At 44.4% G+C, this 54,749-nt stretch overlaps 4 protein-coding genes and 3 long non-coding RNA genes across 8 annotated transcripts; 5 read left to right on the top strand and 2 right to left on the bottom strand.

Annotated features, from left to right (window-relative positions):
• Positions 1-2,321: 2,321 nt before the first annotated feature.
• Positions 2,322-3,202, top strand: LOC129601649 (uncharacterized). The gene is made up of 3 exons (XR_008692264.1): positions 2,322-2,512; positions 2,732-2,952; positions 3,074-3,202. It is a non-coding gene; the product is annotated as an uncharacterized LOC129601649 (long non-coding RNA).
• Positions 3,203-6,540: 3,338 nt separating this feature from the next.
• On the top strand, positions 6,541-7,169 carry LOC129601650 (uncharacterized). The gene is made up of 3 exons (XR_008692265.1): positions 6,541-6,671; positions 6,824-6,943; positions 7,010-7,169. It is a non-coding gene; the product is annotated as an uncharacterized LOC129601650 (long non-coding RNA).
• Positions 7,170-17,598: 10,429 nt separating this feature from the next.
• LOC129601647 (uncharacterized) lies at positions 17,599-18,974 on the bottom strand. The gene is made up of 4 exons (XM_055500507.1): positions 18,763-18,974; positions 18,362-18,508; positions 18,028-18,247; positions 17,599-17,946 (listed from the first exon to the last, which is right to left on the bottom strand). Exons 1-4 carry the CDS (start codon positions 18,924-18,926, stop codon positions 17,752-17,754), a joined length of 726 nt encoding a protein of 241 aa, XP_055356482.1. The 5' UTR covers positions 18,927-18,974; the 3' UTR covers positions 17,599-17,751.
• Positions 18,975-20,455: 1,481 nt separating this feature from the next.
• On the top strand, positions 20,456-22,375 carry LOC129601656 (G-protein coupled receptor 151 protein-like). The gene is made up of 2 exons (XM_055500514.1): positions 20,456-21,638; positions 22,091-22,375. The coding sequence occupies exons 1-2, from the start codon at positions 20,784-20,786 to the stop codon at positions 22,250-22,252; spliced, it is 1,017 nt and encodes a 338-aa protein (XP_055356489.1). The 5' UTR covers positions 20,456-20,783; the 3' UTR covers positions 22,253-22,375.
• Positions 22,376-23,266: 891 nt separating this feature from the next.
• On the top strand, positions 23,267-26,863 carry LOC129601643 (uncharacterized). 2 transcript variants are annotated; one of them, XR_008692261.1, is made up of 7 exons: positions 23,267-23,332; positions 23,421-23,535; positions 23,632-25,364; positions 25,561-25,673; positions 25,831-26,037; positions 26,277-26,368; positions 26,496-26,863. It is a non-coding gene; the product is annotated as an uncharacterized LOC129601643 (long non-coding RNA). The 2 variants fall into 2 exon arrangements; XR_008692260.1 differs by having other exon boundaries at positions 23,627-25,364.
• A 15,599-nt stretch (positions 26,864-42,462) lies between these two features.
• On the top strand, positions 42,463-43,398 carry LOC129601654 (5-hydroxytryptamine receptor 2A-like). The gene has a single exon (XM_055500513.1). It carries the CDS (start codon positions 42,463-42,465, stop codon positions 43,396-43,398), a length of 936 nt encoding a protein of 311 aa, XP_055356488.1.
• Positions 43,399-43,772: 374 nt separating this feature from the next.
• Positions 43,773-44,767, bottom strand: LOC129601648 (uncharacterized). The gene is made up of 2 exons (XM_055500509.1): positions 44,641-44,767; positions 43,773-44,546 (listed from the first exon to the last, which is right to left on the bottom strand). The coding sequence occupies exons 1-2, from the start codon at positions 44,684-44,686 to the stop codon at positions 43,780-43,782; spliced, it is 813 nt and encodes a 270-aa protein (XP_055356484.1). The 5' UTR covers positions 44,687-44,767; the 3' UTR covers positions 43,773-43,779.
• Positions 44,768-54,749: the final 9,982 nt, after the last annotated feature.

The following is a 54,749-nucleotide window of genomic DNA, read 5'->3' as shown; positions in this document are numbered from 1 at the left end:
AAGTAAAAATTTCAATCCTTAGAGTTCAAAATAAAATAAAATAAAATGTATGAAATTTAACGGCCATCGGCCTTTTAATCAGATTACATAAGGTACAAATTCGGCAAAATTTCGCTAAATCAGACTTCATTTCAGGCCAGAAAAACCGAAGGTGCTTTTATATAAGTAATCATATGGCGAAATGGCACTATACTTATGAAGCAACCGACGGTGTACTGATTCAGCTAATATTTTACGCCATTGAAACGGGGTGTATCAGAATTTTAGGGATTCTCTTCTGGATATCCTCTCTTTCGCCGTAATGGCAGATAATGCCTTTACTTTCAGAACTAGAGGAGATGCCAGGCCGCGTATGCAGATTCCTCGAGAGTACAATCTCCATCAACAACGGCGTCCCACAACATCATGTCACTACTCCATCTGGCGATACCTCCAGAATTCCTGCTTATCAAGGGCGTCATCGAAGTATTACACCTTGTGGCCAGAACTGCTCAATTGGGCGTGCCCAAGCCGGAACTGGGAGAGTTCTGTCTTCTACAATAGGCAAAGAAGTTTTGCTGGCTGCGCCGGCCCATCTCCATTGCGTTACAGGTAATTGACGAAGTATCACTGGCCACCGGGGCAACTAGTTCAGATTGGCCCCCTCCCGGCTGGGATACATTCAGAATAGCCGGTTCTCTATCATTGTGGCCATGCGCTTTTTAGCATCAGCCGACGGGTCTCTTTTACGCTTTTGTCGTTATCTGATTAACAAATCTTTCCACAGGTTTCACCACACGCCCGGAGCGGGTTTTAAGTAATGGAACCCGCTTCCATCTGGTTATCCAGATATTCAGCGTACTCAGCATCAAGGCGCGACGATGCTGAATCAACGGATGGAATCACCGGCGGCGGCGCGGGCGCCTCAACTAACTCATCGGGGCATTCCTTCTCCACACAATCGAGCAACTTCGGTAAGTGCTCGTCTTGCAGAATAGTATCGACGTCGCGGAAATTATACGGCTTTAAACGGCTGACATGTACAGTGTCAGTTTTGACATTTCCACGCCGATTACTCTTTACTACGTAATGCACTGGCCCTGACTGACGCACAATTTCCCATCCAGCAGTCCAACGGGGCATAAGGGATGGATTTTTCCCCACTTTCCGATGAAGTACATACACCAGAACCTGATCTCCCGGTTTATACGATACATGTGAAATATTTGCATCGTAACGAATTTTGTCCTTAAGTTTATGGCGAAACTCTTCTGCATTCACCAAGTCCAAGGCCTCGCCAAGGCCACGCTGCATCTGCTGTACGTATACATGGGCGGGAATCACAAAATCCTCTTCAAACGGCAGGAAGTTATTTATCGGTAAGCGCATCTCGGTGCCGTGCATCATGAAGAATGGTGAGCGGCCCGTTCGCTCCACAACCTTACTGTTAAATGCCGCACAAAGTGCTGGGAGGAATATGTCCCAATCACTTTGCTGCTCATTCACATACTTGGCTAGCGCCTTTTGATTTCCCTACGCGTTTTTCGACGAGTCCATTGCCCTGCTGGTGGCCTGACGCCGTCGGTGCGTGAGCAACACCCGCGAGAGCGAAGCTCCCGAAACATCTCAGACATGAAATTACTGCCGCGGTCTGAGGTGATGTACAGGCATGCCAAAGACTGTGAGAATGCGGCGATAAAGAACAACGCCAATGTGGCAGCATCATTTCTCTCGACTGCCTCAGCCACAATGTATTTGCTCCCGTAATCTACTGCAATAATTATGTTTTTGTTTCCAGATTCCGTCGTTGGGAGAGCCGGAGCAACGTCGATTGCCCAAACTAACCGGGGAGGAACCGTTGGATTTGACTGGAGAGCACCGGCCGGTGCTGTAGCAAGAGGATTTTGTGCAAGACACGCCGGGCAAGAAGCACAATAACTTTTAACAGACTCGAACATACGGGGCCAATAAAAATACTTGTACATCCTTTTGTAGGTGGCCAGGACGCCCAAGTGTGCTGCTAACGGGGAATCATGGTTATCCTGAAGGAACTGAAGCCGCCAGTGAACAGGTACATACATGCAGTAATAGATCTTCCGGTTTAATTCAAACTTATAATAAACAACGCCCTGTTTCACTACAAATTTGTTTAGGTGTAATTTCTCGTGCTCTGACATCTTTTCCTTTTTATTTTCTAGGAGCAGCCGCCATCGGACAATTCGCGCATCGCGAGACTGCTCTTCAGCCCAGTATGAAGCCTTATCGTCAGTAATTAACTTCTGCACCTTATCCTCATCAAAGGCTTTCATGTCTTCCTCTGGAATGGCTTTAACTTCGGCTGACATCATCTCAAAGCGGATATCCACATAATCTCTTTCCAGGATCGCGAAACAACACTCGATCATCGCGGCATCACCGGCGAAAGGGTAAGTTTGCCGATAATCAAACTCGATATCCGAGTCATCAGAATTAGGTTCCGGTTGTTCTCCCGGATTTCTGCTCAACGCGTCAGCAATTACATTCTCCTTGCCAGGTATGTGAACTGGTTTAGTATTGAATTGCTGGATATATAAGGCCCAGCGCCCAAGGCGGCCAGCGGCATCACGCATATTATTTAAAAACACTAACGCTTGGTGATCTGTTTGTACTTCGAACTGGTAGTCCGACAAATAATGCTTCCATTTCTTTAAAGCACAGATAACCGCGTAAGCTTCAAGCTCAGTAGGGAAATACAGTCTTTTCTGTGTTTCAGTCAACTTGCGGCTTAGATACGCAATAGGACGCCAGTTTGTTGGCACACCAGTTGGTTTATCCTTGGGACATTGCATAAGAACTGCACCCACAGCAATAGTACTTGCATCGACGATAACACGCGACAAAGCCTCCGGGTCATAACGGGCCAAGACCGGCGCCGTCACCAAGGCCTCCTTCAATTGTTCCACAGACCTGCACTGATCCGTTCCCCATTCAAAGGTAACTTTTTTAGGAATCAACTTTTGAAGCGGCTCAGCGATCTCTTGAAAATTCTTAATAAATTGACGATAATATCCTACCATACCTAAAAATCTGAGGATATCTTTCTTATCTTTTATAGGGCCAAATTCTTTAACCGCCTGGATCTTCTCTGGATCCGTACTTATACCAAATTGATCGACCGTGTGACCCAAGAACGTTATTGAATTTACAAATAATTCTGTTTTTTCAGGATTAATGGTCCAGCCGCATTCCTGGAGCCGCAAGAAGAGCTCCTGTAAATCACGCATATGATCTGCCAGGTTTTTACTGAAGACAATAATGTCATCAATAAAAACTAACACATTCCTCCACTTCATATTCGCAAGCGTCAAATCCATGGCGCGCTGGAAAGCCGAAGGCGCGTCTTTCATCCCAAAAGGTAAGACTTTGTATTGAAACGTGAACTCTTCACCAACCATTGTCGTTTTGCACCGGTCTTCTGGTTTTATTTTAATTTGCCAAAATCCGCTCTTTAAGTCAATCTTGCTAAAGACCGTTGCTTTATCGAGGGCATTTAATATGTCGTCCACTCTGGGAAGCGGGTAACTGCTGCCCATTAATCTTTCGTTAAGCTTACGGAAATCCACGGTTAAACGCCGGGATTTATCCTTCTTCTTCACTATGCAGATGGGACTGCCCCACGCCGAATTTGTTGGCTCAATAATACCGTCTTTAATCATTTCTTGGGTTTTAGCCTGGAGCCATTTGCGGTCTTCAAACGATGTCCGATACGGAGGGGTTCTGACCGGCAAACTTGTGCCTGTATCCACAGAGTGCTCATAAATGGTACAGCATCCCACAGGACGCGCTTTAGTCGGTAAGACCGATTTGGCCTGATAAAATATAGCTTTTAATTCCTCCTTGCTTGGACAAATGTTTCCGACTTTAATTTTTGCGAACGTTTCTTCGGTTTCCGGATCAACGACACTAACGGCGGGTGGCGGCAGCTGCATAGCCACGCATTCATTTATTTTCTCCGGTGTCGAGACACCTTCTTCCACACGGGGAATGCCACCAATTGCCTCTTGACAATTCTCCTGGAACTCCGGAGAGTCCATTTGGTACACTGCGTCCACAAGCGCGACTTCGCCAAGGTTGGTTTCTTCATTCAAAACGAGCGGTTTGTCAGAGACGTTAACAACGCAGACTCGGCAATTACCATACTCATTTAGCGTTAAGACGCCATCGAGTAATACGGCGTTTTTATTTGACTCTGGTATTTTTCCTTCGTAGAGAAACGGCTGGGTGTACAGGTATTCGTCCTGAAATTCCATGAACTGTTCGTCAGACATCGACGTCGTTGCACGAATAATTCCCTGTGAATGGGGCTGAATTATAACCGGCGAAGGGGAAAAGCTCCATCTTGAAGCAATCAATCGGACCGGGTTCTGGCTCGAAGCGGTAAATATCATGTTCTACCGAATTAACCTCAACCTGTGCTTGTGCCTGTTTCAGATGGGCGTCCCTGTACGCGAGCTCGATGGCATCCTTCGAATAGACGCATGCCGGGATGTCAGTGGATTCCCGGACGTCCTGAGACCGTTTGGGCAAATTTTAGCCGTCGGTTGTTGCAACACCGGTGCCGGCTGCACTGTCTCGGCGGACATCTGGCTTGCGGCCTCACGCTCGGCGTATTCCCGCCGAATTCTACGGCTGTAACTGGACTTTTTACGCCTAGGGGAATTCCTTCCCGAACCTTCCGGTGATGGTTCGTAATTTCCCACGGTGGGTTGTACTAAATTAGCAACAGCAGACTCACTCAACGCTTTCTGTTTTTGTATTTCATTCCAGATTTCCCACTGTTCATTAATATTAATTTTTGTCGCAACATCGTAGGTAGATCTGACATCCTCCGAAACGAACTCAGACGGCTTCGGCGGCGGTGAGTTGCTAATCATTTGAGAATTTATTTCCCTTTGCTTCTCCGCTTGTTTATCTTCGTAGGAGACCGGACACGGGCCGATGTTAATGGGTTTCATTCCATCAGCAGGAACGAAGCTACCATTTTCAAATTCTCCTGCTGGCGCCGGGTTATCCACGGAGAAGGTAACTTTACGTTTTCCTGTAGCTTTCTGTGCGTTTAATTGCTCCGTGCGTTTCAAGGTTTCAAAATGCCGGCGATCATTAATCGAGTTTCGACACACGTCGCAGTTCTTCTCATACCGTTCGATTTCGATAATACAGTCAGGCCAATAAAATAATTTCACCAAATACGGATATAATTTTTCATGCCGGCCATACGCTTGCTTATGAATTAAAATTTCGTGGAAGCAGGCAATTAATTTCTGTCGCCATTGATGCGGCACGTAAATTCTCGGGCATGCACCAGAATGATCAGGTACTCTGCACAATATCCCTTCACAAATGACAAATCTGTTGATTTCGTATTTGGTAAAATTCGTATTAGCATGCGACGGTTTCTTGTACATTTGGTACCACATTCGGCTATCAACACACTGCTGTTGAGTTTCGCGCCAAAATTGCGGATCACGGAATCTTTTCTCTGAAGGATACAGCTGTTTATCCTGTGGCCTATCCATCGGCGTCATCCACTTCTTCAACTCTGGATTGCGTGCCATGAAAGACGGATAGTCATGGACTTCATCGACGTCTCTGCGGTCGCGCTCAACAGGTATAACATTAAGCAATTTGTTATCTATGCTAAGACATTCGACCACCTTCGCTGATTTCTCCAAAACACCCATGTATAGATATTTTGCTGCAGGGTGCTGCTTTAATACTGCATCCACTGACGAAATCTGAATTGGAAGTTGCAGGGAGTCGTCACCCCCACGAACTTGACTGGAGCCAGAGTTAGGCACAGGACTAATCGATGTCGGAGACGAGGTACTCGGACTGCTTGCCGGTGACAGCTGAACAACTTTTTCCTTTTTAATTGGCGGCTGGGAGGACGCCTGTTCTCTCCCCCGCGAACTTGACTGCATACTACTTACAATTGTTTCACCGCCTCCCCCACGAACTTGATTCGGTTCTGGGTTTTTATCTACCTTAATCTCCTTTTTAATTGCAGGACGAACAGGTTCATCCGCGACGGTAGCTGCTCTCGGGAGATATTGGCGAATCATCTCCTGTACTACACTGCGCACAAACTCCTCATCACGTTGATCAGATCCCTTTTTAATCGGAGCTACGTGAACTGGTGTAGTTTCTTTAATTCCCGTTTTCACCGGGGCATCAGCCGCTTTTGTCACTGGTGGCGTCGCGACTGGACGCGGCCACTCCTGTTTAGCTTTTTGTAAGTGTAAGATACAAATTTCTGGGTCAGCTTTTGCCAAAATTAAATGTGCCGACACATAAGGCACGAATTTTGCTTCTTTAGCGACGCCAATGCGCTCTGTCAACATCAACGCAGGGATTGACGGGGATGGCTTAACTCCCACAGGAATTAACGGGTCAAAATCATGTAAGCGAATGACATCCGACATCAGGTGAGTTTCGCGACGGAAAAATGCCGGAGCGTTAGGCTGTCTACGCGAGAGACGCCAAGTCATCGTATTCATGTCCAGAATAAAAGGTTTTGTAGCTAAAAAGTCTAAACCTAAAACAACGTGGTCCCTATCGAAAGTGGAGCTCACAAGCATTGCGTGCTCAAAAGCCATCCCGAATTCGTGGATTGTGACCACTACCGACAACGGCTCAATCAGCTGTCTCCCTTGGTAAGCTGTATGTACAACCCTGCCTTTAATGTGATCAGGACAGCGGTGAATGTTTAATTTTAAATCCTTCGCCATTTTTAAAGACATAACAGAAATGCTAGAGCCAGTGTCCAGCATGGTTTTTACTTTCTGATAATTTATGTCAATTACAGAATACCAAGCCTGGGCATCCAGCGTCGGCAACAAACAAACGTGATCTGCCAACGGATATTGCGAAAAATCCTGTACTTCCATTTTATTGCACTGTGGCGGCGGCGTGGACAGACCGGCCGGTAAGTCCAACTCCATCATATTAATTTGCTGCTGCGGGTTATTGTATCTTGCCAACAATTCTGCAGATGGCTCATACTGACGGGGAAGTACAAACTGATTCGTACAACCTGCAGCGGGATGAAGACCATGACAGCGGAAACAAATTTCGACTCCACGATTTGTTCGCCATTTATCCTTCAGGATATTTCGTTCATCAAACGGAGGTTGATTTCCAGCCTGCTGATTTTGCCGGTAATTCTGATTATTCTGATTTTGTTGGCGATTATTATTGTTGTTATAATTGCCACGTCCGCGATAGTTGTTATTATTATTTCGGTAATTTCCACGATTATTACCGCCATCATAATTGTTGTTATTCACAGAACCATTCTGTTGGTACTGCTGATCGAAATTCTGCACCGGTTGTTGGAATTGCGGCTGCATAACCGGCATCATTGGATTCATCATTTGAACTGGGACAGGCATAGGAGCCTGCATAGGAATTGGTTGAGGGAAAGTCTGCGCAAATTGTACCGGGTGTTGTTCAACAAATGGTGGCTGTGAATACACCGGAACTGGAACAAATTGCGGCTGGGGAACATTCAGGACGGGTTGGATTGGAGCCACCGTATTCTGCGGCTGCGGAATCACCGTTTCCGAGTACGAGCGGGAGTATCCGCCTCGATTATTGCCATAATTTCCGCGGCCTCCCCGGTTCAAATAATAATTTCCTCTTTGAGACGAGCCACCACGGCCGCCTCGATACTCATAATTCAAATTATTATTATTATTTCCAGCGCTTCTCGGTTCTGAAGGAGCGCTTTTCTGAGTTGATTCAGGTGCCTTCTTATCTTTATTCATGCGCTTCCATAACTTTTCGCATTCCTGTAACTTCTTCTCAAATTCCGCATAATTTTTAGGTGCCGCATTATAAATTTCACGGAACCATGCCGGTCGATGCTCCTGTACGCCATCAAGGAGTGCTTCAACCTGCTCTTCATCCGATGTTTTTAGTTCCTCAAACCATGGGAGGAAACTATCCAGGTAAGCACGAACTGGTTCATAAAATTCTAATTTGCGATTATTCATTTTCCTACGAATGTCGGCCCTAGACAGCGAGCCGTTAAAGTGCTCTACAATAGCGGGCTTAAAGAAATCAGACCATGATTTGCCTTTATTGTCTTTCCAAAATTTTTCAAACCATTGAAAAGACGGACCGGTGAATGCACCGATTACTCTGCGACACGTTGTTTCATCATTCCAGTTATTCGTGGCTCTACATTGTTCAACATTCATGAGCCATCTTTGAATTTTTTCTGGATGAGCATCGTCAAAGGCAAAGAGCTTCATGCCACCTACCGTTTTATCGCTGTCCTTTTCCACAAATTTCGCTAAAAGTTCAACAACGCTTTCTTGTGTAAGTGTCGTTCTATCCGAAATTTGGGTCTGTTTATTCAGCCATTCCTCCAGCTGAGGATTTCTGGACATAGACTCATTGCTGGTCGTACTACTGGGGCGACGGTGTTCGTCCTCCATCAGGGCATCATCCATCAATTCATTTTCCGTATCGGAACTGTCCCTATTTTCTGTTCCTCGCATCTGGCGACTAGATTCGTCAGCTGTTCTTTTCAGAATTTGCTGGCGTAAGTCTGTTGAGCCATTTTTCCTCTGTTTGGCAGGTGCCGTTTCCCTTGGAATTTGACTTTCTGACGATGAACGCAGCATGGTCTGACCCTCCGAGAATTCGACTCGTGATTCCTGCCTAGGCCTGCGTAAGATGCCAGCCGGATTACTGCCAGTAGCTATAGGCTGATCCACATATGACGAGAAATTTTGGGGATTAAATGGTGTAAAAGCGGGAGGACGTAATACGTCTCCTGTTGCTACCGGCGCTTCCCTTTGAAAGTATCCTTCACCACCGCCAAGAGCAGCATCTGTATTTCGAAGCCGACGAAGTTCGTCAAACGCTTGCTTTAGATCCACTTCCATCTTGGTAAGTTGGTCTTGTTTTTCATGCCATTCCTTTCGGCATTGCGCATTTTCTTCATACAGCCGATTACATCTTTCAGACTTTTCATATGCATCAGCCTGTGCTGTATTTTTCGCTTGAATCGCGTTCTCACAATTATCACATCGTTTATCCTTTTTCGAATCTTTTAATTCCTTTTGGGCCTTCTGGACATTCTCTCGCTCTGTAGTCAACAGACCCTGTAGCCTCTCAATTTCCTTTTGGGACAAATCATCCTTTTCCTTGGGAATATGCATCGGGCCGACTGAAGACTTATTGTTCAGCTGCACTCTCGCTTGTGTGAGTTCACGCTGTAGAGAGTCTTCCGCATCTTTAGCCCGCTTCTTTTCGTCATCCAAATCTTTGGTAAGTTTCGTGACCAGGTTCTGTGCATCCGTCAAATTTTTATTAGTTAATTTATGAGCATCTTTCTCAGAATTACAATCTTTCTGAGCTTTCGAGAGCTTTTGGTTCAAATCAGTTATTTGCTTCGTTAAATCCGGTGCTGGTTGCGCACTGAGGCCATCAATCGTAGCTTTCGCGTTTGAAAGATCTCTCTGGGCATCTTCCAACTGTTTTTCAAAATTACGATTTGTGTCTTTTAAAGTATCGCGCTCATCTTGTATTGCATTAAATGCGGCCTCCGCATTTCTGTTGGCTTGTCTTAAGGTGTGCAAATTATCATTCGCAATGCGTATTTCGTTAGCCAATCTGTCATTTTCTATTTGTTCATTTTCAAATTTAATGCGCATTTCATTGAAATTGTTTTGAAATTTCAATTTTTCGTTTCGTTCCGCATCTACGCGGGCGTCTAAAGACATTGTATTACCCATTTCATCTACTTTTGTTTTTGTAGATGCGATGAGCGTGCGGAGACTTTGAATCAATACGGGCATAGTTTGCCGAACTATCAAGCCCACGTCCTGGTCAGTTTCTGCCGCAGCTAACTGCTCATCGACTTCCCTAGCTTGGGTAAGGAAGTCCTCATCTGGTTGCTCAAAATCTTTTTCTGACACAAAACTATGTAATTTTAGCTGTGCCGGGTGGAAAGTCATTGTTCCACCACGAATACTTTTGCTTGCTCTTGTTTCTGATCCCTCGGATATGTCTGTTTTATCCGCAGCCGCCAACGCTATTAAATTATTGTCTGACTGGGACGACTGAGGTTCTGTTTGGCTCTCAGCCACACTTGGGGTTTCCGATATGGGTTCATCCAATATCGCACCGGATGCCTGGGCTGGAATTCTCTCCTTGGCACCGCGCGCGACGCGCTCATTTGCTGCCTGTTTTTTTGGAGTTTTTCCAGTTGCTTTTGACGCTGTGAGTGCGGCTTGAGCCGCCTCTCTTCGTCTATTCAAATCTTCCGTATATTCTGGCAGCCACCTGTTTGCATCCTGCAAGGCAGCTTTAAACTGCTCATCAGTAATGTCCAGGTAAGCTTCAGGGATACATCCCTCGTACTCAATCCAAGGTTTAAAATGTGCTGGTAATCTCGTTTTGGAATTTAAGTACCGCCTGATTTCCTGGTAATCAATCCATGACTTTCCACAGAATGCATCTTGTGCTTCTGGTGGTTCGACATTAAGAGCGATGTACATTAAATTCAACGGAATTTCTTTTGCGTTAAATTTGAACCTTGTCTGAGCTCTCGATCCATCGTACGCCCCAATAATCACTTTGTTATCTGGTATCTTACGCGGTGGTGGGCGATTTCTAGGAATCGAACCGCCCGACATTTCTGCTTTTTATTTTAAATAACCTTTGCGGCTATTTAAAATAAAAGGTACAGCAGCGATTGTGCTACTGGTTTCCAAAATTGCAATTGTGCAATTACTGTCTCCTCACTTCCCAATCCTCCTTTTAGGTTTGAATTGTTCAGTGAGATTAGACACAGCCAACCTTTGCGGTTTCGACTGTAACAAATTCTTAAAATTACACTGCTGCACTTTGCGTGCTACAGTATTTTAGAATTCACAGGTCAATCACCGTTTGCCGGTGTTTACCTATTCACGGTCAACTCTCTCTAGCTGCTGATTTTGGCTACCGCTTGCGGCTTGCCTTTATCAGTCTGCTGGAGATCGTTATCTCACCTAGCCACTGACAATGGCTCGATGCTTACTATCTGCTCTATCTGCAGGCCAGGTACACTGACACTGCAGACTACGCTTTATTCGCCGCGGTTACTGCTTTGCGCAGACAACCCGGAAATTACCCACACAGTACTAGTTTATTTAGCACAGCCGACCTTTAAGGTTTCGACTGTTTATTCCTACGGTCCAATTTAATTAAATTTAATTTAATTGGCGAGGAAGCTCACCAGTGAGGAAGCTCACAATTGCGAGGAAGCTCGCTGAAAATAAATTAACTAGGCCAGATCGGGAACGCTGACCTCCTTCGGCGTACCTTTTGCGGTTCGACGCCTTTCTGTACGGACCACTTTTTACCAGTAAATTACCATCAAACTTTCCACCAATAATTTTCTGTTACATCGGGAAAATTAAAAGACACCGGTGGGCGCCATGTCGTGTATAAGCGTTCACGCCGGTTAAGGCTCCATGAACAATCTTTACTCTTCCACGCCTGTAATGCTCAATCGGTAGGCACTCGTACTCTCAAACTGTAACAGAAGAACTAAGGTGGAAATAAGACGAACGAATCAGGAACACAGAAGATCAGGAATCCCTCAGGAACGAGCTAACCACAACTTCCGGTCGTGAGTCCTGTGAGGATCGGCAAGAGCTAGGACGATTGTGTCACGAGCAAACCTGTATACTAAGCGATAATCCGGGAACGACTATGCACTTCCGTAGGAACAAGTATTGCTGTCTCTTTATCCAATTCACATCACAGTTCACAACACTAGGAAATTGTAATCAGAAAGCAGTCTCAGAAGTAAATCTCAGACTACTGATACCGATATTAGGCATCACAAGAACTTATATAGACTTCGCGTTATGACATCATATACATCGCTAGTAAAAGAGAACAGCAAATCACAGCAGAGATTGACTAGATTATCCGTTATGTTGGAGGTGGAAGGCGGACAGTCAGCATCCGTACGTACATCCGGCGTATGATCCTACTCCCATACGTCAATCCGTACATGCATGCTTTTATACTGTATTTGCTGATCTTGCAGAAAATCGACGTATTACCATTTTGCCTAATTTCAGGATGTAGAAATCAACAGTGTAGATGGTTTTCAAGGACGGGAAAAGGAAATCATCATTTTATCGTGTGTACGTTCAGCGGAGACGTACATGGGCCGCAGCACTCTGGGCTTCACGGATGACAGACGTCGATTAAACGTGGCAATGTCCCGAAGGAGGCCCTGATTATTGTGGGTAATAGCGAAGTGTTCGAGCATTCTGAAATATGGCAGCAGTATTTCAAATATATTCCCCGTGTGCCCTTGGACATCGTATGCCGTTTCCTGCCTATGCCGTGCAGTACCTTGCCCCAGGAACGTTGTCAGATCTGTCCGGAGGGCAACCCGCGACGTGTTCAGCTGGCGATGGAAGCGTTTGAACTTTAATAAGCCCATCCAAAAATGTTGAAGTGTATTTTAGGTTAACTGTTACAGTCCTAGAAATCAAGCCAGTCTTTTCAATGTGGCCTGCATGACGCAATTTGCAGATTCCAGGATATTCTGCGCATGCTCCATGATAAAACAAACATCCAAGTTTTCATTTCCGCGGTTTTCTTATTTGTTTTTCGGGACAGTGCTCCATCTTAACTGTGTTGATTAAAGCCATGCGTACCTTTATCAGCTGCTTTAATATACCACTTAAACAGGCTGTAATCGAAAATACTCGCATCAAGTAAGACTTAGTTGTGTTTTCCATAACGTTGTCTGCAAGGTTTGGTTGAGATTTAGTACCGTAAATTTATTATGCTGCTAGTGAAAACTCAACCGCACGCCGTATGCATGTAATTTTGTAAGCTGATAGACAAAAATTAATATTATTGATTAAGTTCCCGGCGCTTGAATTAACCGACAATAGAAGATGCTATTAGAACTTGTCAGGTAAAAACAATATGATGCAGTTTACGCCTGTTATAAATTCTGGTCTGCACGTATACCGCTCTATACAGCGATCTAAAAAATGCGAGTCGGGCTTGTGTTCCTATAACCTATAATTGTGCATGGTCATGTTGTTTGTGCGAATGAAGTGAGACACTTGTTCCAGCGCTCATTAGAATATTAGTAAGAACAACAGCATTTCACGAGCATCCCCGAACACTCATGGTCAATAATAATGCTGTACAGTACACACTCGTAGCTAGTCGAAACAGTTACAGTAATATAGATTAAACAAAAGTGGTTTACCAGCTAAATACGATACCACATCGATAATATTCGACATCAAATGTCCAATGCTTATCACGGCTGCATACTGAAGTGGTGCTGTACTCCGGCTGCATACTAACGACTTTGGTTAGTCCGATACAGAGGATTAATACAAAGGATAGAAGAGGCCGATACAAAGGATCAACAGGCCACGGTTTTTCTGCAAAGCAACAAATTTTATTAAGCGGCGGTGGAACAGCAGCGACAGGGAACGATTACAGTACATGAACATCCGCGCTCACCTCGGTTAAATGCTAAGACGACTAAGGGCACCCCACACTTTCTTCACCGCACCCCGAGCATCTTTCGCCTGTCTCCCGCGTCCACGGCGCGCAGGTGGATACGGTGAATATCGGCACAATCGGCGGGCGCCGATCTGTGCTTTCAGCTTCAGTCGGGCGTTGGTCATCCGTGGCACACACACGGTCTCCTGATGCTGTACCTGCTGGCGACGCACCTTCCTCAAGGTATCCACAGCAGCCTCGATCTTCTGTCCACTCAGCGGCAGCGTGTACAGCGACTTGATAGCCATTCTGACCCCCGAGACCGTGATCCGGTTGTTGTCAACCCCGGCGCGCATGGCTGCTTCCAGTAATGTCTTTTCGCCACGATATTCATGAAGCATTCGTTCGCAGCTTTTTAGCCGGTCATCTGCCATTCCCGCGGCAACCTTATCTTTTTCTTCGGAGATAATATGATTTAAGTAATCCTCCATGGAGTCGTTGTACAGTAGGATAGCGTTGTTTTTCAAGAAGCATCCGAATTTGGCCGCCACTTTACGCATCTCCGCTTCTTCCGCTTGCAGTCCACTGATGCGTTTCTCCAAATCCTTCATGAATTTCACTACGGCATGTATTTCGCCATCTTTTTCGCCTAATAACTTCATCACATCCTGATCCACTACGTTTTCGTCACTTCGCGGGTCTCGTAGGCGACATGCGTGTGCTTCTCCCAGGAACATTTACAGTGATTGCACACCTCTCCAGTGGGCTGCATTGCCGTACACTGTTTCAGCTCCGGATTCGGATACTTTCCTTGTTCGATCCCCACTAAATAGCAGTGCTCATGACACCATTTACTATAGTGCGCTTTTTTCTCCTTTTCCCCGATCACTCGGACACAGGAGCTCGATGTGCACACGGTTCGCGGATACGCCAACGCTACGGTCACCAAATCAGCTACCGGCACATGCAGGTCACGCTCCAATTGCTGCTTACTCAACTGTGTCTCCTGGATCATCTTCGCTTTTACGCCAGCTAGCTTCAGGTTGGTTTGGACGTTCAAAGTCACGTGGGCCAGTGGTTCGGTAAAGGTCAAAATCAGGCGGCGCACATCATTCAGGGACAGCGTATTCTGCAGTATGTGGGGCACACGAGTGGCAATGTGCTCCAGCAGTCGGTTGGCCTCGGTCACGGACTTCTGGTAGCTTTCCCCGATACTGCGCATCTCCGCTGCCGGATACTCTACTCCACATTTTACGGCCGTCAAAAAGCTCACAGCTTCACAGTCCATACAGTAGACAGTCTGCGGAGTCAGCGGAATATCCGCACTTAATCCTTGGTCGTGGATCAGTTTCCGCAGAACCGGAAATGTATCGCCAGGACGGTAGAAAGTCGCTCTGGTGTGAGTAAACACAAACACGATGTTATGACAGGCTTCGCGGTGCAGATGCGTCAGCAATTCCTTGATGCAGAAGCGGAACATGACGTTCAAGCGGGAATCGTTAGGCTTCAGCAAAATACAAATTCCGTGGATGACCTCATAGCTGGCCAAATGAGTCATAATGAACTGGAAATTTTTCTTATCCTGCTCGACGCCCCGGGTGTCCGCTATTCCCGGTGTGTCAATCAGGCGGACGATGGTGTCGCCCTTCTTCAGACGGTAGGTCTTCGGGAGCTGCGTTACGGATTGACCGGCTGTATGGTAGTGCTCATTGACACTTTCCCCCATGGACACCACTCGTGGCTGCAGACCGTGATCCGTGACGGTGAAGCGCATTGGAATCGGTGACTGCGGTTCGGTAAAAGCTTCGTCCAGTGTCATGTGCGTCACAAAATTTGCCATACCGTTCAACCATGTAGATTTCCTCACGCCGGTCTCACCTGCAGAAAGCATGTTTCAGTTTCAACTACGTATTAAGTAACTAGTCTATAGCGCCCGGTAAAGACACAAAAACGACAACTGTATCTGCACAACGTCTCTGTACAAACGTATCTGTACAACAGGGATCACTTACTATTACACGTTGCTAACCAGTAACTGCCTAACTGACCAACACTGGACTTCATACGGTACAGTCACTATTCGCCTATATTACTCCACTAGTCACTTGAACAGCCACGATATCACATTTATAACGACCTGATACTTTAAAACCGTATACCTTAAAAAAGTGGTTGTTGTTATTTCGAGTTCCCCGACTTGCGTCGGCGTACACTGCACTGGCTCGAAAGTTCCATCAGCAGCAGATACAAAATCCAAGTGTACAAATTTTCGTAAATTTGCATTTACATAATTTCGCACGCGTGATGGTAACAAACTAAAAACTTTCACTGTCCTCAATCGAGCAAAACTGTTTTCATTGTATGGAATAAAGGATGCTGTCTATTAAAAGTTACTTAACTAGCAGAATTATGAAAATACACGTTTTTTTGGTAGCAGTTCAACGCCTCACCGAACATGGCAAAATTATAATGTGGGTTTAAAGTCCCCTTCGATTAGGTTGGCAGTGAAGGTAAAACTAGATTTAAATCTTGAAAACTGTGAAGTACAGTAATGAATACTGTACACATAGAGTGCACTGAAAGCGCACTGATGGAAAGAAAGCGAGCATTTTGACTCACCAAGAACCAGGATATTAAGTTCTGTAGGCGGCTTCATCTCTGTCAACGCACAAGCTAGATCCGTTGGCTCGAATGATAAAAATCCTCCACCGTGCGTGCAACGGAACACGAACGACACTGCCGGGGCTTTCCGCATCCACAATACAAATTATCGTCGAAATTATAATCGAATAGCTGACCGCACGCCACACAGGTCCAAGGAAACCGCTGTTGAACGGAACAGCAATTCCTGCGCCGTACTCCCGGACACGGCAAGCGAACCGTCACGCCTCGCACTGGGCGGGGAGAATGTTCATGGGTGACGCGTGACTTGGCGGCAGTGCAGGTCGGATCAATATCCGGTCCAACAGCCAGGTTATCGCGAATCAGCATTCCGTTGCTGTAGTGCAGAAGGGTCGTGGATGCTGGGTCTCTGGATGACTGTTGTCCTGAGAGCCACGACCCGACAAAGACGAAGCGGGACTGATCAGATCCAGCGGAACAATTTTCCATCAAACCAAGGAACATCTCCAGAGCATCATTAAACTCGCTGGGATTGGTGGAGCTGGCTTGCCGGTTGGTATGCAGGACGTACACATCGGCGACTTCCTTGATTTTGTCAACAAAATCACCGGGGATGTCGCCGAGAATCAAAACGGGTCGGGTTCGTAAGATCTGCAGCAGGCCTTCCCTGCTGATAGCAGCCCAGTTGGTCGGTGGGTCAGAAAGTGAATTGTTGGAGACAAACTCTGGTTCGTGCTTGACCCTCAGTGCTGCAGACATCCTAAATGAACGGAAAAATCAGATTAGCTTCACATCAACACAGGATAATCCTAACCGCATAAGCTTTGCTTCATACAGAGTACTGTTTCAAATTAACGCTGGTCACCTTTCTTGTTAACGCACAGAAAGCCGTATGAAAGGAGTTTGTTAAGAAATACCAGGAGGAAACAGGTACGGTATCAGAAAGCAAACGATCGAAAGGACAAAACGCTAGTCATACAATCTTAACGCGTAAAAAGGCTGGTGAAATTTTAAAACAACTCCACTCGTCTTAATGTCTGCACTTGTAAATCTGTAATGTCTGCACTGGTGGTAATGCGTGCACCTTGTTCTTAACTCTCCAGTCTCTGTTCCGACTTCAACCGGCGATGACGATTCGGCATAGGTGGAAATCGTGGGAGCTTGGCTCAACAATGATTCACCACACCGCATCAGGCAGCTGGTCAAAGGAGCCGCCGATTATCTTGGCTAGCAACGATAACAATCCATGGGCGCCGCAGTTTTTGCGTGGCGCGTTTTTGACAGCGGTCAGACAGCACAGATTTCGCTTACGCCTTACACTATCGTTTTCCGTAACCATTTTCATAAGAAATGCTGCTGAATAGTGTATCTGTACTACAGTCTACAAGTACTATACGAGTGCGCTTGTAAATACTGTAAATTCTGGCTAAAAACGCAGAACCATTATTTTTTTATTTCATATTTGTCGGTCCATCGCAGAGACAGAGGATTGTAAAAGATTTTGTCCCGAGTTATAAAATCATATCCAAGTAAAAAAATACTACGTAACGCATAGCAAACACAGTTTGTGAAGAAGTTTGTGAATGTTAGACTGACTGTCACAGAAGAACAAATAGTTATTGCTTAGTATCGTCTGTATCCCGGAGAATACCGAGGAGTTTGGTAGAATGATGCTCCCGAGAGAGAATTGTATGGGTAATAATCTTGCAATCTGTAGGGCGCCGATAATGTCTGATACTGACTGGAGAGGAGCGGCGTTTGATACAGCGAATTGCTGTTGTACACATCCGTGAAGAGCGGATTACAATTGGCATCCACCTGCAAAAAACCACAACCACAAATCGGTAAATGTCCATAATTGTGCATGGTGACAGCAAGCAAGTGAAGCAGCCAACTGACCTTTTCGGGCCAATCGCACACGCCCAGATAGTTGTTGAACTTGGTACCTGCCGCGCACGGCATCGCGTCCAGTCGGCCATCAGTCTGGCAGATGTAGTACACTTGGCAGTTGTACGTCGGGCTGCCGTACATTCCCGCTGGGTTGCCCAGGCAGTTGGGCTTCTCGAAGCCGGGGGCGGAGTAGAGAGTGAATGGGCTGGTGGTGTAGCCAATCGCGTTACTGAATAAATAAATCCATTCTTTGTATCGAAAGCGGGTATTCGGTTGTAACTTGTAACTACTACGGTTGTGTACTGTAATCTAGTAAAGTTTTTGAGATATAATTATCGGTTACCTCAAGCTCAATGGCGCTACTGCCGGAGAGACTGGATTCACTGGTGCAAGCAGCTGAGGATTCAGCTGATTCAGCTGAGGGTTCACGCTGAGAGGGGAGATAAAAGGAGCGGTCCCCCCGATGTTGAACTGGCGTTTCGGGAAGCGGCTAAATAACAAAGGTTCATATAGAACACAAGTTCATAATCAAAAGCAGAAATAACTCACAGAAAGGAGGGGAATGCCTTATAATGATAATGACCTTTCGAATTACTACAGCAGTCATGATTATACGTAACTATCCTTTTTAAACGCACTGAATGAAAGCGTTTAGTTGCGCAACGCTTCAATGTGGCGCAGAACACACAAAGTAAAATAAATAAACAAACACATATTGAAGGTAAATAAACAGCGATTACATACTCATCTTGAAGAGTGGATGCGCTGGCCGAACTTTCTGGCCGAACGAAGGATATCGTGGGATCGTCCGATTTCAGATCAAACATACTCCGGGTTCCGTTGCTCTGCGCAAAGGTGACCGCCACATAATTAACCGACAATACGAAAAACACCGTCTTGAGAAACATGTTGTAAAATATTGTGACCGAGGAGGATTGAGGAAATTTAATCTGCGAGCGTTCACACCGGTAATCTGAGCGACAGTATGTACCGTTATATACATGATGCGGATGATCTGCCGCATGGTACAGCAGCACGGCGACGTAATAGCACTTGACCAAGTGTCTCTGCCGACGTCGGATAAACAACAGCAAGTCAACCGCCACTAAACACACCATCCAACCGGCCACTTGGATGTTAATTTCAATGGTACTATCTGTGTGTTTTCGCGCACAGGGCACTTGATATAAGATATGACATTCTGCATATAACACGCCGCTGCTGAATGAAAAGAAATAGCTAAACGCTGCATCTTCACGGGATTATGCCGCTTTACAAGTGAACTTGTGACAAGCTAGAATGATTGTCTAAGATTCTGATGAGCAGCGATGACAAGGAGTTTCTTCAGCGATTATTTATCAATATGTAATAAACACTTAATGCTAAGATGTTGTCGATAACGTAATGCTCGGTGTAGGATGTTATTCTGCTTAATGACAGCAGTGAACCAAAGCTTTTTACTAAAAATATTAGCAACGTACAAAAAATTACAACCACCTGACATAAACATGACAATGCAGCTTCACGTTACAAACTTATAACATCGATCGTTAGTTATTCCTGTACTTTCTGCATACGAAGTTTGCCAAGTCAATTAATAGCAGAATATCGATCTGGTTAATTAATTAATTTATTAATATGATTAAATAATTCAACAAATAACTGCAGCAAATTGCCTTAAAAAAATTAATAACCGTAATAAAGGATTGATAATTAATCTATAATTGCTGCAACAGCGGATGAACTTTCCCAGCATTGTCTCAAGCAGTATTTAAACTGCTTAATAAGCCCCATCTTGTGACGTTGCTGTCATGATATAATCTTCTTGGATTTGCGACATTTGTCTACCATGGATAATGCGCTTAGTTTACGATCCACCTACATCCTGGCAAGTGATGATAATATGATCCGTAAATGCCTTCCGGGACAGGTGCACCAGTGGGACATCGATTTTATGTTTCAAGCACAATGTGGTGCTAAACTGCATTAATAATATGTGCATATGATTTGATCAATACTTTGTACGCTGCTGCTTAACACAATCGGCTAATTCTTCCCAGTTTTTTTTTGCACCCGTCAATCGTTATTTCTTGTATTCTCCTGAGATGTGCAGTAGAGAAAGGAACCCCTGCATCTGTTTTGGCGACAGATTGTACCAGTACAATACTTGTACCGCGAACGATCTCCGACCGCGGCTGACTTACACCCAACGGATGTGCTCCATTAAACACTGGCCATGGGCAGAGAAGGAGACCGCATAGTTTTTCTGCCACTTCCGCATTAACACAGCAGGATACATATTTCCCAGTTTCCGTTCACACCTTGGGCGCTTGGACGTATCTCTTATTCACAGCATGTTGCATGTTGTCGCTGCACCGGCGTCATGTTGGCGCACACGGCCACCTGTCAACAAACGCCGGATTCCAGATCTGGGAAGCGGTAGCTGCCGCGCTTTTTTATCGACGCTGGCATAGTGCAGACAGTGATCCATTTACGCTATTATACTGTATTTCTCCATTAAATGTGGATGTGGGCCGAACTTGTTGCTTTCGTGGATACTTAATTGTATGTACTGATGTGCATACAGATACGTCAATCTCTAGATATTCTTCTATGGAAAATTATGCGTTTCCGGAAGCAGTTGAGTGCTAAAAAACGTTTCTATGAATCAGTGGGTTATTCATACATTACAATTTAAAAACATGTGATTCCAGCAAATTTTCCTATCAGTTTGTTTTCATTTGTCGGCATAAAATAATTTTGCAATGAATGTGACAGTAAATAATACTGCAAATTCTTCTTACTTCGGACACACTTCGAAATCCCTTCTCACGCTCTGGGCAGCCTGCGACCTGTCGTCATGCATCATTGGATCATTCGCCAGTTTATTGGTTGTCATCTTGATCTTATCGCGCCGCCAACTGCGTCACGGATGCGGCTTAATCATCGTCCACTCACTGATCGCCAATCTCTTATTATGCGCCATCAGCTTTGTCATCTCCTGCGCGCTACTTTACCGCAAATCCATCGGCCTGGGCGCCATCCATCCGCACCACTGCAAGCCCATCATGTGGCTGCAGATGGCGCTGCGGTGCGCGGTCAACTGGCTGGAAGTGCTCATCACCCTCAACCGTTTAATCGCCATCTACTTCCCGCACCACTACCGGGTGTCCAGCGGGAAAAGGGTCACCGCCTGGACCGTGGCAGGGGTGTGGCTGGTGTCGGCGTTGTACGCGCTGCCGGCGTGGTTTGACGTGGGCGCGAAATACGCCCTAACCCCGCTGGGACATTGCGCCATCGCGGTCAACCCGGATAATCTTGGGGCGCTGAACAATGTCTTCGGGGCGTATCTGCCCATTGCGCTGACGGCGGTGTGCTTCGGGGTGATCTACGGGAAGCTGGTGGTGCGCAAACGGAACCCGGATGCGAGGGACAAAAGCGGCAGTGTGAAACGGCGGGCCCGCGTCATACCCATGTTGTTTGCCGCGTTCCTGTGGAATGCCGCGTGCTTTCTGACGATGCCGGTGACGCTCAGCAGTTCTCCGAATGTCTTCGTCACGGAACCGGCGCTGGTGCTGCTGTTCATGACGCTAACGGTTCTGGGATACAGCATGCAACCGGTAAGAAATGCAATAAAATAAACAGCTAAAGCTTTGAAGGCTTTGTCAGTTAGTGCAGTAAAGGCCTAATCAAAGTACATTTTATTTGTTATCTGTATTATCTGGGAACAAGCTATATGGAAATAAGCATCTTATCTCGTCTGACGTATGTACTCTGTGTGTTAAGAGAAGCAAATCTGTTACGCGTAGTTAACGGTAAATGTGATTATGAATAAATCCAGTTATAAGTACCTAACTTAGTTACAAGGCTGTAGGTCAAGTAAGCGAACCGCTCAAGAAGTAAAAGTTGTTGTCCTGCGTTCGTGAAACGCCAAACCATTCAAATAGCCTTTTTCCAGTTACTAGATTTTCTTATTTATTACTTTGAATTTCTGTATGCCATTTTTAACTCAGCAGAGAAGAAGAACAGCGCAAGAAAATCGATTCACTTATAAAACTGTTTTTTGTTTCAGGTAATTTTTTGCGTATTCAATAAAGACTACCGAGCAGCCTTTGCCTCTTTTTTCAACAAGAAGAGTCCCGTTGGTCCATCTGAAGGGAAATCCTCGGGGAATGTGACAAGACTAAGTGCCACCAATCAGCCAACAAAAACCAGAACGTCAGAGAGCGATTAAAATATTCTACCCGAAATAATCGGATTTGACTGACACTGCTAAGAAAAGCCAAAATAATCCGACCCTTAAAGATGCTGTAGTTGCAATATTATAATGGTGATAATTAATTGCCGTAATTCTGTTGTGCACCGTCATAATTGAAGTTGTAAAAAGTGCAGTGTGATCTTGTTATCGGCGGGTTGACGTTGTCAGCCGAGTAATTATTTACCATAATTGGTCGCAACTCGGAAGTGTCATGTGTTCGGTGAAAAAACGCTGGTGTTGGCCATAAAAATGTCGGAGATGTCTTGTGTGTACACTCATAAGTAAATTAGCCTTTAGCGATTGCAAAAGCTGTTTCTACAGTACGACGTGCTGTTACACAGCAAGGAATTTTACCGTAAAACTGTTGTCGGAAGGCATGCCGCTTCTGATCGGGTGTTTATTGCACGTCAATTTGTTCACATCGAAGCTGACAAGAACAAAAACATATACTGTACTTTACCTTTGTATTACGAACATATAATTTACAATGGAGAGCTTTCACATCGCCGTTTGCAAGTATTGCCTTTTGTGCCTGCTAATTTGGATTTATATCAGTGGTACGGTTTGCGTTATTTCCGCGGAACATGCAGTGTTTTGTGCAACAGTATTTGCTGGACGCATACACAGATTATTTGGCAATGCCGGTTTTTACAAAATTATACTGTAGTAACTGTAATGGAAGCAAACGTTTAGGGCAGCGATATATTGCAAAAGTTGTCCCTAAACCCTATTGAAACTACTGCAACGTGCTTATAATGCTACCACGTACAGAGTTTTGACCACCTGTTTAAAAGCGTTGATTACCTAGCAGCTAGCGTCGTATGAAACAGCACAATATTTTGTTATGCAGATAGCGTCCTTGTTCGTTAAATGTCCCGTATGAGTCGGTATGACCAATAACTTTATTTTTTACCACACAAATGTGGACATGCGGATTTGGCGATTTGATTCGTGCAACGTTTGTGTTATCTAGATGCTGGGGAACATGGTGGAGGCGGTGGTGGGGGTGGTGGCGGCGGGGGTGGCGGTGACTCATGGAATCGAGAGGAACGAGGGGTACGGAGAGTTCATCAGGGAGAATTTATAGCACAAAACCAGTGAAAGACGGGAGCACCTAATACTCAATCAGTCACTTTATTTGCAGCGAAACGGGAATCAGCAGTCTCGCGGTCATCAACGTTCACGAGGTCGCAACCACAACAATCGCAACTGTCAGCGCCGGCGGAATGGTTGTCATCAAAACCGTCATCACCAAAAACGTAAAGTTAACAGTTGTTGCTTAAATAAAAGAGACTGGTCGCCTTACGGGTTAATTTTATGAATGTTTTACAAAATTGCATTTTCTACTAGAACAGGGAGACGGAGACACGGGACCACCGGAAGGACCGCAGCGGGGTGCCTTTCTTCCCGGCGTAGACCCCCGCCAACAGGCGTTCCAGTTGTCTAATGTTTTATCAGCTCCAGCGCAATTCTCCTTTCGACGGCAGATCCCGCGAACCACGACACAAGGCACGGTCGTGGCGGCACAAGAACAACCGGAAGATACGGAAACTGCCGCTGATGATGAAGAAGACACGACCCCAGTGCAAAATTTATGACCACCCTCTGACCTCTAAAGGGCAAGGTGCAAAATGGCCTTCAGGAGGTCATAAAGTAGGCAAATAGATGGCATCCGGGAGCCCCCCCAACTTTGAGGCCTCTGGAAGGCGCCGCCGGATGCCAGCAAAATGGCTGTTGGTTATGGGCCTCCCAAAGGTGCCATGGCAGCGTTCCCGGTGCCTTCCAGATGGCAATCCCGGATTGACTATTAGGGCCTGTTATTAAACCACATAGTGCCTATTGCGGCACTGCCTACTATACAAGGCTGGATTATCCATGTATATTGTAATCAAGTGGGATTTTTTAACCATGATCTGTACGTTACTGGGCCATTTTATCCCCCGGATGCTATCATGCTAGCTAGTAATTTAGTGCAGAATTGCACACTCGTGATAATTGCCATGTTTTAGTTAGATAAATACATTTTTGTATTTTACCAACTAGCGCAATCATCGCCAATATTGCCCTAAGTTTCCTAATAAAACTAACTGGACAATGGCGCATATTGTATGATATTTTCTTCAGTTTTCCACCAATTTAATAATTATTTAAATTTTATTAGCGCTTGCATTATTGAAAAATGAGAAAATAAATAACAATAAACAAATATTGATAAAGAATGCGAAAACAATATCAATAATAATAAATACGATTAAATAAGTGGCAAATATAATTAGCAACAATTAATATTAGTAATTATTAAAGATATTAGCAATTGTTCATGGATGCAAGCGCTAATTTGATACTTACTATTATTATTCCTCATTTTTCTAACAGTATTTTATAATGCAAAAAGAATTTTTTGTAATTACTGTAACAAAAAAACGCTCTGAGAAAGAGTACGTTGTGCGAACGAAAGAATATTAAATTTTACGTAAAAGAAAGTAGAGTACAGTACAATTAAGTAAATCAATTTCATGAATAAATTTTGGAGAATTGGAGTAAATCCACACTGCCAGCCGCGGCAGTGTAACCCATTCCCGCGTTTGGAGGCGGAGCTAGGCAGCAACGGCAGCTGAACTGCACTGCTGCAGTCTGTCTTTTTCACTTTGTCAAGAACCTTGTCCATATGGATAAAAATTAATCATATATATAAACGATTGTTATTCTAATTTAATAGTTATTACAATTATAAGACACCACAAATAGTTAACTATCAATTGTGCTTGTTGGCAGAGGGTTGCTTGAATCGCTTTGTTTGATATGTTTGCGCTCATGCATGATACAGCGATACTTATCCTTGTTATAACAGTAATAATAACACATGTGGGTTACTGCAACTGACGATGGACTACTCACTACTTTCGCGTCTGGTGTTTTTACTCCTTCGAAACCTATAATCTTGGAAACCTATATTCCTAAATCTTGTACTCTGGATACTCTGGAGGCCAGGCTTAGCCAGCGCTCATTTCAAGATTACCCTGAAAACTCCTCGTTGTCAGTCGCAGATCTTCATGGGTCCCCAAGTTCTGCAGCAACGGTGCTTACGGTACGACTTTATTCTCACAATTTCTCTGAATAAAGAATAATCTTTTCACTAATAATTTCGTTGATGAGCACATGTGCAGTTTATAAATTATTCGGTTGGATTGTTTGGTTTTGTTTGTCATCGTTGATTTTACTTAATTCCTATGTTTTTGATTTTTCCTTAGATTTTTATTTTTTGTTGCTGATTAATTTTGCAGGCGTACCCTGTGATCCTAGGGGAAATCAAGGCCAACGGGAACTTCAACGCTCAAAGTCATACCATTCACCACTAATGAGACGTATGCGTTCAAGGCTCATCGCTGACGCTCAGGTACATCGTACTGTAATTAATAAAAATATAGATTTTTGTCAAAATTCAAATGCAGTGAACGTTGTGTATTGTACAGTGTTCAAAGACGTTGTTGACTAATAGTTTTTCCAATAACCCGATTTAGTTAAATTTCTCCTAATTGTCATTAATTTGGCAGTGCGACACTGCGACGGAGAGACGCTGGTGGGTCTTTATTGAGCAACGACTACCGCGCCCGCGACGTAACGGCCTCGTTGACGCTGGACCAGATGGACATTTAGAGCGCATCGGACAACGCCGTCGGCGCCGAGCCAGAACATATGCCAGGGCATACTGATCCGGTTTCCCGGCGGCCAGATTGTTTCGCTCAGCAGCAGATACACCGGTACAAAATTAATTCATTTTAATTATTTTCAGTTCTTTGAAGGATATTCTCTGCCTGCTTATTATCATATTTGAAATTACTGTAATTTATCAGTTTGGTCGTATGGTTGTATTTGGTTGTTTTCATATTTAATTTACTATAATTTTTGGTAAATATAGATTTTTATGTCATCACGTTGGTTAAGTACGTATTAAAATTTTAATAAATTTGAAATTGCAGCGGTTATTTTTTCTCGACAGGCAGTGACTTTCATATGGCGGCCCTAGCCTACACAGCGTGACCAGCGTCGGCTACGCCTTCGAGATCCCCAAAACCATCGCGGCCTTCCGTGGTAAGCTATTTTTGTCATTTTGTCAGCGTAGAAGTACCAATACTCAGACGAGCGCTTGTACGTACACGCGTTTTTATTTCTTAAAATTTTAAACACTCAGGAATTATTCGAAAATTTTTGGTTGCAGGTGCGCACGGAGTGAGTGTCAAGTGCATTTGTTGTATTCCCATTTGACCGTTTGATAAAGTCTGTCTCCATCCAGAGCCGGAATCCGCTTATTAAACATATATCTTCCGAGTGGATATTGGACACGCTAGCCTCGATTTTTAATTAATGAAGTCTTGTTTATTAAAGACATATCTGGTTTAGCTTTTAAGATTTAAATAAGGTAATTATCCTCTTGGTTAGTCATGGAGTGTGGTGGTGTTTGTTGGCTTGATAAATTTTATTTAATTTCAAACTGAATGGAAATCCTGCAATGGTATTGTCCTTATTACGGTATTTGGTGAATCTCAATAAAAACAGTACGAGCGAGCTATCCCGTACGCAAAAGCTGGGCAGTAGTAGGCTGTCACCACCCTCGTCTAGAGGCCCCTATATGCACCCGGGAGGCCCAACCGCACACCTCCAAATGGCCCGTGGAGGCCTTCCGAGGGGCATTTTCTGTAACCTTTTACCGAATAAAAGGAGGCCTCCATTCGGAGGCCTCCGCACTGGGGCAAATGGTCATAAGTAGGCCCTGTGGGGGTTAAGTGTACAGGCCGCTTTCCAGCCGTTTGGATGTCAAATTTTGCGCTGGGACAGCGCCAACGAAAACAGTTGCAACTACGGAAGATTTTGAGACCCGTCGGAAGGAGCTTTTTGGATTTTAATAAGCTTTCTCTTCTGAAAATGAAAACTGTACAGAGCATTCGATGCTGACAAGTGATAAGCACAATGGATAAAATTATACAGCACAGCATCGTCTCAGTGGTTAAGAGTACTGACAAAATACTGTATAACCTGCGTACAGAGAAAAAAATCGTAGACCAAATTTTTCAAAGCTTCATGATTAAGTGACATGCGTCAACCATTTTCTGGCTTTATTACACCAGTAATAAATAGTCTTTCCTAATTTCAAAGAGAAACTTTCCAGGTAAATTTTACCATCCAAACAGCTGCTTACGAAGTGTCTCCGTATCAACGGTAGTCGTTTCTTCGTGTGGGACGTTCTCATACGTGTCTCCATCGTCTGTCGTCGACTGGCTTCCCGGCAACTCGGTTGCTTGAGAATCCTCTGTGACAGATTGAACGATAGAAACCGTGGACTGGTCAGAAAGCAAGGCAGTTCCGCCCACTGGATATGGCGTGTACTTTGGCTCCACGACGGGACGAAATCTCCGGAAAAAGAACTGCGGAGCCCCGGCGTAAGGGTTGGCCAGGGCGAATTGATCCGCGCGGCCGTTTCCCGTGCCGGTTGATAACGGTCCTCGGCCGTATCCATAGCTGTACTGGGTTTTGTTATTTTCTTGCCCTGTAACCGGTGACAAACTTTCGAATAGGATAGACCAATAAAGACTGGAAAGTACAGAAACATCCAATATACTGTTACCAGCGTCCAGTGGTCGCTGTCGTAATGGCGGGTTATTACTGGCCGGAATGTTGGGCCGGTTATTCGGCTTTCGTTGACACCTGTCGCGAAAGCGACAGCGGTTAGGGTACTGTTGTGACCGTGGATCTTTGCCAGGTGGACCGGATCTATCTCGTTGCCTTTCTCGCCTACCAGCAGGTATTCCTGTAAAACAACAACACCGGGGCACTGTCGTAAGCTGCCGACCTGTGTCCTCTTGTAACGCGCAACGCATGCCTGGTTTAGGGAGTATGCGTGAGAAATGCCAAAAATTGGTTAATTATAATTAATATTATTTGCTATAATTACGTTAAATTTCGCTTTCTTTGTTGAGCAAGTACTCATTTGCAGTCAAGTACAGATATACCGGTGCAGTCATTTCTGCTTCAGAAAACAACCGTGATTGCTGGTGGTTACAGCACCTGCAAGCACTATCTTTGACCGGTTCATACTGCGTGTTCCAGCACTAATTCCTGTCACATGAAAAACGATGCGCTAGACTGTTGAAGTGCCTAATCATTTAGTAATCTGTGTGAATGTTATAAGGGGAGCTGCAGAAAACTCGCAGCTGGGATTACAATACACTGTACAGGCAAAAATTTGTAGCGTATAATGTATTTTATATGTTACAAATATGCTACATAGTCTATATAACTTATTTTGTATGACCGACTTACGACTTCCAGCTCATATCAACTACAGTAAAGCGAATGATTCAGTGAAGTACAATTAAAAACTATTCCTTTTTTATTGAATTACATCGCGTATTACACAAGTAACAAGAACAACAATCCTTGACATCAATATTGCCGTTCAGCTAATTTAAAGGCAAAATTAAGTAAGTACAATTAAGCAATTTAATAATTGAACTGATTAAGTCCAAGCACAGTAGCTGCGTACCGGCACTGACAACGAGCAGAAGACGGCGAGCTCAATTTCATGATTACGAAATGATTCTTGAAGTAATTATCAAACAGCATCGGTAACTATTGAATACAACCGCGTTTACACTGTTAACTTCAACAATATTTCAGACATAACCTGTTTGCACGCGGCTAATTTTGGATAAGTCGGTACAAATGTACGCATATAAAGCGACATTCAAAGCTCATAACTACAATATCCAGTGGTACAGAAAGCCAATAATACTTTTACACTGGCGGTACAGTCAACCTGTATCGCTACGATATAATGCATTTTTGTGTAAAGGTTTCAGCTTATGTACTGATTAAGGGTATGTCACAAAAAATAAGTTAAAATGTTGTCGAACCGAGTTAAAGTGCCCCCACACCATTTCCATCCATACAAGTAGTCGTCAGCACACAACAGACTAAAGGCTCTTCAGCCAAGTGAGCCAACAGTTACAAGGTTTTCGTTATTGGTTCCGGTAGTTGCGGAATTTGTGCCCTTTTCACCCGTTTGTTGTGCAGACTGAACCGCATTGTCCCTATGACGTATATGTGCACGTCGCTTCAGCAGCTTCTTCAGTGCGTTATGCATCTCGGGGCTGCCCATATTGAACAAGAACGGATTGACTGCCAACAGCAAATAGGCCATCCAATAAGTTATAGTAAAGAACTCATAATCATAATATCCAGTGCCCATCGATATACCTTCGTAAACGAAATATGGCGACCATGTAATAATCAGCGCCGCTAACAGAGCGACAGGAGAATGTAAATCTGGCGTTCTTTCTTATTACGCCGGATTTCTCCCGCTGTTAAAACACCGGGTGTTGTGTTGATGTTGCGAACGCGGCCACTGCGACGCAACCAAATCTGCCAGGTTGTCGCACCGTACGCGACGACAGTCATTAATGCCGGCGTCCAGAATAAAACAATAAGGACATAAAAGGGCTAGCGTACGACGGTTGCAAGAAGGGATCCCAATAACAGTCTTTTGGGTTTTCCTTGATTCCGATGTACAGTCTGTAGTACGCCAGCGACGGAACGATCATCGCATTGCTAAGAATCCAAATCTAAAGGATTGCAAGCTGCGATTTAAAACGGGTATGATACCGTTTATACGAGACTGGAAAGGTCACCGCCCATAATCTATCTAGGGAGATTATCTGCAGTGTTTGCAGCATGAGCGCTGTGGTTAGAAAGTCGAAATACATCCAGACGGTACATAGAGCATAGCTTGCAGGCCAATATGTGAAATATGTATAAATGGCGTAGTAAGTCATGCCCAGAACGCCGTTCAGGAAGTCGGCTACGGCCAAGTTTAGAAGGTAATAGTTGAAGGGCGTACGAGCATGACGATCCACAAAAAAAGCGCAGATTAAGACAAAGTTTGTGAAGACCGTCACGATGATCAAAATCGATATCAAGGAGATCTCCCACCAAGGTGCTAAATGTGCAGGGTCTTGAATAGCCGTGAAATTTGTTAGGTTACTCTCTAACATTATTTTGAAAAAAATGTACTGCGCTGGTACAAAGAATACCGTCAGAAAGACGGGAAAAGCAAATAAATATTGAGCTGGTATAGGGTTACTGTTCATAACATTGTCGGACAGCAATGGCCACTCCGCTATAAAATTAAAAAACTGCAAGCGATAACAAATACCGCTGCAATGTATATAATTTTGATATATTAGAGAATCCGCAAGCTTAACCAGCGTTATCTCAACGAAACGGAATTAAGATGAATGCTCAGGAAACGCGGAACGGTCCTTATAAAGTCGAGTGCCGGCCCGGAAAATACCTTATTATATTTATGCAATCTGCACTATGGATTGTGCATTACTGGGATTGACTTACATAAATATACTACCCAGGATGAAATTTGATTACCTTATTCGAGAATGTTCAGAACAAGCACCTGAGCCATTACCTGTATGGTTGTTTGGAGAATAATGATTTTGCTAAAATCTTGATTCTGAAAGAGACCTGCTGGAGTGTGCCCATCATGTGCCGCTTGAGGCTTGGGTGATCCTTTCAGTCAATGCGGACCCTACTCATTAACTTATGCCACCCGGGCCATTTGCTCCAGTAAGCGCAGTGCGTAAACGGCTCCTTACAATGGAATATCCATTCCATAATGGATGCTGAATACCATATCCAACATGCGTCATGCCAGTATAGAAGCAAAACAAAAACTGTGAGAGCCTTATAAAGTACATACTAACCAGAGATTCCGTTTGCAGTTTTGGTCTTGATGGAAACCATACCGTAATTTTAAAATTTTATCTGTAATTTTCCCACGGTCAGTATTTTTCGCAAGACTTTTATGTAATATTCAAAATATTCGCATCAGTTATAGCTCCAGATAAGCGGTACAGTACACGTCCACTCTGTTTGGTAGCCACAGTTTCGTTAACCACACGTCAGGACACCGCCCCAGCGTTCAACATTATGGCACAGCACCTCCAGTCTTCGGTATGACCCATTAGTAATCACCAAATCAGCGTCCATCTCCGGAAGTTACTTCCTTTACGCCACTGGTGGCGCTATGATCAAAATCACAATGTGGCCGCCCAGTCACTGTTCATCGGCAACGGCACAGGAACGTTTTACAATTAGAGTAGTTCGGCCAGTGGTAGTTTATATCTGGTCAATGCGACCAAGAACACTATCGATCCAACACGATTTCTGTGGCGTAGTGCACTGGCACTGATGTCACGAGACTGTGTTGTGCTATAGTGACCTTTAGTAACCTCTGTGTGTTTTCCGTCTAGCATGGGAACTGCGATAGGAGTATGCCCTTGTTGTCCTGTTGACAACAATCAGTTGGTTGTTTACGCCCTCAGTGGCGGTTCATCGTTAATGTATTATGCCGCTACCTCAAGTCGTGACAGTTTCCTTGCTAGGGCGTCACTGGTTACGGTTATGGATGCATGGGGATTACGTGTTGCTACTCATATATTGTCTTTGATCGTCAAGCAGAAAACGACAAGTGGAAGTTCTCGGCTGAGGACCGACGGAACGTGCGCGCTTGCCGGTTCCCTTTCCTTGCACAGAAACCTCTTTTTATCTGGCTTCAGAAAAACAACAGAGCGGAGAAAATAAGTCGGGCATGGCGGGCGCCCGCCGGGCGGTAACAGTAAATTTACAACTGCTTGCTAGCTTGGCCGAATAGAAATCAGAATTGCCCACCGAGTGGTAGCTTCCACTGTCCAGCGACGATGATGGCTAATTATTGAGATCAACTTGCCCGCTGGTTGCTGATCCTTGAACCGATGTTCCAGTGGACTTACATCAAACGTATATCACCCAGATATAACGTTTAATCAGGTGTAATTGGCAGGTGTATCAAACTTATGCAGGAAAAATCGGAAAATTAGTAATTATTGTGTTCACATATATGTACATACATAGTTGTATCGACGTTTAAGCACCTGAAGTTATTGAAAATTTCAACAGAAAAGAGAAACGGATTAAGTTTATAGTTTGTCTTTGCAGTTACTGTGGTGCGGCGAGCGAAATTCTGAGTATCATAGAGACTCGAGAAAACATTCCGGGTGAATCTATTTAAGTCGGTACAGGATAACGCTGCCAGGAGCAGCAGGTTGCATTTTTTATTTCAGCGTCTACCGGTAAGCGGAGAAGTGGACTTGTTGAAAACGATGCCTGTGATAATAAGCGGAAACTGGGTAAAAATGTTGACTTCCGGTCACTATCTTGCTGTGGAGACAGGAAGATGGAACGGTTTGTCACGAGAGGAGCGGATATGTAACTTCTGTGAGGTTGTGGAAGACGAGTATCATGCACTGAATGAATGTCCGGGATACTTTCCACACAGGGAAAAACTAAAAGAGCGACTAGCTGTCCATGAACTTTCAATACCGGATGGCGAGCTAGTGGAAACAATGCAGAACTTACTACGAAGAAAGGACACGCCGACGGAGCACGATAAAACGCTGTTCTTTTGTTTAAGCAATTTTTTTAACCAGATCTTGAAAGATAGCCGCAAAGTATTTTGCGGCGAATTGTTACTGCTGCCTATGTAAAGCTTTCTGCAACTAAAATGCAGTTGAATCCATAAACTCACCTTCCTTTTGTTTTACGTACATCATGTTTTACATCGCCTTTTGTTTTACGTTTTACATTGTTAACTTGTTATGTTTGATATTATTTTCTTGACATCATCGATGTTTGTTCTGCAAAAGCTATGATTTTAAACCTAATCATACGGCACAACGCATGGTGTGCCCCTGCCAGAGGAAATCTGGGGGAATAAAGTTGTCTTGTCTTGTCTTGTCTAGCTCATAGGCATTTTTCTGGGGCAAAGTGTATTCTCGCTTGTTGCATCCACTAGGACATAGTGCTGTGAACAAAAGAAAAAGAATCCACTTCATGCGTTATTAAGCGCAGTCTAGGTACTGCTCGAATACAGTGTTTACTCGTTTCTGGGACGGGCTCATATTTTATATTTGTAGCTGATTTACACCTAAAAGACTATCAGAAAAGTGCGCAATTGCAGCCGACAGCCAGTATAATGGGAAATGAATCGGCACAATTTACTGTATTGCTCTGTTCTTTGATCTGTGACCGGTATTATAACTTTTAAGATTAATTGACTGTTTTCTTTTCGAACCGTACCGGAAGCACGGTTTCGTAATCTCAAAGGGGCAACAAAACGTTGAAAAGTCAGGTTTACTGTATTTTCAACATTTTTTATGAATGTTTCAACACTTTCTTGCGTGAAAACTTCATAGCTTTCACTTTATTAGCGAGCGAACCGACCCTGAACTTTTAAAATGATGCGAATTTGGCGCATCCGTACCGAGTTACCGCTTGTATCATTTCTGACTTCCTTGACCTATGGCGGCGAATGGGAAAACTGAGAAAGCAGTGTTTGAGGATTAAATTACAACTGTAGCGGGAAAACAATAAATTTAAGTACACCGCCTCGATTAGCGGTTACAGAATGTCGCGGTTATGTGGTACGCGCTATTTGCAAGTCTCACGATGGAAGTTCACTTCCGGCACAACGAATACGCCATTAGCAGCGACGAACAGATCAAAGAACGTCAGAAAACTCTCACTTGTTAACTGCCATCGTACTTGCCAGTAGGAAGTGTAGTGATTTCTCCACTTCTTGTATAAAAGGCAGTGCACATTTACTCGGAAACGGTCGATCAAAAACATCGATTGCATTAAAACTTTTCCGTTTTCTTTGTTTACGATAGCAACGATGCAGTTTTTTCCGCTAATTCTCGGCTTTTTGCCACTGGTTTTGGGTAAGTATAGAAGTTTGCTCGCTTGTTCTAGAAGTAATGAACGTTTATTGCTCCACAATTAAATCTTCTTAATTTTTTTCTCGCTGTTTTTGATAGGTGATACCGGCGGTTCAAGTGGATCATCCGCGAGCGGAGGAGCGACGAACGGCCAAGTCCAGTTAAACAGTCAACAAGCAACCGCCCTGGACAACGGTAACCAGAACTCGGTAGGCCAATCACAGAACCTCGTCTCCGGCACAACCCTAAACTTCGGTGGCAGCAGCAGCTCCAGTCTGCAGTATGACCCTACGGTCACCGCCCACCCCGCGTCCGCCTTCGGCAGTAATTACGTTAATGCCAATGGTAGCGCAGTGACCGGTGCCCTGCAGAACAACGAGAACAGCCAATCCAACAGCACCAGCGACGGCCAGCATCACAGTGTGGTTAGCCAATCGCAGGCCACCGGCAACGGCACGGGAATGTCGATGAGCAATTCAGCCTCAGGTAGCCTGTACCTGCGCAATCCCACTACTACCCCGACGTCACGATTTCCTTGTAACGGTCTTTCCTGCTATTACAATACCGGATGGGGCGGTTGTCAGTTGGTCGAGAGTGAGAATTCCTGCTACTGTCAGTGTTTTACAGAAACAACTCCTTCCACTACTACTTTTTACTATTTCTCAACGTATGCATCGGCACTCGCACCATCGCCTAACGCAGCAAAAGACTCACAAATTGATCAGCGACAGAGAAAACCCGGCGGACAGGCCAGCAGAAAGGATCACGGGCTACAAAAGAACCTGTACAGTATTTATTTCCTTGCAAGGCTAAGGAATCCGAATAGTTCAGGAATAATATGTATATGTATATAATATAAAGTTTTTCAGGATAGGAATCCTCATCGCTCTACAATATACAATGCATGTTAAGCAACCTAAACGTAATTAACTTATTAGTAATACAAAAGCGCTTCAAAATAAAAATTATCGATTTAATCTCTCAGTTTTGCTATAGATGTGTGTGCTGTTTCATTTTGCTTGCCGATCCCTTTTGCTCTGAAAATGTCTGCTTGGCGTATTTACGAATAAAAATGCGAGATAGCCGTTAAGGGAAAAGACCCGGTACAAGGTATCAAAGAATCATTTGCACATCCAGAGAAAATGGTGCTGAGAAAACCGTTTTTGAAAACGTCGAAAAGCCATAACTGAGGTGTCACAGTTGTCTGCGAGTACAGTTTCTCTATCCAGTTCATTGTTTTGGCAAGGACAATTACTGCCGCCAAAACGCAAAGACAATATAAATTAAACAAAGATAATTTCACTAGTACGTCGTATAGTTTTCTTGACGGTTCGCAACACTTTCCAAGACCGTAAGCCGGTCTGACATTGACCGACACACATTTCCCCTCCACCGGTCGAATACTTGCACATTTCGGCTAATGACAATCCTTCATGCATTTTTAATTTCTACTTGCTTAATTACCTAAAACTCGGTGCTGATCTGTAATGGTTCGTTCATGCATATATGCTCCAGTTCGCAAATGAAGAAAATGTCTGTGCGTCAGATTATAACTACGAGTCTTTAGATTTACTTATAACTATTAACCTCTTATGATAAGTAATAAATTTGCCGAGCCAAACATACGTAAGTATTGTATTAAAGTTTGAGGACTCTACATAGCGCGAATGTTGACGTGACAATTCGATTGACACAACACTAACGTACGTCATGGCAATTTTCGAAGGAAATCCTGGAGTGTTGCATTATGCCTCGTGGCTGTTGTTTTGGTAAAGCATAAGCACTGCTGAGTTCGATTGAAAACTGGGCAAGGACCTGGCTCCAAGTAAACGATGCAACGTCCGCTGTGTAAATGTGAGTGATATTTTAATAATGCAAACTACGTCAGACGAGATAAATACACCTTACCCGTTGTATTTATCAGCGTATAAATACAACGAGTAAGGTGTATATATAAATACACGTATTAGCGTATAAATACACCTTACCCGTTGTCATTCTAAGAAAAAGATTTTGTCGTCTCAAGATTTTGGTCAGACTTTTCCGATCAAGCGACCGAGCTATTAGAACCGATTACGTTACATAAAATATCTCGTGGTAATAGCGGACATAAGGAATTGCACCCAGTCTAATGAAAGACGCTCTCGGAATCAATCGGCTACAAAAATGTCACTTGTCAATAACACGACGTCCAATATCACAACGGATCAAACCGTCCCAACCGGCTCCTGGTGGGAAATCACGCTAATCTCCATCGTTATAACCATCACGATATCGGCCAACTTTCTCGTCATCTGCGAATTCTTTGCTGACCGACAGGCCCGCACCGCCTTCAACTACTACCTCTTCAACCTGGCTGTTGCAGATTTCTTAACCGGGACCATGGGAATGACCAGCTACGCCGTGTTCACCTACTACAACTACTGGCCCTGGAGTTACGCGCTCTGTACCGTCTGGATGTACTTCGACTTCCTGAGCACCTCCATTATGATGCTGACGCTGCAAACCATCTCTGTGGACCGTTTATGGGCCGTGGCCTTTCCGGTTTCTTACAACCGGCACCATACGCGTATGAAATCGCAGTTAGCTGTGTTGGGCATCTGGGTGTTTAGTAATGGTTTGATTGTACCCTCGTTGACGTTTTACAGACTGTACTTTGGTATTAACGAAGATCGCCACGAATGCTACTGGGATCCGTGGCTGCACCCGTCGTACGCCAGCTGCTTTTACCAATTAATCTTTTTATACTGGACACCCGCTTTGACGACCGTTGTGGCGTATTGCGGGACCACATGGCAGATATGGAGACGGCGGGGTGCGCGCCGCATCAGCGCTACCAGCACAGTGCCCACGTGGAGAGAAGTGCAGAGGGCCAAGAAAGAGCATCAGGTGTATGTCCTGCTGTCACTGCTGATGGCCGCGCTGATCGTCATGTTTGGGCCGTATTTTGCTTACGAAGCACTGTCGATGAGTACGGGATACTACAATTATGATTTTTTCACGGTGACGTACTGGATGGGATATTGTCTCTCGGCGGTTAACCCCTTTCTATTCAACTGGGGCAGCCCGGAAATGCACAATGCGGTCAGCAAGTTAATGGGATGTTACCGCAGACGCGAACCGAATAGCGTCCAACCATCGGTACCGGTTGACGAAAGAGCAGGAAATTCGGCGTCTACTGGTGTTAATCCAAGACGATGACGGTTTTATTAATAGTACGGTATTATAAATATGGACGAGTTCAGACGAAAGGGCGACATGCAGATTGAAATTAGACTTGGCCAACATTAAATCATTTTTACAGCCTTAAAGATTATTTCACCACACAGCACCATTAATATTAATAATTTTTACGAAATAGCTGTGCGCCTCGGTTGTCGTAGCGCATAACAATGACCTAAATTTTATTAACCGCGCATTGATTGATTGATTGATTTATTTTCGAGTAGCCAAGCCCGTAAACGGGCACTCTCACATATCCTTATCGGTTGAAGAACATCAAATATGCTAGGCTAGTCAAGTCACCACAACTCGTTGAACATTCATTATTGCATTGTGAAACGTGGGTAGAACATAGCATGTTCCAGCAGATAAAAGTAAGCACGAACTACACCATGTACCAGGGGATGGAAATTTTCCTTTCTTACGGAAATTACGGGGCAGCGCCGTATGGCCATTTTGCGCATTCGATGGCATTTTATTCCCACTCTTTAGAACATTCTGACCATTTCTAATTATCGATCCGCCGCTGATGGCTGCCGTTGGATATGTTGTGTCCGTGATGGGAGGAGTTGATACTGACTAACAGGAACACCAGCAGCCATCGGGGCCATTGTTAACCGGCACGCAACGGGCGCCGTAGCAGGTAGCAGCAAATCTGCAGCCAAAAGGTGCCGTTATATAGCGTTGGGTTATAGTGGGATTGAACAGATACAGACTACCACTGGCCGAATTACTCATCGACATTCACAAGAACAGTAGCATGGATATCCATTGGCACCCCCCGTACAATCGTATATGGATGCGTAGCCGTAGCACATTATGTATATTGCCACAGGGACCGGGAGATCGTGTCGGATGAGGTGGGATTGCGCAGATACAGACTTCCCGAGGCTGAATTACTCAGGGATATTCCCGTGCCGTTGCCGTTGACCTGCGACTGACTGACCACACCGTGATGCTGGCCATTACTGGTACTGTTGGATTGGCTGTTCTGGTTGTTCTGCAGGATGGCGGTAATCGAGTTACCATTGGTATTAACATAGTTACTGCGCGAGGTGAACGCTAAGGTGGCGGTCACCGCAAGGTCATATTGTAAGCTGGAGCTGCTGCTGCCGCAGCGTTGTGCCGGAGACGAGGTTGTGTGATTGGCCCACCGAGTTGTGGTTGCCGTTGTCCAGTGCGGTTGCTTGCTGAATGTTTAACTGCACCTTTCCAATGTACGCTCCACCACTTCCGGATGATCCGCTTGATCCACCCGTGTCAAGCTGACTGAAGATGCAGATTCCTGTTACTGTCAGTGTATCGCAGAACGAACTATTTCATTTTCAACTTCAACTACGCCTTTGAACCTTGCTATTACACAACATATGCATCGGCACTCGCACCTTCGAATTCGCCTCCCGCAGCGGAAGGCTCGCGCCTTGATCAGCGACGAGAAGACCCGGGGAATCTACTATCAAAAACGACCATCGTGCACAAAAGATTCGAGGAATGGCACAAGCGACAATCGGTTACACGCTAAAGCTCCGTAATTCTCTCAACAAGGCGTAAACGTTTTTTGGTTGTACCAATGTATAGGCACTAAGATCAGCAAGATGTCACAGACCTGACACCGCCGCAATGATTTGTTTTGCATTTGATGCCTGTGATGGGCACGTAATGCATAAAAATTTTATTTTTTACATAACAAAATTCATTTATATCCGTACGAGGCTCCAGAATTGTTTTGACGAAGCGCAGCTTCTGATCAGAAGCAATCCTGTAAGAACACAGGTGGAAAACGTCATCGCTAATACAACAAGGAACAAACGTACAAGCGCACAGATACTCGTATAACTCGTAAAACATAATACCTATGTATGTCGCGCCATAGAAGTTCTAGTCTTCTGTCAGTCTTCTGCAAAGTTTCTACTGCAGAACCAGGGTAAATTGACACATACAGTACGTTACATAACGCACTCGTTTACCGCTCCAGCGCGACCTACCGTTACCTACATGAGCACTGAGAGCCAAAATACTCGTACTAGTTTGTTTGCAACAGAATGCGGCCATTCTGTTTTTGACGTGATTACCGGTACAAAGAGTTTGCCGCTGTTAGCGGTTGACAGATCAAAGAACGTCAACGCTGTCGCTTATATTTTTGCTTTTAATTGTAACTGGTTTTGTAGCATAGCGCGGCACGCGCGTGCCGCGCTAGATTGATACACCAAACATTATTTTGTGCGTGTACATCATCCATCAGCCCGATTACGTATGATGAATGGCGTATTTTTTATTGCATGTTAGCTGTTGACATAACGACTTGCTTAAACTTTCGTCACGATGAATGTATCCATGTACCGCTGGAAGCGGCTAACAGAACAAAGAAAGACAACGCTGTGACTTATTTGACTGCTTTTGTATCCACAAATTAGCATTACACAACTAAGCTTCCGATAGTGGACAACTGAAATATAAGCCACCAAACGTTTCTTTAAAAAACGACATTTACCAATTCGATGTAAGCGTTCTCTGGTCTTTCTTTAACACAGAAATAAGAACGAATAACGAAGCCACATCTGTCGCTAGCTTCACTGCTGTCACCTGTCTGCACCTTGCTTTCGGTATGTACAAGCTTGTCTCGTAATGTCTCTCGTAAAGTTCTAGATAAATCGAAGTATGTAAACTCGAAGTCGAGTTGCGCTATGAACGATTGACACTATACTGCGTCTACCACAATGGCAAATTTCTCAACAATATATAGGAGGCTATTTAAGTATATATAGGAGGTATTTACCACTTTATAATTTATATGGATAGTTTATCATTTCGATCGATATCTGACATGCATTAGCCATGACAGATGCCTGTGGAGCGCAACTAGTGTGGTGTGACGTGCCGTAGTGTGAAGTCTGGCGTCAACCCGGGAATTTTTATTTTCTCTGGAAATTACGAGACAAGATTGTATAGTATTTTAAAAGAGAAGTGTGTTTTTCGATCTAACGACGATGCATTTACAGGTGACACCGGCGGCTCAAGTGGATCCACCGCAAGGGGCGGCGCAACCGATGGACAGGTCCAGCTAGATATTCAGCAAGCCACCGCCCTAGACGATGGGAACCACAACTCTGTGGGCCAATCACAGACTCTGGCCTCCGGCACAACGCTGAATATTTTTGGCAGCGCCAACTCCGGTCTGCAGTATGACCCTTTGGTAACCGCCAAACCAGCGTCCGCCTCCGGCAATAATTACGTTAGTGCATCGGGTAACGCGATGACCGGTGTCCTACAGAGCAACCAGAACAGCCGATCCAACAGCTCCAGCGACGGTCAGCATCACAGTGTGGTCGGCCAGTCGCAGGTCACCGGCAACGGCATGGGATTATCGCTCGGCAATTCGGTGCAGGCTAGTCTGTATCTGCGCAATCCCACCACAACCTATCCGTCGCGCTCTCCATGCCAGGGCGTCACGTGCCACGGTTACGGCTGCACGGTGGTTGAGAACGGATATCCTAGTTGCAACTGTGCGTGTCCTACAGCTCCTTACGACTCCGAAGATGCAACAGACGCACCGGCACCGCCTCCACGGTCGCTTCATGCGGCCGATCAGCGGCAGAGGAAATCTGCGCCGTCAACGAAGAAAAACGGACATGATTTACAAAAAAGCCGTGGAAAGGCACAAGTGAACGCGGGTCGTACGCTTATGTTCCTTAATTCCCGTTCCGGAGCATGATGAGCGTTAGTTATTAAATTGATGTTCATGACTTCAGTTAGTGCGTACCAATATGCTCACTCATTAAACTGGTGTTTTTGCGTGACTCAACTGTGGGTGCGCCCATGCATCCCCTCTCGGCTCTGTGCCGATGCGGCGTCCTTTCCCAAATCCCCTGCAAGTGTTTCCCACAACATTAAGGAAGTTAAATTGTTTAGTTTCTACTGTTACCCAAATTTGTATCACTACCGTAGTAACCATGTATTGTTAAAAACTTGCACGTACAAGAAAATAGTGCTGCGTAAACGCTTTTTAATTTGAAACATCCGAAAAGCCCCTTATTACTGGCCAATGACATCATCGCCGTCATGCGACCGACCTGTAAATTTGACGTCGGTCAGTGTTAGACCGGCTGACGGTCGTGAAAAGTGTTGCGGTCTGTCTCAAGAGCACTCTAATACATATATTTATTAGTAAAATTATCTCTGTTTAATTTAATACACTTGGACTAACTTCTGTCTTTACGTTAAGGCGGCAGACATTTTTCTTGCCAAAACCATAAACTTTGATATACAGAAACTGTACTTGCAGAAAACTATACTGGGGCATTTCTTCTAAATGCTAATGCTAATGCTTCAGGCATTTTTAATTTCCGCTTGCTTAATTACAACTCGTTGCTGATTTGTAATGGTTCGTTTATGTATGCAAATCGCCACCATACTGTTCCAGTTCGCAATCCATGAAAATGACAGTGCATCAGATAATTCAGATTACTCTACCCAGAGTAGCTATCTATGTATTTCGATGTGCTTATAACTATTGAGGTCTTATGATCAATAATAAAATTATTATCTTCGGGTCAGAGCGTAAGTACTAAAGGTTGAGAGCACTATCTGTAAATGGTCGAAGTAACAATTCGGTAAACACTACACTAAGCTTACGTCACGGTAATTTTCAAAGGAAATCCTGAAGTGTTGTATTACGCCCTGTAGCTGTTGTTCCGGTAGAGCAGATACATACATTTATGAGTCAGTTAGTATCCAAATTTGGCCAGGACAAACATAGCTTCAAGTAAACTATGGAACGTCTGCTCTGTGGATGACAGTAATATTTTAATGTTGCAAGTTACGTCAGGACAAATTATCACGTATAAATACCATCTTACCCTTTGTGTCGTTCTGAGAAGAACGTCTTGTCTTCTCAAGCTTGCAGTATGATTTTGGTCAAAGTGTTCCGATAAAGTGACGAGCTATTGGAGGCGATTACATGACATACCTGGTTGTTATAGCGCATATAAGAAACTCCACCCATGCCAGCTAGTAAAGACGCTCTCGGGATCAACCGGCTATAAAATGTCACTTGTTAATAACACGACGTCCAATACCACAACGGACCAAACCGTCCCATCCGGTACCTGGTGGGAAATCACGCTAATCTCCATCGTTATAACCATGACGATAGCGGCCAACTTTCTCGTCATCTGCGCCTTCTTTGCTGACCGACAGGCCCGAACCGCCTTCAACTACTACCTCTTCAACCTGGCTGTTGCAGATTTCTTAACCGGGACCATGGGCATGACCAGCTACGCCGTGTTCACCTACTACAACTGCTGGCCCTGGAGTTACGCGCTCTGCACCGTCTGGATGTACTTCGACTTCCTGAGCACCTCCGTCATGATGCTCACGCTGCAGACCATCTCCGTGGACCGCTTATGGGCCGTGACCTTTCCGGTTTCTTACAAACGGCACCATACGTGTATGAAATCGCAGTTAGCTGTGTTGGGCATTTGGGTGTTCAGTAATGGTTTGATCGTACCTTCGTTGACGTATTACAGAGTGTATTTTGGTATTAACGAGGATCCCCGCGAATACTATTGGGATGCGTGGCTGCAGCCGTCGTACGCCAGCTGCTTTTACCAATTAATCTTTTTATACTGGACGCCCGCTTTGATGACCATTGTAGCGTATTGCGGGACAACGTGGCAGATATGGAGACGACGGGGTGCACGCCGCATCAGCGCGACCGGTACGCTGCCCACGTGGAGAGAAGTGCAGCAAGCCAAGAAAGAGCATCAGGGGTATGTCCTGCTGTCACTGCTGATGGCCGCGCTGATCGTCATGTTTGGGCCGTATTTTGCTTACGAAGCACTGTCGATGAGAACGGGATACTACAATTATGATTTTTTTACGGTGACGTACTGGATGGGATATTCTCTCTCGGCGGTTAACCCGTTTCTATTCAATTGGGGCAGCCCGGAAATGCACAATGCGGTCAGCAAGTTAATGGGATGTCGCCGCAGGCGCGAATCGCGTGGCGTCCAACCATCGGTACCGGTGGACGAAAGAGCAGGAAATTCGGCGTCTACTGGTGTTAATCCAAGACGGTGACGGCTTTATCGCATTAGCGTTATAATTATGGACAAGTTCACATCGGTAAGAGGTTGGACGAAGTGTATTACGTACTGAAATGATTTACTGCGTGATTTTCTGTTTCACCAATGTATACTTATGTAAAAAACCGATTATGGGCTTATAAGTTCACATTAGAGGACAACATTATTCGGATAGAAATGAGACTTGGCTAATCTCGAACCGTTTTTACGGCTTTAGAAATTATAGATTATTATGTACCAACACACGACACCATAATGATTTTTTATTATGAATCGCATCTGTTGCCTTGCACAATGTGTTTAGATCATATTGGCTATTAGGTTCCAGCAGTAAAAAATTAACATTACTCTGCACCGGATGCTAGGGTATGCAACTTTATGCTTTCTTTCGAAAATTACGGGGCAGCGTCGTATGACCAACTTGCGCTTGTTCTTTCCCGCGTGATGGCAGTTTTTCCCGACTCTTCAGAATATTGTGACCATTTCTAATTATTGATCCGCCGCTGGGTCTCCTCTGCCGCTGATCCACGCGTGAACCGTTGGCTACAGCAAGAGGCGATGGCGTTGCTGTCGCTGGGTATGTTGTGTCAGTGATGTAATGAGGAGTTGATACTGACCAACATGAACACCAGCAGGAATCGGGGCCACTGTTAATCGGCACGCAACCGGCGCCGTAACAGGTAAGACCAGAATAGCTGCACCCTGTTGTCGTTATATAGCGCGGGGTTGTGGTGGGAAGGCGCAAATACACACTTCCCGAGGCCGAATTACTCACGGATATTCCCGTGCCGTTACCGTTGACCTGAGACTGACTGATCACGCTGTGATGCTGGCCATCACTGGTACTGTTGGATTGGCTGTTCTGGTTGTTCTGTAGGACGCCGGTCATCGCGTTACCATTGGCATTAACGTAGTTACTACCGAAGGCGGACGCTGGATTGGCGGTGACCGAAGGGTCATACTGCAGGCTGGAGCTGCTGCTGCCACCGATGTTCAGCGTTGTGCCAGAGACGAGGCTTTGCGATTGGCCCACCGAGTTGTGGCTACCGTTATCCAGAACGGTTGCTTGTTGACTGTTTAACTGGACCTGGCCGTTGGCCGCTCCTCCACTCCCGGATGATCCACTTGAACCACCGGTGTCACCTGGAAAAATAGCGTGAACCCATTTAGAAATCTTCGAAAGCTCTTTATAAAAATGCTTTTTATATCTAAGACAAACTAGCAAACGCCTACATACCCAAGACCAGCGACGCAAAACCTAAAATTAATGGAAAAAACTGCATGGTTGCTACCGTGATAGTAAATAAACCGCGGAAAATTTCTCAATGCTGTCGTTTTTCTTGATAAACCGCTTCTTAGTAAACGTTTGGTGCTTTTTATACATACTAATAGTTTGGAAGTCATATATGTTCAGTCACTGTACTGCCAACTGGTGAAGACGGCTGCAATCAAACAGTTGGCAGTTTCTGACGTTCTTTGATCTGTTTGCCATTGCTGACGGCATATTCGTTGTACCGGAAGTGGAATTCAACCGCAAAGTCGCAAACGCGGCTATTGGTAACCGCGCTAATCATAATGACGATAACCTATTAATTTTCCGCTATAGGTAGCTCTAGCTGTCAAACACTGTTTTGTAAATTTGCTACAAATTGACAAAAACGTCAAAAACAAAAAAAGCGGCCACTCGGTACGGCTGATTCGTGCTGATATCAGATACTTCCAAGTAAGTGTCTGTATTACAGACGAAGTACTTGCTTAGCACGAAACGCATTATACTGTTATCGATATTTCCAGGCTGATTATATCAATATATAATATGTACCATAACAATGCATCATAATGTAAAAATATGGTCTTATTATTAGAGTTCAGTTGTAGTAATCAAGTAAAACCATCCTAGTGCATTTAATTCGATTGCGTGTTCCTTTTGGCCATATGTTTAAAACAGTAAGTCATCCTGGCCGGAAATTGTCTGTCTGTCATCAAGAAAATTAATTTAAACAGTAATAACAAGTAAGCAAACAAGCGATCCGAATGTACCATGCACAATGCGCTAATGTACTGCCGCTGTGCTTTGTTCGGGTTCCATACATTTCCGGTATGCCGCAAATAGTGAGCTCGGTCACTGGATTGAAGATTAAATAATTATGAACAGATCAAAGAACAAAACAACAGCGCAAATTTTAATCCGATATACGGCAAATCGCAATATTTGCAACCGATCGATCGTTACTACTGTATTTAGGCATAAGCAGAAGTCAAAGGTACCCACTTATGTACTGCATCGTAAAGTTTAAATTGCTTTATATGATCCATATTGATTAAAGAAAGAATGAAGAACGTTATTTGGTTTCTTTTTTGCTTTCTTTTGCCTTGTCCAGGGGTATTCAGTAAGTGAGCCGCTTGTTAATACATTTGTACTGCGACAAACTGACAAAATTATTACGGCAATTTATACGTAGGTGACACTGGAGGCAGCGGCGCAGGATTTGGCCAAGGATCAGCAACTAATGGACAGGTCGACCTGGCCATTGAGCAGTCATCTTCGCTGACCAACGGCAACCAACACTCCGTGGTCATCTCGCAAAATAATGTCGCAGGCACATCGGTATCTTTCAGTGGCAGCGGTAGTAGCGATCTGCAGTTTGATCCAACGCTACCTGCCAATCCTTACATCACTGGCAGCAATACAGCAAATTCGTACGGGAGTGGCACCACCGGTATAATGCAAAACAGCGACCAGAGTTATTCCAACAGCACGAACGACGGCCAGCATCATTCGGTAGCCAGCCAGACGCATATTACCGGCAATGGCACGGGACTATCCTTAGTTCATTATGCTAACGGTGTTATTTTGGCGAGTCACTATACGACCGGGGCACCATATGTTACAAATCAAAATCCATGCAGCGGCGGCGGTGTTTATGTCTGTGGGAGTGTTTTTTGTGGGTCGCCAGGGTGTTGCCAGTGTGCACCTGCAGGAGTCATACAATTTTCCGAAACGGAGCCGTCGAAAGTAGTGCATCATGATCAGCGAGAACGAAACGCAGCGCCTCAAGCGAGAAAAAGGAATGAACCACAGCGAGGACGGGAACATCTTAAAGTGGACAAAAAATCCCACGCACCAACCGCCTCTACTCCTGCCCGAAACGTCCATAATAAGCCTAAAGCATGAACATGCCATTTTGCTCGTGTTTCTCTGATCAGTTTCGTTTAATATCTGTATTCGCGAAGCAGCATTTCGTAGGTGATAATGGGGTACTGCATTTCTGAATTGACTTTGACCGGGGAAACTTTTTTCCGTTGTTTGAATGAAACGATTTTCCAGCGTCTTTATTTAAATGGCGATTAAAGGTCTTTAATGGCGAGTGACCTTTTGCTCGGGCGCTCTAAGTACTCTAACCAAAATGTGTTCTGCCATATTAAATCGGTAGAGTTCTCCGTGGAATCGATTTTATGAATGAATAGCCACACTGCTTGTGTGATGTATGAGTGTACGTACGTACAGAGTGTACACGATATCTCGAGATTCTACTCTGTATGCCTGTATGTCTTCCTAGCTACGCCCTGATGTGCTTCTTACAGTTGCTGTTGTTTGTGTTCGGCTGCGATATGTCCAATTTTCAGTAAAGATTCTCACTTCTTTCAGATACATAGAGTACTAGTAAGGTAGTAGTAACCTTTACATACAATAAGCTTGATTGATGACACCGTGCACCTGGTCGTCACTAACAAACTCTTCATCTCTCGGAGAAATCATCATCTTCATCGAAGTCTACATCTTCTTTCTAGCCCGTGTTCTAACGTCTCCCGAAGAATCTGGTGTAAATCGCATTCAAGTAAATAAGCCATATTTTGGTGGGAGAATAGTTTGTCAAAAGCGGTAAACAGCGAGAAAATTGGAGATCTTCTTTTACCAATGGAACACAGCGTTTAAAGCGCTCTGGTTGTTTCCACGTAAAGGAGACATTCAGTCCCGTTGCAAAGTACTCTTTATCATGCTGCATTAATTCAGCAAGTTCGTGGTACTGCCGCCCCGCTGTACATACTGTATCAACCGTCCAAAAGTCCGTGTCGGGCGATCCGCTGTACAAATCCAATGGTCCATCCTTTGATGCCGGTAAGTGTTATCGGAGGTATCAACACTCATGCTGCGGAAGGGAATAATGCGGAGGTCTGGTGTGTGCATTGCTGCAATTTATCCGTAACAAACGCTGGATGTACGCTTCGTAATCGGTGGTCGACCATGCAGGTCCAGGGAGAAGTAGACAACATGTTGATTGACTACTATTTGCAGGAAGAAGTGCAGCATAATAGGCGACAGATTCGGCAGTTACGCATCTTCCAAGCTGTCGACACACTACTCCTCGCGGAAGTGGGAGGAAGGAGCAAACCGTGTTGAAAAATAACTGAAGCTGGAAGTGGAGAATTCGAGCAGACGTCGACAGATTAGCAGCTCTCGATGGTGTACGTAAAACAATTCTTTTAAGTAACTCCAGGTTCTTACAATAATTTAGTATCCAAAAATCGACTTAGAAAGAATTTTTTTATAATTATTTAGCCGTGCACACAGCCAAACCCATGCAATCACCCGTGCACGCAACCAACGCTCGTGTTTCCCGAGCAACCAGCATCGGAGCCAGCAAGAATAAATCGAAAGCAATCAGAGGAAAGTGAGCAAAAATATCCTAATAATACCCTTTCTTCAAATCCGGAATATCTCAGCGATGCCAAGCAGTGCCATTCTGCTTAGCTTGCACACATCCATGAGCCTCAGATCAATATCGTTCCAGAATTTCAGGTTTCCGTCTGCGCGAAATGAGCTAAACCTGTTAACAAAATACACGTTATTCTACATATTTAGTGCTGATAAATTTGTTTCTTCTTATGCTCGAGGCGCAAATGTATTAGCGGATGGCTTTTGCTGTTAGGGTGGTCTCATATTCTAAGCGCACCTGAGGTTGACTATCTAAAAAAATTGTGACAGGCCGTGCAAGGTTGAAGTTGTAAAATTAATTGAAAAATATTTCATTATTTAATTTCTTTTCAAGTTCGCTCCTCGCATAACACTTTGTTGCGCAGTATCATAAAAATTGTAACCTTTAAGTAATTATATCAGTAAAAGGCCAATTCACCTTATTGTCTGCCTGCAGTAATCTCCCCAAAGACCAAATCAAAATAAAAAAAAGTTACCAAATCAAACCTTGGCCACGATTTTAAATCCATGGCGCTGACGGCAGTACAGATTACGGTTGCGAATTGACTCAATTGAGTTGGGTTGGATGACACGGTAGAAAATAAACAGATTCGAATAGTTCATTGCTTTTTATTTCCTGTATTGTGCGCTAATGCGCTGCAAGAGCAACCGATAACCCTTTCTTAACTAGAGTCAGCTGATTAAGAGAAAGTTTTAACGTAGGCGCTGCACGGTGGAAACGGGCAAGCCTAATATAACATATGACAGACATAGTCTGTCTATATATTAAATCAGTATAGAGTTCGCCGTGTAACTGAAAGATCAGAAAGATTCTCACTGACTGGAACGTCAGAATGATTCTGTCTGCACTCAGCTTTTGCGCCTGTCTATCCTTTAAAGGTGAAATGATGGAAAGGTAAAGGTTAGCCTGACTCCGCCTGTTCAGTTGCCGATTGTCTCTCAGATTCCATTTGGAATTGTAAAGAGACGCAATCAAAGCATTTCTAATTTTTCCGCATATATTCCTAATCAATCCCCGCGCCTACGTAGGGTTTCCGCAGAAAACGTTCCGAAGGAGTTTTGTACATTTGTTTTGTACACGAATTTGGTACATGTACCAGTACCGGCACACTTCCCCTAAACATAATCAGATAATGCGCTAATTGCGCTTACTGCCCGTATAGCTTGGTTTGTGCTGCCAATGGTAATTGGACATTTTCGTTCTGCCGTTGCAAGTGCTATACAACCAGGTAAACCTACACTGATAAAAATGCTCGGATAGTCTCCCATTCTTGCGGATAAGCCAGCGTCTGCACCCAGCGAGTATGTACGTTCTTGACCTTTGCGTAAACATCGTCCGAGACAGGTGGGAAATAACTATCCAAAACCCACATGAATTTGCTGCACATGCTCTCTGGATCTTGGCTGCAATCCAAAACCAGCGTCGGGATCGTGATCTGCAGTTTATCAATTTCGAGCGCACCGTCCCAGAAGGGCAAGGGTTTGGATATGAAAGGCTGCATCCATTGAACCTCAGGGGCTGGTAGAGACTTAAGTCCGAACGCACGATGGAAAAATATATGATACAGAACGGCGCCAAAAATGTTGGTTATTTTCCAGTTGTGGACCACGATGCGTTGGCAGCTGTTTTGGTAAAGGCATAAAAAATATGTTGCACCATGCCACGCGTAGAGATTTCTGTTGTCAAATGGGTCTGCTGCAGCGAAGTAGTATGGGTGGCCGTCATCGGTAAGGGTGAAATCTTTGAAGATTATTGCAGGCAACTTGATTTCCATGATTTCCAACAAATCAGCTAACAAGCTGAAGTTGAAGAATGGTTCCAGTATAGTAAGGCTTTTTGTCGTTGAGCGGACGGTGCAACTCAGGAGATATGCTGTTTTGTTACAGTTTAAGTTGCCGGATTGCGTTTCTTTGGTGCACGTGTCCAAATAGATTCTGATGTGCTCGGTAGCGCGGCTACTGTTCAGCAGTTGATGCCATAACACACACACTCTGGAAACAGCGAAATCAAATATCTGGACGATGTACGAGTTTTTTCTGTGTTCTTTGTTTTGTACTTATGATAATAATCGGTTCTGGTTTCGAAACCATTGTCAGCCTGCAGTTAAAACGCGTGCTGCAAACTTTCCAGATTAGCTGAACAAAGGGAATATTTTGCAAACAAACCACCTTCACGAAATGGTTCATTTAAAAAGTTTGTGCAGCAATACCTTTACCCTTTGCAATTTACACATGAATGCAGGTCCAGGGAAGAAAATATTTCGCTCCAGAGCAGTGGCGGCAGACTACCAATAAAGACATCTGCGTTCGACTGATCCGTCCGTGCATCTAGGACAAGGGAAACATGGTATTTAATATCGGAGACAGCACGAACAGTACACAACATTAAGTACGCTACGCTTGGGAACCTTCAGTTCGTGGTCCGCGTAATTACGTACATTGACCGGCAGTAATAAAAGCCCAGAAGCGTTTGACCGCTGTAAGCAGAAAGCGCCTTACACGAGAGATTTTAGTTACTGGTAATTGCTGTCACAGAGAGACATAGAGGGACAAAAGAACCAATACCGCTTCGCGAGCTACTAGCAGTATTGTTCGGTCGCTCTATGGCACCACTAGGCTATCGGCATAACAGCAGAATATCTAACGGATAATACGTATGTATAATATGTATATAACGGAATATATTTAAACGGAATATACAACGGACAAGATAATGGAATATATAACGGAATACAGCAGAATATTCAATATACAGTACAACGGACAAGATACTGTCCGTTATAGCCAGCAACCTAACGATCGAGCAGAGCCACGCTCCTAACAATATCATGCGATATACACTGTGCAGTATTACATACACTTGTGGAATCATGTCCTCTTTCCCCAGTATTTTGTAAATGTTGTTTAATATTTCAAAATATTTCCTATTAAGTAAATGTCTAAATAAATCTAAAATTTTCATCCACTCCCGGATAATTTTGTACAATAGTTCGTCGATAAGAGGGTGCCCCGGTTCTACGGCAAGCAATTTTTTGACGTGCTTTAGACATCGTCGGAGCACAACACGCCGTCTTTAGAACGGCATGTTTCAGTATACTTATGGAGCCCCTTTTTATGTACATTTTCACGTCTAAAATACATGGTCTACGAAACTATATTATGGCTTTTTGGAACTCAAAAAACAACCATCCAAAGGACATCTTTTGGATGAAGAAGACATGGGCGCTTTTTTCTCGAATAAAACCGGGTGCAAGTCTGGGAACGGGGAAGCGTGATCACATCTCTAACGGTCTCACCTGCATCGTAAGGAAGCTCTTTATTGTCGCCAAGGTCTGTATGGCAGAAGTGCGTCAAGTCGGTCCGGCTGGCTAGATGGGTTAGCAACGTTTTGGATAGTGCTGCAGCCATCCATCGCGCTGCTTCCGGGTCTGCTGTCAAACTGATAACAATGAACATACATCCGTCTCGTTGGATTCGCAGATGAAATCGACAGCAGTCTGACAAGTCGGCCAACCGCGCATCGCGCTTCATCGTGTCGCGAACATGCTTAATGATTCGCGATCTGTCGGAGGTGTCCCTGAAAACTTGTTGCGCTCTGTCAAAGGGAACGAAGAATTTTCTGTACATTAACCCGTCGACTCGACTTAGCAGCGGCGGCTCTGTGACCGGAAGTTGGACGGCAACTTGGCATTTATCCACCAACTCCATGCGAGGCGTGCAAGAAGCGCTTTCAGTTGGGCAACTCGGTGCTTCAATACACAAGATTTGGCAGTTACGGCACGTAGCAACGCCGTTGACCACAACTGCAGGGCGAAACCGATATGGCCCGTCATCTTCGTCGCGGAGAGCGGCAAATACCTTCAGGTAGATAAGTAACCCATCCTTGTAAGCGTCCACAGGGAAATGTAACGGCCACACGCTGTGTGTATGGATCCAGCTGGGTTTGACCTTTTTGGATCCAAAGTGGATGAACGCGTAGTCTCCGGAGATATTCTGAATATTTCCCAGCAGATAAACGTCGACGTCTGTGCGAACGATAACAGTGTTCTGATAGCTCATTTGCTGCGCATCAAACAAGAGACGCTCATACGGAGGTGATGAAGTTGAAATCATTTTTTTTCCGAACTAGGACGTATTAGTAACAATAATAGCAGTTATAACTGAATGCATCAATAAGATAACAAGTACGAGTACATAATTATATGGGGTAGTGCAGCTTAATGCAGCTAGCTCTGCAGTCCACCTGTTCGAACTGACAGTTAAAGGTTTTTCTTCCTCCACGGTGCAGTGGACTTCCTAATTCACACTAATTTCGACCGATGGTTTTCGTCTATCACAATTGACAACTGCATAAATGCCACAGTATGTAACTACCGGCTACGGGACCGCGCACTCCTGTAAGCCGTTCTGTCTGCCCCTTGATCCTTTTTAAGGGACAAAAATCTCATTAGTTTTCCATTCAAAGAAATGGACTTGCTCGGATGTCAAAAATATAGGTTTCGTATGCTGTCTCTCAATAGAACAGACACTCTTACTTTCACCAGCAGACAGGGTGCGTATTGTTAATACTTAATGCAACGGGAACTGTATTGTTATCAAAAGACCAACTTGAACGACAAGAAATCTCATTATTACTGCCTTCAATAAAAACCAGCATCTGACAACAATGAAATAAGACGCCTACAGTCTGCAGAACACCAATGTACATAAATTTCTTCCGCGCTGGTGTAAGAATAATTGTCAAGGAAGCATGGCGCCATAAGCTCGCTGTAAAGCCAGTGACAAGCATGACAAGCAAAAGGAAAGAACACCACTATTTCGGTTCTTGTAGATAACTCGTACTTAACAAGTGCACTTGCAGTGGCACAACGTCCACTGTTTCTCCACCGTCGTCGCTGTCAGATTAGTCAGCGGAATATTCACGGTTGCCGACAAATCACCCGCCTTACCACTGGCCCATACCGTGAAATTCCCAAACTTCTCCGTCGATCGTACTGTATCCAGATTGAGGCAGTACAGCGTCATTGGCCGAATGACAAACATGTCTCCATCCCATTGCACCATTCCCTCGGAGGTATTGACCTTCGTCACGATACTAGTAAGATCCTCTTGTGACTGTGGGTCCAGGGCGGTACGCGGTGAATCCAGGGCGCGAAACACTGGCCCGCTCTTGAACAGCGCTTTCATCCACTTATTCCCGTTGGCCACTTTGTCGTTGAGGAACTTGATCTTTTGATCAGGACGCTCCGAGTGTTCTAGCCAAAATGTATTCTGCCACATTAAATCGGTAAAATTCGTGGTGGAGACTATTTTAGGAAGGAATAACCGCACCGCCGACTAATGACACCGTACATCTGATCTTCACTGACGAACTCCTCATCGGAAAGGTTACTTTCCAGGGCGTGGTCAAACGTCTCCCGAATAATCCTGTGTAAATCACATTCCCGTAAACATGCCATGCTTTGTTGGGAGAATCGTTGATCAAAAGCGTTGAACAGCGGGAAAACTGTAGATCCGGGAATTCGGCATCGCTCCGGTTGTTTTCCGATGCGAAGTACTTTATCATCCTGCATTAGTTCAATAATGCACTGACGTATGATATATCCACTGATCATCCTATGCCGGTATGTTATGCATGCTGCGAATAAATACTGCTAGTTTATAACAAAGCGCTGGATGTACGCTTCGTAATCGGTGGTTAGGTAAATTTTCTTTGTTGTAAAATAGATTTACGTCTAACATGGATTCAGTGGTAAATCACCGCTGAAAAGAAGCTATTTTTACGTAATTAAAGACTAACTGCAGTAACGCTCTAAAGCAGATGTCATAAAATGTACATGTACATGTGAACATATTTTATGTACATACTACATACATACATATATTTTATTTAAAAACGCTTATTTTACCTGGATGCCGTAGTGTAAAGGTAACCGCAAGGATGCTCAGAATAGCGATAAATAAAATAAGCATATAGTTCCAGCGCATGGTAATGATTAGTTTGGTTTGCGTGGCACCGAAATGTGATTTACCGTAACTTAGGTTGAAATTCATATAGTATGTTCCACGTGCATTATCTGTGGGAATAAACCTGCATAGTTCATCACAAACGATCAGCGTTACGCTGTAGTAGGTTTTCGGTTGTCACGTCAGCAACAATATGACCGCATTTTGTTGGCAAACCTAATTTTATTGGCTCTCAATACTTAAATTCATATTGGCGCGTTATGAGAGTAAACGGTAAATCAGTACGAGATAATGAAATTTTATTATGTGATTATTTAAATGCAACGTGCTGTATTAAATACCGTATTTTGTTAGAATTAGCAATCACACACCAACATTGATCCATTGATCACAGCAGCTGCAAATAATTTTTTTTGCTTATGTCAATGTTTCTATCTTCCTGCAAAAATCAAATTTTTCTGAATTTATAGCCGGTGACGGGGCCCTGGTAAGTAGGCGATGCGGCAGTGCGTGTACGAAGAGGAGTTAATTTTTGAATTTGTTGAATAGAAGTTGTGATGTGGGTTGCGGAATCGCCATGCGAAGCCGTGTGCTCTAACAATGCAGTGTTCGACGCCTAACGGCCCTAACCAATGCAGTGTTTGAGTAAGGACAAAAACATT

This window comes from Paramacrobiotus metropolitanus, unplaced genomic scaffold (assembly GCF_019649055.1).
Source record: "Paramacrobiotus metropolitanus isolate TYO unplaced genomic scaffold, Prichtersi_v1.0 Parri_scaffold0000260, whole genome shotgun sequence".
NCBI classification, from domain to species: Eukaryota; Metazoa; Tardigrada; class Eutardigrada; order Parachela; family Macrobiotidae; genus Paramacrobiotus; species Paramacrobiotus metropolitanus.
The sequence above is the reverse complement of the archived record's forward strand: the minus strand, read 5'-3'. Positions and strand labels throughout refer to the sequence as shown.

Excerpts from the sequence above, each read along its gene's own strand:
- LOC129601648 (XM_055500509.1), bottom strand. The coding sequence starts at position 44,686 with ATGCAGTTTTTTCCATTAATTTTAGGTTTTGCGTCGCTGGTCTTGG. Across the intron at positions 44,547-44,640 it reads TTTTGCGTCGCTGGTCTTGG|GTGACACCGGTGGTTCAAGT; the intron begins GTATGTAGGCGT and ends CTATTTTTCCAG.
- LOC129601654 (XM_055500513.1), top strand. The coding sequence starts at position 42,463 with ATGACGATAGCGGCCAACTTTCTCGTCATCTGCGCCTTCTTTGCTGAC.
- LOC129601656 (XM_055500514.1), top strand. The coding sequence starts at position 20,784 with ATGAATGTGACAGTAAATAATACTGCAAATTCTTCTTACTTCGGACAC. Across the intron at positions 21,639-22,090 it reads TGGGATACAGCATGCAACCG|GTAATTTTTTGCGTATTCAA; the intron begins GTAAGAAATGCA and ends TTTTTGTTTCAG.
- LOC129601647 (XM_055500507.1), bottom strand. The coding sequence starts at position 18,926 with ATGTTTCTCAAGACGGTGTTTTTCGTATTGTCGGTTAATTATGTGGCG. Across the intron at positions 18,248-18,361 it reads GTAGCGCCATTGAGCTTGAG|TAACGCGATTGGCTACACCA; the intron begins GTAACCGATAAT and ends TTATTTATTCAG. Across the intron at positions 17,947-18,027 it reads TGTGCGATTGGCCCGAAAAG|GTGGATGCCAATTGTAATCC; the intron begins GTCAGTTGGCTG and ends GGTTTTTTGCAG.